Source organism: Saccostrea echinata, unplaced genomic scaffold, assembly GCF_033153115.1.
Source record: "Saccostrea echinata isolate AGI-Se365-2 ecotype Australia unplaced genomic scaffold, CSIRO_AGI_Sech_v1 ptg000030l, whole genome shotgun sequence".
In the NCBI taxonomy this organism is placed as follows: domain Eukaryota; kingdom Metazoa; phylum Mollusca; class Bivalvia; order Ostreida; family Ostreidae; genus Saccostrea; species Saccostrea echinata.
The window spans coordinates 20,494,665-20,566,753 of record NW_026889779.1 but is presented as its reverse complement, the minus strand read 5'-3'; the positions used below and the strand labels follow the sequence as shown (position 1 = coordinate 20,566,753).

General features: G+C 33.8%; 4 protein-coding genes across 5 annotated transcripts; 2 read left to right on the top strand and 2 right to left on the bottom strand.

Moving 5' to 3' along the window:
• Positions 1–18,557: 18,557 nt before the first annotated feature.
• Positions 18,558–24,849, bottom strand: LOC133196528 (mediator of RNA polymerase II transcription subunit 10-like). Its single transcript, XM_061332401.1, has 4 exons — positions 24,705–24,849; positions 21,290–21,373; positions 19,538–19,640; positions 18,558–18,841 (listed from the first exon to the last, which is right to left on the bottom strand). The coding sequence occupies exons 1-4, from the start codon at positions 24,833–24,835 to the stop codon at positions 18,746–18,748; spliced, it is 414 nt and encodes a 137-aa protein (XP_061188385.1). The 5' UTR covers positions 24,836–24,849; the 3' UTR covers positions 18,558–18,745.
• A 233-nt stretch (positions 24,850–25,082) lies between these two features.
• LOC133196527 (mitochondrial import inner membrane translocase subunit Tim21-like) lies at positions 25,083–32,175 on the top strand. The gene is made up of 6 exons (XM_061332400.1): positions 25,083–25,367; positions 29,412–29,474; positions 29,953–30,050; positions 30,740–30,813; positions 31,229–31,328; positions 31,791–32,175. The coding sequence occupies exons 1-6, from the start codon at positions 25,133–25,135 to the stop codon at positions 31,878–31,880; spliced, it is 660 nt and encodes a 219-aa protein (XP_061188384.1). The 5' UTR covers positions 25,083–25,132; the 3' UTR covers positions 31,881–32,175.
• Positions 32,176–33,191: 1,016 nt separating this feature from the next.
• On the top strand, positions 33,192–50,642 carry LOC133197498 (interferon regulatory factor 8-like). Of its 2 annotated transcripts, none has more exons than XM_061333572.1 (9): positions 33,192–33,258; positions 46,352–46,538; positions 47,295–47,472; positions 47,680–47,735; positions 47,851–48,067; positions 48,270–48,353; positions 48,776–49,070; positions 49,402–49,663; positions 49,782–50,642. In XM_061333572.1, the coding sequence occupies exons 1-9, from the start codon at positions 33,236–33,238 to the stop codon at positions 49,902–49,904; spliced, it is 1,425 nt and encodes a 474-aa protein (XP_061189556.1). In that variant the 5' UTR covers positions 33,192–33,235; the 3' UTR covers positions 49,905–50,642. The 2 variants fall into 2 exon arrangements, with proteins under 2 accessions (XP_061189556.1, XP_061189557.1); XM_061333573.1 differs by lacking the exon at positions 33,192–33,258 and adding an exon at positions 37,813–37,837.
• Positions 50,643–60,985: 10,343 nt separating this feature from the next.
• LOC133197497 (uncharacterized) lies at positions 60,986–70,520 on the bottom strand. The gene is made up of 2 exons (XM_061333571.1): positions 69,633–70,520; positions 60,986–64,324 (listed from the first exon to the last, which is right to left on the bottom strand). Exons 1-2 carry the CDS (start codon positions 70,103–70,105, stop codon positions 63,391–63,393), a joined length of 1,407 nt encoding a protein of 468 aa, XP_061189555.1. The 5' UTR covers positions 70,106–70,520; the 3' UTR covers positions 60,986–63,390.
• Positions 70,521–72,089: the final 1,569 nt, after the last annotated feature.

Genomic DNA, 72,089 nt, shown 5'->3' with positions numbered 1-72,089 from the left:
TTGAAGCGGGTCCAAAATGGCGGCTGTCTCTGTAAACTCCGATAAGTAGGTCAGAATTTACGGAGTCAGACGAGCGTTTGTTTGAATGAAAGTACCATAAGGATCAAAGAAATGTGAAGGAAATGTTGGATTGTCACATCACAATTACGTTGCAATTCTGTTTCGCAATAGAGTTTTAATCCGGGGTTTCCTCAAACGTCTACTATAATTTTTCTTGTCTGTATCTCAAAGTAGAAAAACGACATGACTACAAGTGGAAATACGATAACTACAACCTTTTGTTTTACACCACGGAAAAACTGATCATAAACCATGGTTATAAGTAAAAGCTTTTCAAGAAACTTGCCTGACTAAAGCAATCAATATATAGTAATTATTACGTAGCCATTGTTTTTTCCCCATGCAGGCTTGTGTCATATTAAATGAACAGAAAAGACAGAAATAAGAAAACCATTTTTTCAAAGATTGTTTAATGAAAATGATTTAAATATTTTTTTGTAAAAGATGTTGTTATTGAACATAAATGGTATCAGATTCCTTGACCGTCGCAGGACGAGACATGTTTTTGGGCGAAACATTCTAGTCTTCCCATGAATGTGTAACTAATCGGGATAGTCCACTTTGGGGGTAAACAGGAAAATAAAACTTGTAGAAAATCTTACCTAAATCACTGCTTCAGTGTTACTTATCCATACGATATATAATAAGTACAATATGATAAATATACTTTCTCAAGCTCGATATTCAGGTTATAAGAACATACATTTTGAAATTTCATTGAAACCATCACCATTCAATAGAAAATACATTCCGAAGGATATGCGCGAATATTTACCCGTGACATTTCACGCGAAATAATGTATCGTGATCAACCTTTCGTAGTAGACAAATGGTCTGATGCAGAAGTGTATAGAAGTGCAGAAAAAGATTACATGGACATGCCTGTATATGGAATTACAATAAATAAAAAGTTGAATACATAAAGAATAAAAGAAAGTAAACAGTATCAACAGAGAATGGCTAAAGATATGAATATGAAACTTGCTGAGGTGATAGAGCATCAAATGTAGATATATTGATCGACAATTAATTTTCGTCGTTCTTACTTCCGGTCGCAAACGAAAGTGAATTCAAAAATGTTAAATTTGCAACTTTTTTGTTTTTCAATATTTTTCTTTGGGATTTACAGGGTTAATAGAAAGTCTTTTAGGAGTTTTATGTATGTTTTCATCTTTTTGATTGAAAAAGTTTGCAGAGATTTTTATAAAATTCACTTCCGGTCGAGTGATTACCTGTCCTCAAAATTAGAATTTATTCTCACAATATTGCTCGGCAACAGTAAACGACTGAAGTCTAAAACTTTCAGGTCTGATAGTCAGTCATCAGTTTATTTGAATCGTGAGAAAATCTTGTATCGCCGTTACTTCCGGTCGTGACAGGAAGTGATGCAAAAAAGTGAATGGTTAATGGTTAGCTTTCTTGAATTTTCACGCTGAATTTCTTTTATCACTTTTTCAGAGTGAATTTTTGCTTTTATTTTCAGAATCGGACGGAAGACCTCTCATTGCTCGCAATGAGTTTCTAGTTATTATTAGGGTCTTCCGTCTTCAGCGGAAGACCCTTCTATTATTGTATTGTTTCTTTTTCTTATTATTATTATTATTATTTTTTTTCCTACACCGGTATCTCAGTAACGGTTCGGTGGATTTTTATGAAACTTTCGGAGATGATAGGGAACGATGTTCCCTCGGGACGTTTTTTTCATTTTTGATGATTTCACTTCCGGTCGTGAAATATGACGTATTTTTGACGTTTTTCTGCAATTCCGGTCTGTCCTACTCCGAAGAAACTGCGCAAAATAGAAATTTGAAATTTTCAGGAATGATAGAATTGTGACCTTGACATGTGCACCTGACTTTTGAAATTTTAAGAAGATGTTTAAATTTTTCAAATTTTAAAGTTAAATTTTTCAAAAAAAAATTTTTAATCGAATTTTGAAATTTTTTATATTGTAAAATAGATCTTGGCGAGAACTTTCCAAAAATGTATTTGTTTTGCATGTGAGTACATTAATAAACAATATATAAGCTCAGGTGTGTTAGGTCACTTGAGTGCAAGTGTACTTTAAGAACTTTTCTTTAAAAAATCATTACTCTTTTATTTCTTGACCGATTTTAAAACTTTTTACACCGTCAAATAGATCTTTACGAGACCTTTCCAACAGTATATTTGGTTTTATTGTAAGTGCACTAATAAAGAAAATATGAGCTCAGGTAAGTTAGCCTTTTGTTTTGACAGGACATGTCAAAATCATTGTCAAGGACACTTGCGTATGACCGTACTCTTTGATCTTTGGCAGATATCCTTTGATTTCTTTTAAAAAGCATTACTCTTTTATTTCTTGACCGATTTTAGAACTTTATACACCATCAAATAGATCTTTACGAGACCTCTCCAACAATGTATTTCTTTTGTTTGTAAATGCACTAATAAAGAAAATATGAGCTCAGGTATGTTAGCTTTTTTTTGACAGGACATGTCAAACTCATTATCAAGGACACTTGTGGATGACCGTACTCTTTCATCTTTGGCGGATATCCTTTTATTTTTAAAAAATCTTTACTCTTTTATTTCTTGACCGATTTTAAAACTTTTTACACCGTCTGATAGGTCTTCCTGTGATCTTTCTTACAGTATATTTGTTTTGATTTTAGGTGCAATTTTAAATAAAATATGAGCTCAGGCGTGTTAGAGAATTTTGACGGCCCATGTATAAGTTATCGATTTTCTTCAGCGACGTTTAATACACAGTGACCTAGAAGAAAGCAAGGACATTCAATTAAGTCTGAAATAGTGATTTCATAATGTACCTGTGATTATGAAAATTTGTGTATTCAATTTAAATCATTGAAAGTTTTGAATACTTTAATTTCAAATTTTAAAACCTTTAAAATTGTAAGATTTTGATATATCCTCTAATGTTGAAAGCGGTAAGCTCCTACTTGATGAATTTTTATTACAGTATTTAAAACTTCAAAAATTTTCAAATTTTAAATAATTTAAAAGCCTTAAAATATGAAATCAAGGACATCTAAAATAAAGAAAACATGAATGAGAGTGATTAGGAGTCTATTGGAGGTCAAAAAGAGTGAAATTTAAACGATTTAAATTTTTTAAAAAAAATTCAAAACTGCTTCCAAAGATGGAGAACATCATACAATGAGGTGAAATCTCTCAAAGGTCAAAGAAAGTAAAATTTTATCGATTTAATTTTTTTCAAAAAATTTAAACTGAATCCAAATGTTAAAACAAGGACTGTCTCTGTATTTTGAAAGATGTAGAACATAAAACAATGTGTTTGGAATCTCTAAAAGGTCACAAAAAGTGAATTTTAAACGATTTAAATTTTTCAAAAAATTTAAATTGAATTCAAATGTTAAAACAAAGACTATTTCTATATCTTGAAAGATGGAGAACATCATATAATGTGTTTTGATATCTCTCAAAGGTCAAATAGACTGAAATTTAAACGATTTAAATTTTTCAAAAAATTTAAATTGAATCCAAACGTTAAAATAAGGACTATCTCTGTATTTTGAAAGATGGAGAACATCATATAATGTGTTTTGAAATCTCTCAAAGGTCAAATAGACTAAAATTTAAACGATTTAAATTTTTCAAAAAATTTAAATTGAATCCAAACGTTAAAACAAGAACTATCTCTGTATTTTGAAAGATGGAGAACATCATACAATGTGTTTTGAAATCTCTCAAAGGTCAAATAGACTGAGATTTAAACGATTTAAATTTTTTAAAAAATTTAAATTGAATCCAAACGTTAAAACAAGGACTATCTCTGTAATTTGAAAGATGGAGAACATCATACAATGTGTTTTAAAATCTCTCAAAAGTCAAATAGGGTGAAATTTAAACGATTTAAATTTTTCAAAAAATTTAAATTGTTTCCACAAACATAAAAAACGCAACAAATGATGTTCTCTTCCTTCAAAATATGTAAGTTGACTTTTGTTTAATATTTCAGTGCAATTTAAATTTTTTGAAAAATTTAAATCGTTTAAATTTTAGTCTATTTGACCTTTGAGAGATTTCAAAACATATTGTATGATGTTCTTCACCTTTCAGAATACAGAGATAGTCCTTGTATCAATGGTTGGTTTCAATTTAATTTTTTTGAAAAATTTAAATCGTTTAAATTTCAGTGTATTTGACCTTTGAAAGTTTTCAAAACACATTGCATGATGTTCTCCATCTTCCAAAATACAGAGATAGTCCTTGTTTTAACATTTGGATTCAATTTAAATTTTTTGAAAAATTTAAATCGTTTAAATCTCACTCTACTTAACCTTTGAGTGATTTCAAAACACATTATATGATGTTCTCCATCTTTCAAAATACAGAGATAGTCCTTGTTTTAATGGTTGGTTTCAATTTAAATTTTTTGAAAAATTTAAATCGTTTAAATTTCAATCTATTTGACCTTTGAAAGATTTCAAAACAAATTATATGATGTTCTCCATCTTTCAAAATACAGAAATAGTCCTTGTTTTAACATTTGAAAGCAATTTAAATTTTTTGAAAAATTTAAATCGTTTAAATCTCACTCTATTTGACCTTTGAGAGATTTCAAAACATATTGTATGATGTTCTTCACCTTTCAGAATACAGAGATAGTCCTTGTATCCATGGTTGGTTTCAATTCAAATTTTTTGAAAAATTTAAATCGTTTAAATTTCAGTCTATTTGACCTTTGAAAGATTTCAAAACACATTGCATGATGTTCTCCATCTTCCAAAATACAGAGATAGTCCTTGTTTTAACATTTGGATTTAATTTAAATTTTTTGAAAAATTTAAATCGTTTAAATCTCACTCTATTTAACCTTTGAGTGATTTCAAAACACATTGTATGATGTTCTCCGTCTTTCAAAATACAGAGATAGTCCTTGTTTTTACATTTGGAAACAAATTGAATTTTTTGAAAATTTTCAATTGTTTGAATCTCACTCTATTTGAACTTTGAAAGATTTCAAAACACATGGTATGATATTCTCCATCTTTCAAAATACAGAAATAGTCCTTGTTTTAACATTTGAAAGCAATTTAAATTTTTTGAAAAATTTAAATCGTTTAAATCTCACTCTATTTGACCTTTGAGAGATTTCAAAACATATTGTATGATGTTCTTCACCTTTCAGAATACAGAGATAGTCCTTGTATCCATGGTTGGTTTCAATTCAAATTTTTTGAAAAATTTAAATCGTTTAAATTTCAGTGTATTTGACCTTTGAAAGATTTCAAAACACATTGCATGATGTTCTCCATCTTCCAAAATACAGAGATAGTCCTTGTTTTTACATTTGGAAACAAATTGAATTTTTTGAAAATTTTCAATTGTTTGAATCTCACTTTATTTGAACTTTGAAAGATTTCAAAACAAATTATATGATGTTCTCCATCCTCCAAAATACAGAGTCAGTCCTTGTTTTAACATTTGGATTTAATTTAAATTTTTTGAAAAATTTAAATCGTTTAAATCTCACTCTATTTAACCTTTGAAAGATTTCAAAACACATTATATGATGTTCTCCATCTTTCAAAATACAGAGATAGTCCTTGTTTTAACGTTTGGATTCAATTTAAATTTTTTGAAAAATTTAAATCGTTTAAATCTCACTCTATTTAACCTTTGAGTGATTTCAAAACACATTATATGATGTTCTCCATCTTTCAAAATACAGAGATAGTCCTTGTTTTTACGTTTGGATTTAATTTAGATATTTTGAAAAAATTGAATCGCTTAAATTTCACTCTATTTGACCTTTGAAAGATTTCAAAACACATTGTAGTATGTTGTTTATCTCCCAAAATACAGAAACAGTCCTTGTTTTAACATTTGGATTTAATTTAAATTTTTTGAAAAATTTAAATCATTTGAATCTCACTCTATTTGACCTTTCAGTAATTTCAAAACACATTCTATGATGTTCTCTGTCTTTCAAAAAACAGAGATGGTCTTTGTTTTAAGATTTGAATTCAATTTAAATTTTTTGAAAAATTTAAATCGTTTAAATCCCACTCTATTTGACCTATAAAAGATTTCAAAATACATTGTATGATGTTCTCCATCTTTCAAAATACAGAGATAGTCTTTGTTTTAACATTTGGAAGCAATTTAAATTTTTTGAAAAATTTAAATCGTTTAAATTCCACTCTATTTGACCTTTGAGAAATTTCAAACCACATTGTATGATGTTCTTCATCTTTCAAAATACAGAGATAGTCCTTTTATAACATTTGGATTCATTTTAAATTTTTTGAAAAATTTAAATCGTTTAAATTCCACTCTATTTGACCTTTGAGAGATTTCAAACCTCATTGTATGATGTTCTCCATCTTTCAAAATGTAAAAAATAGTCCTTGATTTTACCATTAGGATTCAATTTAATTTTTTGAAAAATTTAAATCGTTTAAATCTCACCCTATTTGACCTTTGAGTGCTTTCAAAACACATTGTATGATGTTCTCCGTCTTTCAAAATACAGAGATAGTCTTTGTTTTAACATTTGGAAGCAATTTAAATTTTTTGAAAAATTTAAATCGTTTAAATTCCACTCTATTTGACCTTTGAGAAATTTCAAACCACATTGTATGATGTTCTTCATCTTTCAAAATACAGAGATAGTCCTTTTATAACATTTGGATTCATTTTAAATTTTTTGAAAAATTTAAATCGTTTAAATTCCACTCTATTTGACCTTTGAGAGATTTCAAACCTCATTGTATGATGTTCTCCATCTTTCAAAATGTAAAAATAGTCCTTGATTTTACCATTAGGATTCAATTTAATTTTTTGAAAAATTTAAATCGTTTAAATCTCACCCTATTTGACCTTTGAGTGCTTTCAAAACACATTGTATGATGTTCTCCGTCTTTCAAAATACAGAGATAGTCCTTGTTTTTACATTTGGAATCAATTTAAATTTTTTGAAAAATTTAAATCGTTTAAATTTCACTCTATTTGACCTTTGAAAGATTTCAAAACACATTGTATTATGTTCTCCATCTCCCAAAATACAGAAATAGTCCTTGTTTTAACATTTGGATTTAATTTAAATTTTTTGAAAAATTTAAATCGTTTAAATTTCACTCTATTTGACCTTTGAGTGATTTCAAAACGCATTCTATGATGTTCTCTGCCTTTCAAAATACAGAGATGGTCTTTGTTTTAAGATTTGAATTCAATTTAAATTTTTTGAAAAATTTAAATCGTTTAAATTTCACTCTATTTGACCTTTCAGTGATTTCAAAACACATTGTTTGATTTTCTCCATCTTTCAAAATACAGAGATAGTCCTTGTTTTAACAATCAAAATCACATCTCATCGAAATCGGACGGAAGACCCACTCGTTGCTCGCAACGAGATCGGATCTAGTTATTATTATTTTTCTTCCTGGGTACTTTTTTGTCCGTGAGTGATCTCCGAAACTACACATCCGATTGAGGTGAAACCTTTTTAGGGTTAATAGGAATGTTATGTAGATTTGCGGAACGAAAGTCATTTTGCGCGCACGCGCATGCACGTGCGTGCGCGTGCAAAGCGTAAAATGACCAATATACTTGATATAGCTGTAACTTTTATATTTTTTGATGAAATGCTTTGATACTCAGAATATAAGGATATATTGAAAGTGTAGACAAGACGACATGGTCAAAATGCGCATGCATGCACGTGCGCGCATGCGCATTGATTGAAATAACCAATACAATTGATATAGACTTAACTTGTACATTTTTTAATGAATTGCATTGAAACTCAGAATATAAATATATATTAGAGGTGTACACAAGAAGACTTGATCAGCGCACACATGCATGCACGTGCGTGCACGTGCGCGCGCGTGCAATGAGTAAAATTACAGATATACTTGATATAGCTATAACTTTCATATCTTTTGATGAAATGCTTTGATACTCAGGATATCAGGATATATTAAAAGTGTAGACAAGATGACATGGTCAGAATGCACATACATTCACGTGTGCGCATGCGCAATGATTGAAAAAACCAATACAAATTATATAGACTTAACTTGTACATTTTTTGATGAATTGCTTTGAAACTCAGAATATAAATATATATTAGAAGTGTACACAAGATGACGTGATCAGCGCACACATGCATGCAATTGCAAGCACGTGCGTGCGCGTGCAATGAGTAGAATGACCAATATACTTGATATAGCCAAAAATTTCATATCTTTTGATGAAATACTTTAATACTCAGAATATAAGGATATATTAATAGTGTAGACAAGATGACATGGTCAGCGCACACATGCATGCACGTGCGTACGCGTGCAATGAGTAAAATTACCAATATTCTTGATATAACCATAACTTTTACATTTTTTGATGTAATGCTTTGATACTCAGAATGTATAAATATATTATAAATGTAGACAAGACGACATTGTCAACATGCACATGCATGCACATGCGCGCGCATGCAATGCTAAAATGACCAATATACTTGATATAGCTGTAACTTTTATACTTTTTGTTGAAATGCTTTGATACTCAAAATATGTAGATATATTAATAGTGTTGACAAGACGACAGGGTCATCATGGACATGCATGCACGTGCGCGTGCTTGCAATGCGTAAAATGACAGATATACTTAATATAGCCGAATTTTTTTCATCTTTTGATGAAATTTGAATATAAAGATGTATTAAAAGTGTAGACAAGTTGACATGGTCATTTTGTACATGCATGCCTGTGCGCGCGCGTGTAATGCGTAAAAAAAACCCAATGTACTTGATTGCCTTATTTAATGAAGCTTACAGGGAATAAAACACCAAAAGGAAGTTGGGGAGCGTTTGGGGAACATCTGTAACGGTCCCCGTTACAATTAATACTAGTTATTAATGGGTCTTGAATGCATGATATACAGTTATGCTATTACGTTGCCCTGGATTAATAACGAGCTAGCCACTTTCTAAATTTAATTAGAAGTCTTGAAGTAATCATTGGGCATCATGATTTTGTCGATGATTTTTTAAACAACAGATCCAATGACAATGCAGAGTTATTGATCAGCATGTTATAGTATACCTCAACTTCATTGCATGATTTTGAAATAATCTTTTCTGTATGTATCTTTATTAATCATGCCTCTGCATTGAGAGTTTGGTTTTGTATTATTCTTGGAGATCCGGTTGGCAGAATAACCCAGGAGTGTATTATTGGTTTACTTGTTTTGTGATGTTTTATTGTTTGTAGGCTTGTCGTGCTGTCAGTAATTATATTATAAGTTGTTGATCGAGAAGCAGGGGCACCAGTGACCACATTATATGTCGACATATGAATGGAAGTAACTATTGTTAATTGATAAAACGTCATCGATATATCTAAATGTCGAGTTTAAGGCCACAGCAGGTGTCCTCTTCTCATGTATAATTGAAGGAATTTTGAATCTTGCAGAATACGTCATACTCGGTACACGTAGTATGATTTGGTGTTGTTATATAGAATGTCTGGCTGAAGATGTGAAAGTACGATTGTATACATGAACAAATATTTAATATGAAATATATGAAATATTTTGTCATTCATTTTGAATTTATATTTATACTATATCACTTAATATTTCAAATGCACTGAATAGTTTTGTTAAAATGCATTGGAAAGATATTGATAAAATTTTTTTTGAAGAGATGCCAGAATAAATTCTTCCCCTGTCTTTCACAAACTTCACCAGCTCTTTAGAATAATTCTGCTTTACATATGTTAACGTTAATGAGAATTGTTCGGGTCTTTTAAAATGATCGATCTTTTATCCTCAGTGCTGGGTTGTGAATTTTCATCTAGAAATTCTTAAATAAAGAGATATAACGTTGTTTATGAGGAGGCTCGTCCCGCTCTCACTTTTATGAATAAAGAATATATATTGAAATAGTTATACCTTTAAAGTAGTATAACATGTGATGTGAGTGGATTCAATAGAATGACATAAAAATTGAAATACAAATAATTCCTACAATCGGCATATTGATTTTTTTTTTGGGGGGGGGGGGGGGGTAAAACATCTTAATATAAGAAAAGTTAAAGATCTAAGATCTAATCGTCAATTGAAGGAGACCTAATCCTGAAAATTCATTTCTTTTGATTCTTCTTGTTACATGTAATAGTAATAACAAGGATATTTTGTGATACTCGAGTATGAATGGAGTTGGATAAAATGCAATCTAAACATTTATTCATGGCGGAATTTATAATAAGAAAAAACTTTGTGAGGTCTGATAACGCTAAACCAATAAAACATAAGTGAACATAACCTCATCTAACTATTACATCGTTCTATATGCATTTTTTTTCCTTACGCCGTTCTACGTGTGCCCCATGAGTCCATCAAGATAGCTCTAGTTTTACAAATCGGTCTATATTTAGTAATTATTGGATTATGACTCGGTATTACTATTGCTATTCCACTGTAAAAAAACAGAAAGTGTGGAGTCCAGAAAGGTATGGAATCCAGATAGGACCACATAGTTTACTATCGCACCTTCGAGAATCGACTAAAGTCTCGATGGCGCGATAAAGCGATCGCGTGATGACGAAGACGCGACGGTGGGATAGCGAGATGACGATGATGCGATGGCGCGACAATGCGATAGCACGATGGAGCGATAGTGAACATCGCTTCATCGTCATCGCACTATAAACCCAAACCTCGATGGTGCGATGATGCGAAAGTGAACTATCCGGATTCCATAGATAGGCCATGTAGTTCACTATCGCATCATTGCACCATCCAGGTTTGGATTGATAGTGCCAAAAAGGGATGGTGCGATAGCACGATGACAATGTTGCGCGATGACAATGTTGCGATGGCGCGGCAATGCGATGACGATGATGCGAATGGCATGATGAAGCGACGATTCGATGGTGCGATAGCGATGACAATTTAAGATGGTGCGATGACGATGATGCGATGACGATGAAGCGATGTTCATTATCGTTCCATCATGCTATCGCACCATTGTCATCGCATTGTCCTGCCACTGCGCATGCATCGGGGTATCGCACTGTCGTGTCATCGTCATCGTGCCATTGCTTCATAGTCGTGGCGACATAGCATCATCAGAAAATTGAGTGCCAATGAAAACAGTTAAAATCCTTCCTAACTCAATTCAAATTTATATTTATAAATATTTAAATTTATAAATAAATTATGAAAATCATTAATTGGCACATATTGCGTGTTTTAAACAAGCATTCTGAGAGTATTGCATTAGCAATACTAGTCCCCTACCGGCAAGTGTAATCTGGTTCCCGTTAAGAATTGAAAATGCCATAATTCCGTCAAAAATCAATGAAGCGGGACGAAATGCAAACTTGATCTATAACTAATCAAGGTAAAGCCACATATCAAAAATCAGCTCAATATCTGCAAGCGTTTAGAAGAAAATTGCGGAAAACCCCTAAAAATTGAAAAGACCGTAATTCAGTCAAAAATCAATGAAGCGGAACGAAATGCAAACTTGATCTGTAACTCATGAAGATACACTCACATACCAAAAATCAGCTCAATATCTGCAAGTGTTTAGGAAAAAAGTGCGGAAAACCAAGTGGGACAGACTGACAGACAGACAGAGGGACAGACAGACAGACAGACGGACAGACAGACGGACGGACAGACTCAGAGGAAACCTATAGTCCCCTCCGGTTTCACCGGTAGGGGACTAATAATAAACCAAACTAAAGGCAGGTGAATGGTGCTTATAAGTGCATGACATTACGTTATCCTGGATAAATATAATAACTAGCTAGTCCCTTCTAAATTAGTTGAGAAGTCCAGAAGTAATCATTGGACATCATGATTTTGTCGATGATTTTTTTTACAACAGATCCAATGACCCGTCGTCTCAAGCCAAGGTCCGGAGTCCGCATATAGCTCTCTTCCAGAATGGGAGAGAATCGTACATTTTGGCCGTGGTTTGCGACGATTCCAGTGCCCATGCAGAGTTATAGATAAGCATGTTATAGTTCACCTTAATATCATTACATGATACTGAAATAACTCAAATAAGTCATATTGCCATGTATCTTTATTAAACAAGGTAGAACTTTTTTCTTCTGCATTGAGAGTTAGGTTTTGTATTATTCAGTGTCTTGGAGATCCGGTTGGCAGAGTAACCCAGGTGTGTATTGTTGGTTTACTTGTTTTGTGGTGTTTTATTGTTTGTAGGGTTGTTGTGCTATCAGTAATTACATCATAAGTTGTTGGTCGAGAAGCAGGGGCATCGGTGACCACTGGACTAGGTGCTGTAGTACGAGTAGATTTGGGGGGTTGTGTGGTTACTTGTTTAACCGTGCTACTGGTCAAGGTATCAGTAGTTGTGGGGGCATCAGTGACCATTTTTTGTGTTGTGGTGACTCCTTGACAGTACTGTAGGCACTGATTGTAAACGAGGTAGCATGACTCGTGATGCAGATAGTTGTGTGATTTAGCATCCCTCTCAATACAGTGTCCCAGTTCCTCACCACAATGTCCATCACACTGTGCAAGAAGGTTGGCAGAGTGTATTATCTCGCTCATATAATCTCCATTACTGATGGCCAAAAACTGAATCAGAAGTAAGGGTAGGGCCATGGAATGAAGGAACATCTGAAAAATTGTTACGAAAAAAAAAACATCATTGGCATTATTTTTACCGTATGTAACTCATTTATAAAGGCCATTTTGTAAAATCCATTAGTTAGAATTGACTCTTCATGACTGTAACATAACATAATGTTTAAAGTCCAAACTCTGAAAGACGTATTTGATTTGTACTTCTGGTTTGGAGTATTGCATTGTGAACTCCCCATTACACGGAAACGGACTTTTCATGTCTGTCAGAAAACCTTTTATCGCAAAAAGGTATTTCAATGATCTCCATTTGGGTAAAAATGTCTGTAAATAATTGTTTCTTTGATTGTTGTATAAAAACTTCACATTGCTTTACAACATTAGAATCTCTCCTAGATAAAATATACATTGTAACGAAACAAATACTAGTAAATCCCGTCCTAAATCTACAAAATAGTTTGATCCCTCTCCAAGATAAATCTCTACATCGTATTGTAATAGTAAAACCAGTCAAATATGAAATTTATATTGTAATTTAATAGTAAGATCTCTATCCAACATAAATGTATACATCTGTAGATCTATAACCTTTCCAAGATAACTCAAAATTCTCGATGTAATAAAATAAATCGATACTTTAGAAACATGTCCTGGATATATCTATTTTGTAATGCAGTATATGATATTTCTGTTCAAAATTATTATGAGCTCCCTATTACAAAGAAACGGACTTTTGGAGTCTTTCAAAGATCACTGAATCGTAATAAGGTTTCTCAGTGATATCCATTGTAAAGCGTCTCCAAAGAATTGTTTCTCTTTGCTGCTTAAAACTTCACATTGAAATACAACAGTAAAATCCATTCCAGATGAAATATACATTGTAATAAATAAATCCAGTCCTAACTAGTTTGATCCCTCTTCAAGATAAATCGACATTGTTATATACAATAGTTAGATCACTGTGAGAAATACAATTATTGTAATACTCGTACAATAGTAAGAAACCTGTACAAGATACATCTTCATTGCAGATAGATCCATAGCCTGTTCAAGATAAATATAAATTTACAATGTAACCCAAAAGTAAAATCTATAACATGACTGGATAAATCTAAGTAACTTTGCAATGCATTAGGTAGATTCTAAGATAGATTTTTCATTGTTATGTAATATAGTTAAACCCATACCTAGTCCGTGATAAATGTACATTGTAATGTAATAGTCAGACCCCTGTCCAAGATAAATCTACATTGTATATCCATAACCTACATTGTAATGTAATAGTCAGACCCCTGTCCAAGATAAATCTACATTGTATATCCATAACCTACATTGTAATGTAATAGTCAGACCCCTGTCCGAGATAAATCTACATTATATATCCATAACCTACATTGTACAGCAATGGCTCTGATTGTTCCATATGTTTTCAAATATCCTTGTTTCTTTTACCAACATATTGCAAGGAACTTTTTAAGATTCCAAACAACCGCATGCAAACACAATTTGCTAAATTTTCTTGAACTGAGATAGAGATTTCTCGAAGTGACCCTGGTCAGCAAATAAGCTGATATGTATTGTGGCTGTACTTTTCAAGTTATAAAGTATGTGAACTGTGGAAATTACACTTTATCATTTTTCAGTACTGTGAAAAGGCTTTATTCCAGATCACAGTGGAACTTTAGAATAAAAATCTGCGCATGCATAGTTCTTGCTTATCATTCAGTTACCTTGAGCTGGATTAAAGATAACCAGTACATCCAAATTATGGTATCGTCTTGGAATAATCTGTATCGAAGGTTTATCATTCGTCTGCCCTTGATCATGTGACAATAGATCTATACCAAGAGATAAGTCAATACTTTTGAGTAATAATTTATGTTATTATATGATTGAATGATTCCCATCTCTCTGACTGGCTAAGATCCAACAATGTTTAAAAAAAACTACATTATATTCACCTCCATGTGACCTTCCAGTTGAATATTTTTCCACATTGGATTAAAAATAGATTGGGAAATTTCAAAGTGATGCAAATAGTTTTGGAAAGTTATTTCACTTGCACTTGACTTCAATTCAGGTGAACATATCATTCAGGAACATAGAATCTGGGTTGAGGAGTGGGTGTGGAGGGGAGAGGGAGGAGGGTTGCAGGGGACCTGCCCACATCCCCACACTTTTTTATGAACGTATTTTTTTTCTTATGTAGTATAAAATGTTCGATGAAGGGCTGGTGCCCCCGGTAAACGTACCTTAACACCCTCCTCCACCACCCCCCAAAAATAAAAATTGGATTTGGAAGATATCTCCACTTTGGGGGAGGGGGGCTTATCAAGGGTTTTTTTTCAGGTAGGTCGTCTTTTTTTCATGTGATACCCCTTTTTAAAAAAGTCGATCCTATATACGTGTCTGACATTTTTTTCTACTTAAAATGGATTTAAGAACAACTGATTGTTTATTTTATCTGTCTCTGTTTTATCCAAGTTTCTCTCATTGCATATGGCTACATGTATAGGACTTCAGAAAATGTAAAAAGTAAGATAGCACGGATTGCTTAATGAGAATCATTTAATCGCAATGAATCATATAATAAAACAATTATTGCTGTTTTTGGGTTTTTTTTTTAGTCAATACGATGATTTAGCCACCCGAGGAGTACAATATTCACCAAGCCCAACGATGATTTAGCCACCTGAGGAGTACAGTATTCACCGAGCCCAAAGGGCGAGGTGAATATTGTTCTCCTCAGGTGGCTAAATCATCGTATTGACTAAAAAAATAGCAATAATTGTATGATATATCTCATGAAATGGAGCGTCATTAAAATGCAATCTGTATAAAATTTCCCCTGATATTTTTTCTAAAAAAAAAAACGTACCACAACCTATATACATAAACTCTGTATATAGATGTGGTACGTTTTTTTAACATGCATGGTTTTTCTTGTCTGAAAGTGTCAGAATCTTTATTGTAACTACTTTTTAAGTGTATTCAAAGTAGATTCAAAATTTTATTAATTTATTTTAAATTTAACAATCCGGAAGACCAGCTCCTATGGAGGGTGTGGCATTTTGAAAAAAGTGTTAACATAAAAGCAAACAGATTCTTTGCACTTCGTTGGTGTGACAGTTGCGGAATTGACCGAGTTTAAATCCCCAGTGCGGCTAACGAAAGAACTGCGAACGATAGTATTGTTCTCCCGCCGATCTCCAAGTCAATTTTCAAAAGTTAACATATTTAAATGATTTTTCATATTTATATAGATATTTATATGAATTTTCATAAAACATTACTTATTTGGGAAAACAAAGAGAGATAACTCTATAATTTGAGTAAAACTTGAGTTTTTCACTATAGAAATCATCGGAAAACGGAAAATATTTTTAAAACATCTCCCCCCCCCCCCCCCCGTGAAACACAAAAATTCCTTTTTACGGGTAATATGGATTGATATTTCACAAATTCATACCAAAGCTTTTTGTGTTTCACGGGGGGGGGGGGGGGGGACATATGTTTACAGACAAAAAACGACAAAAATGCTCATTTTTTCACCAATTTCGAAGGGTTTTACAACTTTAACGTTGTATTTTATCAATTACATATGTTAAATTTTATAGGGCCTATGCGTAAAACATAAGGAAAGATTTAAAGAACATTTATCCATATCCAAGAATATTTTAAAATATGCTGATGCTTTCAAGCCTGATTTCAATGGAAAACATCGTCTACCCCCGTTATAAAAAGAGCTGGAATTAAGAGTAATTAACTATTTAACACTGGTATAAAAATTATTAATCAATTACCATTGAACTCTTCCTTGCATTCAACAAAGATTTTACGACCAAATTGCCATTAGTATTGATTTAAATGGGTGTAAAATGTAGGTGGGAATCTGGAGTTAGCGTGCGTAGTTCTTTACATCAAATTATTGTCATTTTTGTTGTAAACATGGAAGCCAGAGCAAGCTATTTCATAAACTAAGAAAAAGTTTAACAAAGTATTCATAGACCGTGTTCTTTGGCAAATGTGTTTTGCCGAATACTCCGACCCAAACTGTTGCCTTCGCCCTAAGGCCAAGGGGAAACAGTTTGGTTCTTGGGTCCGACAGAACGCATGTTGCCCTCGAACCCATTTAATAAATGTGTAGTATATACATGTACGTATCTGCGTGCTATTTAACACATACTGAACTCTTATTTTTGGATGTTTTCGGTCGTATTTAACAGCACCTGGCCGTGTAGACAATTCGAAAACCGCGCGTTAGCGCCTTTCAGAACTGTATTATGTGGAAAATGCAAATAAACATTGCAAGGGGAGAAAAATGACAAATTTATTATAAATGTACAATTGTTATATTTTTACAACATTGTAATAAGGTATTTGTTTTTAATTAAATTGAGCCAAAGCAATATACATTCTGGTGTTTCTAGTGTATACATGTAGTTTCTATTGTGTATTTTACCGCATAGTAACAAGGCTTCCAGTGTGTTATACAGGGTTGAATATTATAGATTTCCAAAGGATTTCACATAGAAAATTACAGTGAATGTAAATATATATAATAGTATGAATGTGTTGAGAGAAATTGGCAAGTGTTTGTTGGCCCCTGTCATCCCTCTATGAAACACATAGCGATAACCCACTGTAATATATATTTCATTGTGTACATGCATAGATACATTTACTTTCAATGCCAGAATAATTTTGAAAAGTTTTCGCCGCTGTTATCATGGTTATATTTTCGCCCCTTTTGCTCTCGTTATCAGGGGGCAAATTCAAAACGTGGTGTATTCTTATCTTTTAACACAATCTTTATGTACTGTACAGGTATAACGATCTTTTAACAACATAGTCACTTTGTTTCTCAACTTACACAATTTATAAATTCTTTGGATGCTAGTATAATGCCTACGTATCAGCATATACAAGGCTAGAAACTGTCAATATGCACCAATAGCTTTATGAAGGGAAGAAATGAAAAGAATGGTAGAAATGAGGTGTCAATTCTTAATACTGAATTATAAGGGACTTTTTAAAAATCACTTCAAAGGGCAGGATGATAATATACTCATATTCTTTAAATTCATATTTGTCTAAATCACTGTTTTTGAACCAAGGGCTCTCAAAATTTACTTAGAAATAAGTAAAAGAACCCATAGTATTGGCATGTGGGCCCGTCCAATCCCCCCGTTTTTTGAAGTATGTGGAAAAAGTATTGAAAATATGATGGTAAGACAGTGTAAATGACCAGGTTCCCACTTTTTCGATTTGCAATTAATGTTTAATTAACCATTATCTTTTTGCTATTGTGAAGAACTCCTCCACTCTACCCTAATCCACACTCAAATAAGTTTATCTTTCTCATTGTGTTCACCCTTACCCCTTCCTAATTATACACTTATTCACAGAGTGGCTCACAAAAAAAATTCCTCAGCAGCACCCACGTGACACTTTTAGGTTTATGGGCCTCTTATTCATCAATGAAGTTTTTCTATCACTTCTAACCATATGAAGTGCTTGAAATTCTGTCATGAAAAGGTTCCTTTAGCTCAATGCATATCACAACCTACTATGCAGTTTTGATATAACTGCAAATAAAATGGGTATATTTTGTTCTTTATGAGGCTGTAAGCAATACATGAAAAATGTTCAACAAAATGAATTTGTTAAGTCACCAAAAAGTGTCTGGTTTTTAACTTTATATAAACAATAAAAAAAATCCACTCATGCCATAAGACTGACATTACAAAATACTTTTTGCTTCCTTTTAACCAATAATTCATTACAACTAATCTTTAACACTGCATTCTTCTTCAAGGATTAAAGACATAATAATTTAACCAAGTTTCACTGTATAGCCAATTTCTGATTTCCACTCAATAATAAACCTACTCTGAAGACAAGTAAACAATTTAAATTTATTTTTATACAATAAAAGACAAGTCTCCCCTTCGGTCAGTTGGACTACAATGCATCGTTCTGACAACAGAGGATATCAGTTAACTACAACATGAGTTTTAATGCACATTTTTAGAACCACTTGTGAACACAGCAATGTGAAGGTTTATACATTTCTGTACAGGGGAGATTATGCTGGCTTGTCGTCCCCCCTCATGGCTCGGTAGTTGTTGATTTCATGTGGGAAAACTTTATCCAGCTCCACTAGTAAGGCAGCTTTGAATTTCTGGAACAATAAAAAAAGCATTACAAACTTCCAGCCAAGTTTTATATATAAACTGTTCAATATTATCATATATTTAGCATGCTTCGTAGATATCAAAATGCAAAATAAAACTGAAACAAGCATTCTGAGAGTATTGCATTAGCAATACTAGTCCCCTACCGGCAAGTGTAATCTGGTTCCCGTTAAGAATTGAAAATGCCATAATTCCGTCAAAAATCAATGAAGCGGGACGAAATGCAAACTTGATCTATAACTAATCAAGGTAAAGTCACATACCAAAAATCAGCTCAATATCTGAAAGCGTTTAGAAGAAAATTGCGGAAAACCCTTAAAAATTGAAAAGGCCGTAATTCCGTCAAAAATCAATGAAGCGGAACGAAATGCAAACTTGATCTGTAAATCATCAAGATACACTTACATACCAAAAATCAGCTCAATATCTGCAAGCGTTTAGAAGAAAAGTGCGGAAAACCAAGTGGGACAGACTGACAGACAGACAGAGGGACAGATGGACAGACAGACAGACAGACAGACTGACGGACAGACTCAGAAGAAACCTATAGCCCCTCCGGTTTCACCGGTAGGGGACTAATAAAACATAAATAAGTAGTTTAATTTATCCCCACATCTTAAGCTGTATTGTCTAATTTTCTAGCAAACAGAGATTCAACATTGTAATTCAAGAGCATTATCCACCTTAAAGTTATCAATCTTTCCTTTCACTTGTTCATTTTTGGCAAGTGCTTTCTCCAAACAATCTTTGGTGTACAAATTTGGATTCTTCCCTTGGTCTATGTAGCTATGGAAACAAAAAGACATGTCTAAAAATTTGAAAGACAGTGTGATGCATCTTGTTACCATATAAATGCTAAGTACTAACAAACACAGGCATCTAACCTGAAGACTACTTTAACGAGGTTGGATCCTGATATTTAACAGTTTAAAGTCTTAAACTTTTTTTGTCAAGTAAATTTTTAGTTTCTACACACATAGCTTAATTAAAAATCAAAACAAAAAATGGGGGTCAATATGCTTCTTTTGGCGCTACAGTACATTTAATATGACCTTTTTGCACTGAAATTTGTTTCTTAATCAAAAATCAAATCTTTGATGTTTTCCTTCCAATGATTTTATCCAAATAAATCATGAGACAAAATAAACTATTAGTATATTTGAAAAAAGACACTTTAAAATTGTGACTAAGAAAAAGTTTCAAATTGCTTCGCATAATCAATTATTTGACCTTTCTGCACTCAAAAACTGTGATTTTTCTGGCATTAAAAATTTAACAAGCAAGAAAATTATTTTAAAGTCTTAAACTTTTGCTGAATTTAGGCAGATTGATCAAAGTTATCTTATATATTCAGAAAAGAAAAACAAAAGTGGGGGTCTATGATGTAAATTTTTAGATATCACTAAAAAAGTGTTAATTTTATGTTAAAATTGGCTAAATTTTTTCCTGGACTTTCAGAATATATTTACTATATTTGTCACAATATAATGAAAGAATTAATAAGAAATAATTTAATAGATATTTCAGAACCAGCATAAAACATTTCACTGCAAAAAACAGCTCCGTGTGCAACCAGCATGGAAAAATAGGAATCTAAACTTAACAGTACTGTATATATTTCAAAAGGGAAAAATTGATCATTTTCTCCTATAAAACCTTCTGCCACAAAATATAGTCCCTGACTTAATCCTATTTGAATGGAATTTAATTGCAGTTTTTTCATTGGATATAGTTTAATTTGCATTGTAGAATCCAGATTTAATGTTTGAACTTAAAAATGATGCATAATTCTATAAATAAAAGTCCAGACCAAAATCTGCTCAAAAGCTCAGGATCGAACCTCCTTAAGGTCATACTATATAATAGGATATTCCTGCAGTTTGGCAGTTGTCCAATTTTTGAGAAATTCTTAACTTCAGTTAAATCACTTGAAAAAGAACTACAAATTTTCAAAATTATATTTCTTTTATATTGTAAAATGATATCAAATTATACAAAAAAAAAAAAAATAAAATAAAATAAAAAAATCAGAAATATGAATGCTTCTCTTGAAAGGTCGAATAGAATATTTTCAATGAACTGAAGAATATGTACATGTACAGGGAAGTATTAAATAAAGACTTACCTACGTGATCAAAATTTTTTGTTTGATAAAATTCAAATAAAGATACTTGTCAATTTAACGTTTTATATTTTGAAACCTTTAAAAATTGTTGTAATTGAAGTTGTAAATTTTGTTATTTTCAATCTCTGCGGGACACACAGTCAACTCACTATGTCCATGAATTCGTTTTTTCAGACCTCATTATAATCAAAAAATTTTACAAGGAATTATAAAGATTTTGCTCAGGACTCAAAAACCTTCACTTCTATCTGTAAATTTGCTTTATCAGTGTTCATATTAAATGAGTTTTACTGTATACAAAACTACATACTCAAACACTTCCAAAGGGACCTGGATGTCTACCATCTGGGTCTTTAATTTGTCTATCTCTTGCAAACCAGTGACCATTGTGTGTCTGAAAAATGCAAAAGAAATCAAAATGAAATGAATCATATACCACAAGTTTCACATGCAGACATCATATTAAGGGGCCTGCTCTCAGCATATGAAAAAATTGAACAATTTTTAGGTTTTTTTTATTCGACCCCCAAGCCCCTGAGATTGAAGATTTGCTGGAATATTTTTTTGGTCTGTCTGTGGGACATCGTATATAATGGCAAGCGCAGCGAGTGGCACAAAGTATTTCTCGCACTGCAAGCTCTAACAACAAAGCCTAGGCAAAGAAAAATTTCAGACTTTGCTTATTGATCCAAATAATTTTTTTTCCACAGTAACCTCTGGACCCATAATCCTTTGCGAATTGCATCTTGCTGCAAACAACCTACTCTCAGTAGCAACAAAAGTTCATCAAAAAATAAACTCAACTTGATTAATGGATATTGCAGAGAAATATTGTATAAGCGGAATTTTTGGTGAGACGATAATTTAGTGATTTATCCAAAAAATATTGATACACATTTCTAGCAGGAAGTAATTTAGCGATTTTATAATCTCAATAAAGATAGCTATTACAACGAATACGGGTTAAACTGTTAGCTATCTTCAATTTTAGCAATAGGGCTGTCACAAGTACCCGAAATAACCGAGAACCACGGTCCAAGTTGTTCGGTTCCATTTTTCCAGATTTCGGTTTGGGTCTGGTTTACATATGTGGCGGTCAGACGGGTTCGATCGCTCAGTTGGTAAAGCACCTGACTGGAGATTCAGGGGGCCCGGGTTTGAATCCCGGTCTGGTCCGCTGCATTTTTCTCCTCTCCCGTTACATTTGGTGCCGTGCCATGCCCTGGAAATGACAGGTGAGATGCCTGCCAGGGATGAGCCTGGGTTGGAGTCTTTGGGGGGCCAAAGACCTTTAAGGAGGGAGGAATGTGGCGGTCAGATGGGTTCGATCGCCGGTGGCCAGATAGCTCAGTTGGTAAAGCACCTGACTGGAGATTCAGGGGGCCCGGGTTCGAATCCCGGTCTGGTCCGCTGCATTTTTCTCCTCTCCCGTTACACATATTAGAGTCTGTTCAATACAAAAAATGGCGTCGAAATCAAAGGAATGATGACGATAACAGTGATAAATAAACATCACAACTGAAATCTGCTTCATTCCATGACAAAACACTTGTCACGGAAGTATTAGATAATTATCAAAACGAGCAGGAATGGTCAGGTTGTGGCTAATAGTAGGCCAAGTAGTTCTACACACCGATGTCTAGATGCTCGCATGGTTAAGACTTGTTTTCAATGTAAATTTAATGTAACAAATAAAGATTTTTCAAGTTAAATTCATGAAATTGTAAAATAGATGTAAATAACTGAACCGAAAAACCCGAAACCGAACCGAAAATTTACAGAACCGACCCGACCCGAAAAATTTGGAACCGTGACAGCCCCATTTAGCAATCTCAAACCCCTCACTAAAAATGCTAAAATTGAATCCTCTCTAAAAATTCTGCTTATACAGTAGTAGATTAAATGCTCTTTTGTTAAAAAATGCACTGTTCAGACTTTGCTTTGGAAATGCAATTAATATTATTGTCATGATATCAGGGTCTAGACGTTCCAAATGTCAGTGTCAGTGTGCGGTTTGAAGAGGCGGATCTAAATTAACACTGAATAGGTATCTGCGCTCTCCCTAATGGTCGCACTGTCAAAATATTAACTCTTCTTATTAGCAATATAATATAGAAATTCAAGATTCCAATGATGCTAATGAATGATAAACATTTGACAAACCTTTGACCCAAATTATCAGTCTCTCACTGCTGCAAGCAGGAACAAAATTGATACAAGAAAATCATTTCACAGTGTCTTAATATACATGTAAATACTATAAATTCTTCTTCTTCCCATAATGTGCCTGGCTCCAAATGTTGGGCATTTTCACAAATGTATAACATATGTTGAACAAATACTTCTGTGTTATTGTAGGACTTAACGAGCACATAAGGTATTCACATTTTTAACACAGGTTTCTGTAAGAAGTCTACATAAAAGCAATATTTCTTTACTGTATTTCAGTGAAACGCAGCTATAAACACGACAGTTTTATGCATACATATAGTAAGTTAACTCTTCAATACTTACAATGTGATAATATCCTTGCACTTACTCTTCTTTATAAAGAAAACAAGCAATCTAGGTCCAGTCAAGGGTGTACGGGGATTTACCCCAGGTTTTGTTCCATACACCCTGAGGCCAAAGGGCGAAGGGTGTATGGAATACAACCTGGGGTAAGTCCCTGTACCGTACACCCTTGATTGGACCTGGATAACAAATTTATTTCCTATGTACCCAATATTGAAGTAAATAAAAACAAATAAATCAACTGTGTTTCAAGCTATCAAGAAGATTTACTACGCCCTACAATGCATCGTGACGTCATGTTATTTGCTTTTTATCAACCAATCAAAGCTCATGTTACGAGCTACATAGGAAAATATTTACATTTGCAAATGTTTTCTTTTGCATAACACTATTGAAAGCAACGCGTATCTATATCCGTATAAACACAGGTTCCTCGCGTCATAAACGTTCGACGTAATTTCTCAGTGACGTCATAAAGGGTCGACGCGCAATCAGTGGATCAAATAAGTGCTGTTGGGTTTGAAAAATAAAACGTTTCACGCGTTAAAGATTATAATCAGGCAAATATAAAATATGAATAAGTCACAAATGTAAATATAAGCAATAAGGTATCATTTTAAAACATCTATCGGGCTATAAATACGGGTTGGTACGAGATCAAATTGACCATAAAGCCCTTCGGGCTTTATGGAATTTGATCTCGTGACCAACCCGTATTTATAGCCCAATAGATGTTTAAAAATGATACCTTATTTCTTTATAAGTATGATTGATTCACATTGTGCTGAATTATTACCAATCAATTATCTTGTTGACCATAATAGACCTCCTTTATAATTTCATTCAAGAAGTAACTGTATAGTTACAAATCAATTGCTATATAAAGTCCCAAAAACTTTTAAGACTTTGAGTACAAAGTTTCTTTAGGAGACGCAATTTGAGCAGTTTTTAAATGCATTGTTTAAGGTTGAATACTATCACTGTACCATGGTCAGGTGCGACTTTTTGTACAATGTACATGCTGAAAAAATAACACATTTAAGAAAAAGTGTGGTAAAAGAGCTAAATCAAGCTATTCTAAATAGCTTAATAAAGCTATATAGCTAAATCAAGAGGTTGTACTGGACCTGTCCAGCTGTCTATTTGGGAATTGTGCCCAACCTGTTAAATTATGCTACTTCAAGTAGCGTCTCATTCGTGATCAAACTTACAGTTTCTGATTGAGGACATTTTGTCCTTGTGGTTGAAAATCGCTGACAATGATCCCCAGTTGTCTTGTATTTTCGATAAACAACTCCAATTGTTGTTCCAATGCTTCAAACTTGTCAGCTTTGTCCGCCATCTTGCTAAGTAAAATGTTTTCCGGTTGAATACACATATAGGCCTACGCGATCTCATTTTCAATTTTTTCCATTTCCATAACCATTGCCCTGATAATGTTCGCGTATCAAAATTGAGTAAAATTTATGCTAATTGGATATTTTATCCAAACAGTTATCAGGATAATTTACAAGTATCACTATTTTATTCAAATAAGTACGATATGCCTAACGCAGTAAGAGCGAAAAATTCCTGTTGCGAAATCGAAACTTTCTTCTGCAAACCTACTTTCGGTTTCACTTTAACAGTCACCTCCAACATGCATTCATTGAGGATTTTGAAAACTTTAACACACTGCAGTGTTTCAAAGACAGTGTTTATATCTGGAAGGCTATTATGTGTTGACATTTTAAATTGTAAAAGAAATATTTTGAAATGTTATTCAACCCAAAATAAAGAGAAATCAAGCAAAGAAAATTCAGAGAAAAGTACCGGTACCGAGTTGGACGTCAAAAGAAAAAGTCCATATGAAGGCTTATCAGTAGGACAGAAAGGTAAATTTGGAGCAGATTGTAGTCATATGCTATAAAATTAATATGTTAGCATGCAAGAAATTTTATCGACATGCTGGATAATTATGTTGACATGCAACCTTTTTTATGCTAAGCTTTCCTTTTAAAATGACCAGGTCCAGCACAATCTCTTAATTTAGCAGCAATAGCTATATATCTTTAAAAAGCTATATAGCTTGATCAAGCTATTCAAAATAGTTTGATAAATTTATTTATATGTTGTTTTTCACATAATTGTTTTTGTAAGAAATAGACAGATCTGGTACAATCACTAGATTTAGCTACGTAGCTTGAATTACCTACATAGCTTTATTTACCTACCTGAAGTAGCTTTATTTCGCTACTAAATGAAACTTATTTTTTAAATTAGCATTTTTCCTAGAAAGTGCAGAAAATTGCATTTTGATGCAGTGATAATTTTCAACTTTTAACTCATCTGAAAACAATTCATGAAAAAATCACTCTTGGAGATGTGTCTTTTTCTGCACGATTGCAATCAAAGTTCTAAAAGTTTTGAGGCTATATACAACCAGGGACCTATATACTAAGTTAGTATATAGGTCCCTGATACAACAGTTAATTTGTGACCTAAAAGTTACTTCTTGAGTGAAACGTACAACAAAGAAAACCAGTTTTGATTAACATGAACACAATGTGAATTAATTATACTCATCGCACACAAGGAGGTGTACAGTTACTGAAACAATAGAAATACATCTTTTCCTTGAAATATTGGTAGACATTTTTTGTCTTTTTTAAATAAAAAGCAAAATTGTGAAAAGTTGCGTTGAAATAGCTAAATAAAGCTACCTGTGGTAGGGAAATAAAGTTACAGTGGGTAATTTTAGCTATGTAGCTAAATGTACTAATTGTACTGGACCTGATAGACAAATAGCTGCAAGCATTTGACTATTCCTTTATGTACTATGGGCTATCACAATCTGATTAAAATCAGTCCTTTGATCCGCTCACATAGATCGCTACACAAGGATCTGAAGAAACCCCATTCAGGGTCATCTCCTGGTGACCTTTCAATTATCCAATTAAACGCTTGCCTCCAAGAATTTAGAAGTATCTCGAAATTCAGTTACAGAAGTGAAACTAATTAATTGGTAGTAATTCAGTACAATGAGAAGCAATCATACTTATCCACACCTCAACGCACAGAAGGTAGTGTACAGTTACTCAAATAATGGAAATTTCATCTTTTGCTTAAAAGTATTCAAAAGCTGCAATGTTCTAAGTTCTTACTGTCTTTAATTTCAGATGTTGTTTTGATAGCCCACAATCTGATTAAAATCAGATCCTTTGATACGCTTACATAGATCGCTGAAGAAACCCCATTCGGGGTCATCTCCTGGCGACCTTTCTAATAAAAATATTCATTAAAATTTTGACCAACCAGAGAGATCGTACTTAAGCGACATTTGGGAAAATGAATGTAGAAGTGAAAGTAGCTGTGGAAAAGATCTTATCTATTCGTACAAAACAAAGAGCTAAAATAACAAGGCAATAGCAATCTCTTGTTTTAGCTATATAGCTTGATTTAGCTATATAGCTTTATTAAGCTATTCAGAGTAGCTTGATTTTGCTATTTTTGTTATCACACTTTTTTCTTAGATGTGTTATTTTCTCAGCATTCACAAAAAGTCGCATCTTGCTGCAGTGATAATATTCAACCTTGAACTCTTCTGAAAATAATGCATGTAAAAATCACTCATCAAATTGCATCTCCTAAAGGGACTTTGTACTCAAAGTTCTAAAAGTTTTGGGGTTATATAAAGCAATTGATATCGAAGAATCGAAGAAATTATAAAGGAGGCAGATATGGTCAACAAGATAACTGATTGGTAATAATGGAGAAGGAATCATATTTATCCACGCCTCAATGCACACAAGGTAGTGTACTGTTACTCAAAGAATGGAAATCTTTTGCTTAAAAGTATTCAAATGCTGCAGTGTTAGAACTATCTTTGATTCCTGTTGTTCTTTTGATAGCCCGTTGTACATATATGAATAGTTATTAATAAATACTTGCGACTTTTTGTCTATTTCTTACAAAAAACATTTTTCTGAAAAATTGCTAATAAATATCTTTATCAAGCTATTTTGAATAGCTTAATAAAGCTATATAGCTATTTCAAGCTATATAGTTAAATGAAGAGATTGTGCCAGACCTGGTAGAGTTACATTGATTATGACAAGTACACGTGATAGGAATATGGTGTATATGTCCGTGTTGCAGTGTTCACACAGGGCATGTCAGGGGCACTCACTTTGAACCCTTTCAGGGCAAATCAGTAAGGGATTGAGTCACAATGTGAGAGAGGAAATGCATAAAAATGAACAGTGCAAAGAATTGTGGAATGAGAGAGCAAAAACACAAACAACAAAATTGTTGGGTAGCAACGTATGAATATAAGATAAAAGGTTAGCAGTGTCCTGAAGTTTTTGCTGTATATTGCAGTATTACCAATGCAGTTGCTATCCCTTATTTTAAAGCATGGAGGTACTCGAACAGCTCTAGAACACAATACTGTAACAAGAGACATTTGCAATGCAGCACCAGAATTATGGAGTCATTAGTGTCTCACTCCACTGTAAAGGTCACAGACAAATCCATTTCTTAATTCAAGGTCTATGTTCAGAAAAACAAATTATATTTATGTCACTTGAAGCCTGTATGTATAGATATGATATACCAAAAAAAAAATTTCATGTTTGTTGCTTGTTTTTATCATATCTTGTTAAGGTGGTATGGGATACCAAACGAAACTTCTCCTACATATTTATGTACCCAAATTAGAAGGATTTGAAATACCCCCACCTTTCAGTATATTAAAGTGTAATTTTAATAATTTTTTTATTATTTTAATGAGAAATACAAAAACGATTTTTTTTTCTTGCATAATTCTTTTTTCATAAGCTTAATATTATAGGCAGGCGTTTGCTAATATAAAATGTTTATAAAAACAAAAATGACAAGAAATATGTCTTAGTATTTTTTTAATTTTCAACAAAAAATAAGCGTAAAAAACTGGGAAAACTTTATTTCTTGAAAACAGACGGATAACAATTCATGAAAGTCTACAATAAGAATGTATCTTAATATGTTAGTAACGTGAAATAAAGAAATTGAAAATATATATATAAATGGAAAATATAAAATGCATTTAAAATTTTTTGAATTAAAAGATCCGAGCGGAAGAGTTATCCTTCTTTATTTTCCAAGGGTTGAAAAACCTGGGTGCTATTCTAGAAATGATGAGCATTTTTTCCCAACCATAAAAAAATCGCACTTTGTAGTTTTCAACTTTGAGCGGTTTTGAAAACAATGCATGGACAATCGCTTTCCAGGAGGTGTCTTGTTCAGAGCAATTGCATTCATCTGAACGTTTTGGGACTATATACAATAGCTAGCTGATTTGTGACCAAACAGTTACTTCTTGAATTAAATAACAAAAAAGTCCAGCTCTGGTTAACGTGATAATTGATTGGTGATAATTCAGCACAATGTGAAGTAATCGCACTTATCCATGCCTCACCGCACACAAGGTGCTGTACAGCTACTCAAACAATTGAAATACAGCTTTTGCTTAAAAGTGTTCAAAAGCAGCAATGTTGAAACTACCTTTTACAGGGGTTTGCTTTTTTAAATGTCCGTTGTACAATTATAAGTAAATTTATATACTTGCGATTTTTTTGTCTGTTTTTACTTAAAATGCCGACTTGTGAGAACTTGCATTGAAATAGGCTTCAGATTGTTCTTTTCAACGGTGTATCTACAAATTTTGACCCGATAATAAGCACTCATGCAAATCAAAACAATACTTCAAACGGAAATACGTCATAACGTGGAGGTATCCCATACTACCTTAAACAATCATCTCTTATTATGCTTAAAGAACCACCAAAATGCTCTGCAGGAAAAAAAATTATAACCATGTTGTACTGAACAGATGTTGTTGTGTCATGTACATGTATGAGTGTCATTTTTCATTTAAAATTTAATATTTTTGAATTTAGTTGTTGAGGCAGGGAAAGATTTGACATATATAGGAGTTATCCTTCTTGGAGCTGGTGTAATTGGTAAGTGTGGAGAATCCTATAAGGACATATGCAACATAGTTTTGAACTTTATTTTCATATTCCCTGAATAATTTAATAGATACAATAACTGAGTGACCTTTGTGCAATTTTATGATGTCCCATAATGCTCTACACCTTTCCTGATTCAAATTTTGGAGAAATACCCCCTGAAACTTTTTTCCCCTTAATTTTCCTTCAAAAAATGCAATGATTTTCATCATTTAATATCTGTTCAAAATCCTGGAAATGTATGCTGATTTTCTGTTTAAGAACATGTGATGGGACTATGATTTTAAACTAAAAATATCTTGGAAAATTATCAGTGGGGAAGATACATTGTAAACTACATGTCCATGTACGTTGCATATGTCCTTAACAATGAGTTCTTATCCAGAGAAAAAATTAACAGTATTTCAACAAAGTGATTAATCATTTATGAATTGTTTAAATGTAAATATTTTTACTGTCATTTTGTTAGGCTATGTCTTCTATAACTTGTACCAGGAGCTGTGTGGTACAGATGGGGCAACAAGTGTATACAACGCTGCAGCAGACATCTGCATCAAAGATGACAGGGTGAGTGTTACTGATAGTGGGTAATTATGATATTGGATGTTATGGTTACATTTGCTGGCACATGTATGTCAGAGATTTTACATCTGTTTTAATGAAGCAGATTTTCAAATGTACTACATAATTGAATGAATGATTCAAATGTAGCCATTTTTGGGACATTTCTTACAGCATTGCAAAGTAAATCAGATCTATGGATTAGCAATATCTTTCTATCTCTAGCTGTGTTCAACTGCCAACATAAACAATTTTGTTTTGTTGTTTCATTTAAGACTTATTATGGGTGGTCTATTTCTTGGCCATTTCAGGGGGCCTAGGTTGAAATCCTGGTCTGGTCCATCCTATTTCACCCCTTCCTTTTACACTTTATTTAATATGCCAATAATATTACTTATCTCAACAAGAAAGTATTTTTAAAATGTGACAAACACAATCAATTTCTGTCATGCTGTCTCTACTACTACTATAGTAGTATTTAGTATGCATACTATACATGTCATTGTGTGGTCACAAGGGGTAAAAAATATTAGAACATGTTCATGACTCTACCCTTGACTCTACACTCACAGGGGATTCTTTTAGTCTGTCAGTTATGAAGCTTTCAGATGGCAATTGACCAAGCCAGATCCACTATGAATGTACATACATGTACATGTGACTCAAATAGTCTATAACAAAGTACCGTCTTTCAGGTGATAAATGCTATGGGAGAGCCTATCAAGGTATTTGGAATGACGGACAGAAGAGGCAGAAGAAAGCATGTTAGGTAACGGATCCTTTAGCTTACAACAGAGCAGTTAATATTTACTTCCTAAGAGCAAAGTTTTTGTCTTTTTAGCCTATTAGGTTGTAATGTCCAATAAATTTTCAGTATAAATCCAGGAATAAATTTTCAGAGAGATTTAAAAAGGGATAACTTTATTGCTTTTGAGGTATGTATAGTACATGTATAACACAAAGTGAGGGTTGGATCAAAATTATCCTTTTTTTCTGTACAGAGCACACTTTTTGAGGTTTTATATACTCTGAACCCTTTTTCAGTTCTCCTGAGCCAAAAGCCAAGAACTTTATTTTGTCAGCTCAGTATATACATGTATATTATAAATGTTCTTAATTTGTTGCCAGTATTTATAATTAATTCTCATTCAATCTTTGATTTTTTTCCTACTTTCTGTTTACAGCCATGAAGAGTTTATGGTGAATGGTGTCAAGCATATGCGAATGAATTTTTATATCCAGAGTCCCCACAAAGTAGGGACAGTGTATGCTGAAATAAAACAGGTATTTATATTAAAGGTGGATTCCATCCTAAATTTAAATCTAACTTATTTATACTCATCTGACATTGAACTATGATACTTGATTTCCTTGCTTCTATTTATAGCAAGAATCAATTGGTGCAAATTAAGAAAATAGTTCCAGTAACTACAAACATTAAACATGTTTGTGATAAGGAAGTGCAGATACGACAGTCTATTTATAGTTCAATGCTAAATAAGAAAATATAATACAATGGCAAGATTTCTTGTTTCTAAATTTGGAAAAGGAAATTTATGCATAAGAATTTCCAGTTAATTTTAAATATATGTAGCTAATTGTCAAATTTTAGAAATAATATAAAATTTGATTATCACTATAAAACACAAACTACTATAAATATATATTAAGAAACATGCAATAACAGAAATTACATGTGTTTAATCATTATGGCCATTTATAGTATCTGGTTTTTGTATTTTATAGGAGCCAGACAAGGAAAGTGAATATGTATACCTTATTGTAGAACTGAAGGGATTCCCCAGCAAAACTATTGTCATAGTGGACAAGAGATGATTCTGAAAGATTTGGAATCCATAGAACTTATTTAGAGAAATGCAATTTCTTATTGTATTCTGTAAATATCATAAATGACTAGGCTTAGTGAAAGGAAAAATGACCTGTTAATTGAGTTGTTAATGCCACCTGCAAAAGTTAATTTAAACATTTAGATTGAAGAAATACGCTCTTCAGGAGGTTTAAAAATTGCATATCACATAAAACTTTGATTGTATGGTGTACATTTATAATTTATATACTACATGTATCCTGTGCTGAAAAGATGCAATAGCATAAAATCGTAACAGATCCATTTCTACATTGTATTTTAATGCTGTAGGTGTTGCCTTTACACCCCACCCCCTTCCTCCGATTATAAATATAAATGTAAACACCCACAGCACTTTCTCGCCTGATTGTGCTGATTTGTGAATGACTTAAAATGTTTAAAATTCGGAATAAAAGTATGCATGATAAAGTATTAAGCTAAAACCTTAATGAGTTTAATTTTGTCTTTGCTTTTATTGATAATTTTTAATGTTGTTTCATTTTAATGCATACATGTGTATATTAAAAATAATTGTTATATGTAAAAAAAATTTTTTTTAAAAGCAACTTGTGTAGTTGAAAAGGGGCTGTACCCCAAAACTTAAAAAAAAAATATATTGCATGCATATGTCAAGTTTGAGGGAAAATGTTACATACAAAGAAAAAAAACTGATGAAAACGATCTTTTGTAGAATTGGTAAGATCATAAATGTCTTGATGTATCATGAGTCTGGTCAGGGGCAATAATTTGCCTTGCAGTTGTAAAAGTTCTATTTAGAAAACAAGTTCAAGTTAATTTATTGAGCAAAGGAAGATTTTTTTTTTCATTTTTTACTTCTTACGCTTGTGAACTGGACCAGAATAAAAATTAAAAAAAAGCACATGTATTTGGGAAATAATTTTTTTAACCCACAAGATCAGCAGAATTGAAGGGAAATTCCGCAAGTTTGAATCAATGCCATTTTTATTGCAACATCGTAGGAATTAATTTCAAGTTATAAACAAATAAAACAACCCATTATGAATTTAAATTAAAAATTTACATGACAAAACAACTTCTTGTCCCATCAACCGAGATAATTAAGGAAGTTAGGTGGTATCAGTTTGTTGAAGCGTTTTTGTAGAGTGCGGGGTATTTTTTAGGGAAACATTTCCTTTTTGCATGATCCAGATTTCCTGCTTGGCTTTGTTCTGGGGGGTTAGTATTGCAGCACTTAATTGATGAACTAGGCGACCGACAGCTTCATAGTTTATGGAACATAACTGATTGAAAATATTTTCTTAATTTTGAATTATATCACCGTCTATACGTGTCTTCCATCAACATGGCAGAAAATAACTGTTGCAGGTAAAATAATACATCATAATTAATTATTGTTTCATATATTACAATTAAATGAAATTCAAGTATTCATGAATTATTTTTCCATAAAGAATTTTGTCCAAACGCAAAGTTTCAAGCCACCGAGGGATTTCCTTGTGTAGAGAATTTTCGAATATCAATTGTTAGCATGATTTAATTTCCAAGATTTTAAATACAGCAGAACAGCAGGCTGGGAGCTAAGGTTATTTAGAAATTTACATTAGTGACTTAAAACTCTGCGTAAAATCTTTAAAAAATATGTACATGAAGTTGGGTTATTTATCTGTAAAAGCTACACTACATTCACGGTAACCCCCCGCCACGGGTTTGGCGATTTTCTCTGCATGTCTGGGTTTTTTGAGTGGCAATATTAACGACCCCTTCCCAGAAAAATGCCCGAATCCGCCCTTGCTGTATCACACTTTTTTTCTCATTTTATGCGATGTTTAGGAACAAGCATTGCACCTACTTAAACAATAAGTCATTTATTTCGGAGTATTTAAGAAGTGGGAAATTACGGTTTACCAGGAAAAAATGAGCATTTAGTAAATTTAAATATTACACAACGTGTCAGATGGATGATAACCAAAATTTTAATAACGATGTTTTCAGATGCATTCGTGAGTTCGGACAAACCAAATGAACAAGCAAATTCAAAGAACTGTGGCCCCCGCTTTCTGTGTCTTAGTGGATGGGATTCCATTATTTTTGACATATTGTGTCAAATATGAATGCCAAGGGGTCGAAAATCATAACATGCTCGGAAACATCTTGTCACAAGTAGTGCTCATGTCAAATATGAAAGCCCTATCTCTTGTCAATCAAAATTTATGAGGAAAGATAACATTTTTGAAAAATAGGTCAAACTTCAAGGTCACGGGGTCAAAAATCATAGTATATTTAGAAAAAGTCTTGCCACAGGTAATATACATATTTAATATGAAAGTCCTATCTTTTCTCTTTCAAAAGTTTTGACCAAGGTCAAAGTCTTTATGACAGACGGACAGACGAATGAGATTTAATGTCCCCTTGCTTTCGCGAAAGCGGGGGACAAAATATGCTGTACGAGTATATTTTGACCTTGACTTACATGTTTGACCTAATTTTCAAAAATTTTAACTTTGGTGATTACTTTAGAATGACATAAGATAGGACATTCATATTTGACACAATATACCAATAATAATATGGCATCCCATCCACTAAGACACAGAAAGTGGGGGACCACAATTCTTTGAATTTGCTTGTTGACATTTAAGAGGCAAGTCTATGCTATACTTAGCATGTGCAGTCTTTTTGATAAAACGTTTATTGTAATGCTGGTATTTATCATATTATGATAAACATATAATTATGATATTATGATAAATACCAGCATTACTATGCACTTGATCTTGACCTTTGACCTACTTTGCAAAAAATACCTCGGGCAGTTTAATTTAACTTCTGACTTTTGAATTTTGAGAGGCTGGGTTTTTAGAATTAGCATTTATACGTGTCTATGAGCTTTATTGTACTTTAAAACTTCTTATGTATAAATACTATGAAAAGGTATTCCACAATGGATTACGTAGACTGACAATTACATGTACAGTAAAGACCATCCTCACAACGACAGGGGTCATGAGTCAACACGTTACCAATAGAACCCCTGACAAATTTCATTCGTTTTATTTGGGCTTGCTTCTCTCATTGAGAATCACCAATAAAATTGAAGTAGACAGATAATGTAAACAGAAAGGAATCAGTTGACACAAAAAAATGCACGTGTTAGGGGACAACCATTTGATTCGGGGGGGGGGGGGGGATTTTGGAAATGAATAGTCTGTCCTCGAAAATGTTGAAAATAAATAATCTGTCCTCGACTGGGCAAGAAAATAAATAATCTGTCCATGATTAGTGCTAGTAACCCCCCCCCCCCCCAATTAGAGTTTTGGACTTTGATGTTTTCCTTTTTAATATTTATTTTTATTTATTTATTTATTTTTATTTTTTATTTTATTTTATTTATTTATTTTTGCTTGTCATACTTTTTTCAGTGAAGAAGAAAATAAATAACCTGTCCTTGATCTTATTTGATATAAATAATCTGTCCTTCACCGACATGAAAATAAATAATCTGACCCGGTAAAATTTGCTAGGTACCCTCCATCAGAATCATATGGTCGTCCCCTTCTGTATTGTTTATCACCAGAAGGCTTAATATGATTGATTGAGAGATAAGAAAAACAATCTAGATTTAATAATTTTCCCGAAAGACGTCAGCAGTCAGCCCGCAAGATTTGTCAGGGGTCCAACGGCAACGTGTTGACTCAGGACCCCTGACATTGTGAGGATGAGTAAAGACAGACTGATATCTTATTTGAAAGATTGTTGGAAACACGTATTAATAAAATGATAAATAATTATTTCTAATTACTTCAATTTAATTATTCATTTGAGGGTTGGGGAATCATCTTATCTTTGTCAGATTCTATCGCAGTCTTCTACTATTCATTGAATTTTTTTCTTTGCGGGCAAATGCATGAATTATCATGCTAGTAGAGTTAAATAAATAGCTGACCACTCTAAGATTTATATACATCTTTAATGAAGCAACATAGCAGGCGACACATGCGTTCCTTGGAACACTCTCAGGCGCGGATCCAGGAAATGAAGTTAGGGGGGCGCAGAAAGTAGGCAGGGGGTCTGGGGCCACCTTGAGGCCCCCAGTGGGTCCAGGGCGAAGCCCTGGAGGGGACCAAGGGGGCGAAGCCCCCGGAAGCTCCTGGATTCTAGAGATTTTGTATGGTAAAAATGAGGTTTACCGGGTAGACATTTTTACATTTTCTTGACGAAACTAAGATTTACGCTAACTTTGACAGTTTTTTTGAGGGGGGGGGGGTGCCCCCCCTTAAATATACAACTGACTCTAGCTGTTAATATCCACTAAAAAATCAAAATCAACCAATAATTTTTAGCTCACCTGAGCTGAAGACTCAAGTGAGCTTTTCTGATCAAAATTTGTCCGTAAATTGTCTGTCGCTGTCGTTAACGCGCTGTATTTGTCGTCTTCGTCTAAACTTTTTATAATTTTATCTTCTTCTCCAGAACCACTAGGCCAATTTCAACCAAACTTGGCACAAAGTATGTTTAGGTAAAGGGGATTCCAGTCTGTTCAATGAAGGGCCACACCCTTTACCAAAGGTAGATAATTAATAAATAGTAAAAATTGGGTGTGGTCATTTAAAAATCTTCTCAAGAACTACTGGGTCAGAAAAGATTAAATTAACTTCATTATATGGAAGCAGGTAGTGCAGATTAAAGTTTGTTTATTATGTTCATATCATTAACCCCGGGGATATGGTGGCGTCAATATGGGCAAACTAAGTTTTACATGGGTAGATATAGGAAAAAATATTTTAAAATATTTTTCCCAGGAACAGCAAAGTTATTACATGTATTAGTCATATTCATGGGGAAAATCCTAAGGTAGAGTAGATTCACTTTGTTCAAATCATGACCCCATGATAGGGTGGATCTACAATTAATGGGCGATCAAAATTTTACATAGGAATATATAAAAAGATGAATCTAGAAGGGCTATAGGATGTGAATTTTTAAGGACCCTCTATACACTAAGGAAAATGTTTGTTTTTTTTTTAGACATTGAGAAAATTCTATTGCATACAGACAGATGTAAGTATCGAGTTTATCAATTTCATTTTCAACATAGTGTACCAGTCATTTATCGGCTTTTAAAGAAAAAATTCAAAGACAGAGCAGTATTGGTTACCAGAAATTACTGTTTCTCACTTAAATAGGAGAAAGTACATAGTTATGCAAATAACTAGCAAGGCCCTAGGTACCGGGGGGGGGGGGGGGCACGGGATAGTTGGTAGTGCCCCTTCAACAGAAAATGTACGGCTGTGCCCCCCCCCCCCCCAACTGAAATTGCTTCCTACGGGCCTGACTAGGCCTAATGAAATGTCAAGGATGCTTTAATTGATTACAAATTGAGTAAAACAAAGTAGATTTTAACTTATTTCTAATTAAATAATGTTGACATCAATGATATAGAAATATAAAATTGATATTAAAATATATGAATATCCTATCTGCTATTAGTATCTCATGCACTAAATTCACAACCATATTATTATTATTATTGTTATTTTATTAAATTTAGTTATTATGTATTTTTTGAAAAAATTACTTTTTTTGCCGCTAATACTCCCCCCCCCCCCTTTTTCCTTCCTTTCCCACCTTTTTAAAATAATCCACCCCAGCCTACTCAAAATTGTAGATCAAAACCACTCCCTCTCAAACATTTCTTTAACATGTTTTTGACAGGTCACCAGAGACAGTATTAAGAATAAAGCAATCCACTTTGCCCTAATTATCAGTTCTGCGAATTGCACTAATCCCATAGGCTATATTTATGATCGAGCTACTAAAAATTTGTTGGGAATTCCAACTTTCACTTTCGATTCTTGTAAACATTCGTCGAATTGAAGATCAGTGACGCTTGGAAATAAACAAATATTATCTACAAATAGAAGCATATTTTGAGACTGATTGTCAGGTTAGTATGTATTTTGAACAAAGAAACATTTTCCGAAAGACAGCATGCTTTTACCTGTAAAAATACCTTCCGGTCAAATTGTAATCAGGGTTTCCCAAATTAAGTGGAATTTTGGTTGACATGGGGTCTATTTCCAAGGCCAGTTGGGCATGACTAACATTGTACTGTAGTTCACAAATCATTTTGTGATTTAACATTTAGTATAGTGACACACAGGTAAGACTGTACAACGTTTTTAAAATCTTCATTCTAAGTGTAATGTGCAGATAAGCAACTGGAACTTCCAGTGGAAGGGAAATTGGTATGAGAGTATATTTATTTATCTAACTATGCCATATCATGCACTGTAAATAAGGTGTCTCCTTCAGGTAAAATTAATATTTGTTTTAAAAACTTACCCTGTTATGTTGAAATGATTGAACTGAACAACATATTTATTTGATTTTGTGTATATAATGGGTTTATTGTTCATTGTCATGATTGTAAACCATATTTTAAACATATACCTTACTTAATGGATATAGAGATTCGACTATCCTTTGTTGTACAATTGACTTAGAACCATTATGTAAATAGTAAGTAGGTTTATGAAGTTGATTACATACATATCTGTATACACGTAAATATATATATATAAAAAAAAACGCTTTTCTTAAGTAAATAACTTTTTTAAAATGCTTAAAATAATTCTAGAATCTGATATTTTAGTCCACACGAACCAAAGGCCTATGCGAACGTATTTGATCAAGGTTTGTACCTACTTTCAACCAAAGTTTGTGAAATTATTGAACTTCTCTAGAAACACTATACGACTGTCACCAGGTTTCTGGAGGGGGTGGGGGTGGAGGAGGGTCTTGTAGAGATTTCCCCTCCTTTAAGCCAGAATTTGTTTTTATAAAATGGACACTATTTTGGAGGGTTCTGGTGCATTCTTGAAATCATTCTTTCAAATATCAAATTAACAAAATGTAGAGCATTCTATGAATTTATTTTTTTTCAGAAATGATATTTCGAGCGTTTGTTCTTAAAGGGGTGCTATCGAATATCCCCCCCCCCCCCCGCCTCGTTATGACGACCTTGCACTGGTTCACATTTAACATGTACACTTTATTGGAGTTTAGTTTGTGTCAGACTGTCTTTTTCCAGGGTAGTATCAGGTCTGTAGCTCACTGATTTGGAAAAATTGGGATGGAGGACACAATCATTTTCCAGACCAGTGAGCTACAGCTCTGCAGCTTATTCATAGAAATTACCTTCAGAAATAGAGGTTAAGTTTCTTATATAGGAATAAAAAGGAGAAAATCCCTAAAATTTTCCTCACAGATTAACTGGTTGACGTGATTAGTAAAATTGCTATCAACCTTTTATCCCCCTATGTTGTGCAGATTGACGTTTGTTTAGAAGCAGAATCCTGAGGCGGGATGAAGGTAGTGCATTTTACTTTTAAAAAGGAATGTATAATTATTAATCTTTTGCACTTAGAACAGATACATGTAGGGTGCAAGATGTCGAATTTATGACATGCAAATATCATCATATAGTGTACATCATATATGCATGTTAACTCACATCATGGACCCAGGGTTAGAATCGCGCCACAACGGGGCTCTCGTTTCGCTTAGGAATATTTTTGGAAAGTACACGTATACTTAAGAAATAAGGTATCATTTTTAAACATCTATCGGGATATAAATACGGGTTGGTCACGATCTCGTACCAACCCGTATTTATAGCCCGATAGATGTTTAAAAATGATACCTTATTACTTATATTTACATTTGTGACTTATTCATATTTTATATTTGCCTGATTATAATCTTTAACCCTCTTACTGCCAGAGGGGTCATATATGGGCTCTACCCACTGGCTGCCACAGGGGTCATATATGTCCCATCAAAAATATTTTATAAGGTTTGATCGATTCAAGATTTCAGTTAATTAGTTATGTATTTATTCTTAAGCATTCATTTGCTTCAAGTGATAAAAATTGTATCTTGTCTGTGGGCATATATTGAAGTAGGCTATAATAGTTTTACTGTGATACATTGACGACGTCAAACTCACACTGATGACGTCAAAAACGTCACAATAGGACTGAACAAGGCTATTCAAGACACTTTGCATATGGACTTGGCAAATTATAAACCTGATAGATAAAACAATCATTGAACTATCTTTTTTATTCAAACCATAGATTCACTTTGAGATCTATAAAAGTATAAAACGAATATTACAAAGAATGATTATGACTTCATAAATATCATAGTATATTTAAAGAGAAGGCTTGAAATCTTTGTTAGAAATAAAAAAAAAATTAATTATATTGTGCAAAGCATGATCAATAAACTAATATTGTCTTAATTTCTTTCATAGAAACACAAATAAAATTTAGGATGTTCCCTTTCGTGTTATTAAGGGGCTGACCATTTGATCCCGGGGAAGGGGGGGGGGGGTATCAGAATTTGGAATGGAACACTTTGCCTTTGAAAATTTTGCATATACATGTGATTTTAAATGATCTCTTCTCCATTGGGAATTATGGGAAGTTTTCTAAGTGAAAAAATGAAAATAAAAATTAAATTGAAAAAAAGAACTGTCCCTTATAAATAAATATTCTGATATTCTGTCCTGCAAGGGTATTAAAATAAAAATCTGACTCTAGAAAATCACCACCATGCCCCATCCCCTGGGAATTTTAGTTTTCAAAGGATAGTGTAATAAATATAATAAATAACGCGTTCATGACTGACTGAAATTTTGAATTAAGAATATATACAGGAAAATTAGATTATGAATATTTATCTGGCTAGAAATAAATCTGAAAACGGTATTATGTCTATACTGTAAAAAAAAATCTACTCTAATCCTTGCGTCGGAAGCAAAACATTAGAAAAAAAAAGGAATGGGAATATTAGAAAATCATATAAGGAGTACTACAAGTGGATCATAAGACCTATGGACATCATTTTTTTTAAAAGAAGGCAAATAGTTTATGTTTTGAAATAGTGCATCTTCAATAAATCATTGATTATCATGAAGATAAAGAAAAAAAAAACTTTTTCGCTCGCACCAACAATGGTTACATATTGATGAATCCGTTTCTGTGGAACACTTCTGATTTCTTTCGCTCCGATATATATGTCTTTAAGCAACAGAAAGCGTTCGTACTTTGTGCATACCTCTGTAATTTTCCTTAGTAATACAAGCCACAAAATAAAGACAATGTTAGCGGGATTAATATTTCCAGATTTTTATAAATTACAGTGGATTAGCTACTATATGTAAGCGTGGATGCTAAAGCATCCACATTAACACCCCTCCCCTTTAAAAAGGAAAACAAAAGAAAGAAAGAAAAATACAAAATCTTTTGAAGTGAGAATGTATTTTAATAAACTTGTTTCACTATTCAAAGATAAATTAAAAATATTGCATTATCCACACACTGCTCATGCATTCCGGAACTCAATCTTACACTCCTAAATGTTGTCAATTTCTGTTGAGCCTCACCCCCACCCATACCCGCTGGGGGGGGGGGTTTAATGCTGCTCCAGAGGCCTTTGCTTGAGACAGAAAAGCATCCAAATTATATTTGCCCAGCTATGCCACTGAAACAAACATCTAAAACATTGTTCGTTATTTGCTACCGACCCTGATATCGAAATTTCCATCAATAAGAGAAGGAGAGAGTTGAAGGACAGATTGCTTATAACACACATACTATGTATTGTTGGACACTGTCATATAATGTTCTAGATTTTGAATTTTTCATGAAATATTTTCATGGGAGGACTATCAAATAGAAACTCCTTGTCAAGTTTGAAAGTTATCATACAGACGTTATCCATGTTATCATTGAGCTCAAGCATAGAGTGGAGCGTATACTTACTATGTTTTACACAGTTTAATACATATATTGGCAAAATTATTGGAAGTGTACGGTCCCCTCATGCCTTCCCTTCCGGTTCCTACGGCCATAAAATAGATAAACTCCATATGCACCTTTACATGAAACAATTTTCCCAATAACTGAATGTTCCGAAAATAAAAATTCATTAGCATTTAGAACTTCTTTAGTTTTATTCAGGTTAACGTAGTGCTGAAATGTTACTGGTGTATATTAAAGTACTTTGAACTTCGAATTCAGTTTCATGCACAATTAAAGCAAAAGAAGAGTTAGATTTTGTAAATGTTTCACATGATTACATTACATGTATTTAACCTTCCCCCTTACAAATATTTGTAACAAGCGTGTGTGTGTCGTTTGCTAACCCCTCACCCCCACCCCGCTTTTCGGCTACATCTACTTCTGTTATAAACACTTTTTTTAAATTACTTGTCACATGTAAGACATTTTCTTGATTTTCTGCACTTGAAATCGTAAAAAAATGTGCCTACTTAAATTCGTCTCTCAGCAAAAATGAAAATGTATATAACTTTCTCGTTTCTCGTTTCTTGGGGTCTTCGATATCTGGTTATTAATTTAAACAATAAAAAAAGAGTAACAGTGGCGAATCAAGAGAGGGGGTTACGGGGTTGGGTAGACATCCGTCACGCTTGACATCTCGGCCCTGACAGGTCGGCCCAAGATTGTTGACACGTCGGCCCATATAAAAGACACCTCGGCCCAAGCAAAATTTTACGATGGAAAAAAAAATTAACAGATTAACCCAGCGTTTGAATTGATATCATTGGTGTTATTATTCTTTCTGACAATTAAATGATTTTTTAAAAATAAAAAATGGGGGTCTTTGATAGATATAATCGTTTTATTTTTCCAACTTAGTTAGATCAGGCTTTCATTTACATCTTTTTCTTGTGGAAAATGTTTTTCTTAAGAAATTATTCAATTACTGTCTCCCAATTAAGTCTGCTCTTAATTACCGTAACCCCTGTTGTCACCAATATAACAAGCGCTTGACCCCCCAAAGGATGCGCTGTGGTATTTTGTTTGTTTATCAATTAGCACTTAATTAATAGCATTAAATCGTCTTCTCATTCCTTGAATATCGTCAATGTGCTCGTGGAAGATCTTTTTTTTAATCTTGATAGTTTATTCATATACTTTTTTCAATCAACATTTTAATTCAAGTCCCAAAATTGGAAATATATACATGTACATGTATTTCATAGTTAAATTTTGCTTGGGCCGAGGTGTCTTATGCATGGGCCAACCAGTCTTAAATCTTGGGCCGACCCGTCTGAGCCGAGATGTCATTGGGCCGAAATGTCAATGGGCCGAGGTGTCTGACATTCCGGGGTTGCACCCCCCCTTTGGATTTGCAAAAGAAAGAAAGAAAGAAAAGGTGGGAAAGAGAGAGAGAGGAGAGTCCCGAATATTTGTTTCTTTATTTTTCCAAAAACGGTTTTGCTTTCGTCTAGTTTTAATTTACCACATACTTTTACGTGATGTGATGCTTTACCGGTTTTAAGTCAACATCATAAATGTGATATATAAATATATATTATTATAATTTAATTTTGTTTGTATTCTAGCCTCTGATTGGTTAATATCCAAAAAGGAACACAAATTATTTCTGTATAACCTGGTTTGGTATGGGGACACACCCCCCTGACAACCAGCTGAATCGCCTGTATCCATGCAATCCTCTCATTTCCAGTCCTCGGGATTCATGGAAAATTCCAGATTTAATAAATGTACCTTTAACTTCAAACAGTAACTCGGATCTTACCACATGTAAACAAAAACATGGCTGCTAGGACTATGTATCAGTTTTTACCTCCCCTCGCTTCCCATCACTTCCGTTACTAGGGTTGTATTATTGAGCAGCAAATTTGAACTAATAAAAAGCAACGAAATTTTACACCCACAGTTGTTTAATGATTTTAGAATTAAATTATAAGGAATGACTCTAATTCTTGGCCAAATTATTCGAGGATAACCTGGTTTGGGTCAGTTTACGCTTTATAATCCGCGAAGCGGATTATAAAACAGCGTAAACTGACCCAAACCAGGTTATCCTCGAATAATTTGGCCAAGAATTAGAGTCATTCCTAAAATAACAGTAACTTGATCCGAAGAGTCGTATCACGTCTCGTTGACAGGCGCGGATCATCAGATCAAACGAGACGCGAAGCGTCTCGTTTGATCTGATGATCCGCGCCTGTCAACGAGACGTGATACGACTCTTCGGATCAAGTTACTGTTGTAATGATAAATTTATTTTATACCTATTTACAACCTGCAAAATATAATAAAAGGAAACTTTTTAGATCAATTACATAACTTTTATACATTAAACAAACCATTTTGTCAAGGAACTTTTTGATGCGTGAGAATAAAAACGTCATTTTTCTGTGTACTACGTCATCAGTTTCAGAGAGGGGTGATATGGATTCAGAAAACCACAGTGTGGTGATCCGGAACGTCGGATCACACCGTTACGTGATTGCGTAAATTCAACAGTAAAACTGAGTGACAAACAGTTGGGTATATAATAATTTGAATGATCAATTCATGGATTATTTACGTGAAACGAGATGGAGATTGGCATCTGATTATAATTTATAATGCATGTATTAATATGTAAGTGTCTCTCCAAGTAAATCGAGTTTGAATATCCAAAATACCTGCAGTTGCCATGGAACTAAAAATGGTTCATTATTTCGAAAAATTTGAAAATTTCGCACAACTTTAAAAGAGTATTTCCCATTTTCAAATCCAATATAACACCGCTGGGGTCGAAGGGACATACTTATGTTTCAGCATGTAAAAGAAGTGTTTCTTGTATTGTTTGTTTTTGTTTTCGGCTTTTTTCCCTTTGAAGAACTACTCTATTCAAATTATCACAAAATAGGAGGTGGTAGCCAGGTAGATATTTACTTACAATAACACAAATTTTAGAATTTTCTCACACACTCTTTCTAAAACGGATCGATCTAGATAAAATACTGGGCTTTTAAAGGGCAAATTTACAAATCAATAAAGGTGGCCTCATTTACATTTAAATTTGAAATTTAGTATTAGTATTTAGTATTTCAGTTTTATTTTAATTTACATGTATCTAATCAGTTTCTTTACTATAAAAAGTGTTCTTATTAATTGATAGTATCAGACCCATAGAGCGCAGGGGGGACGGGAGCACTTTTTTCTGAGTGTAGTATTTTGCTATAGTAAATTTCCTTTCAGATGCTGGTTGCCCCCCCCCTCCTGTCGCTGTTAGGTCGAGAACTGGCATATTCTAGGATTTGGACAGTTAATTAGGTTGTTTTTTTTTTGTTTTTTTTTGGTTAAATAATTTGACCCCCTCCACTTTTGAAACCGTTGCTACGAACCTAATTACATCTATTAAGTTGTCGTTTAACTATGTGAAGATACGGTATAACAGGTCTTATTTACTCTTAACCCCCCCCCCCCCTTTAAAAATTTCTAGATCCGCGCCAGATAATAGTAATAAACGTAAGAGTTAGCTTAATATTTTTTGTATCCCACATCGTATAGATTGTAAATAAAACATGCATTTATTTTGTCTAAAAACCTCTTTTCTAGGTGAGGACTGGGGCCTACTTAGATAACGTTTCCTTAGCAAAACGTCTCCATAAAATAGTGTTGAATTTATAATTAAAATACTTTTTATTTTTACTACTCATTCTTTCCTCTGAATGAGACATTTATAAGTAGTAATTTTGAACAGCGTAAAAGTAAAAAACAATCTGTTCCTTGTTATGTTAAAAACTTTCATTATTTTTCATACTCATTTACATTATGAAATTTTACTTTTGCCAAATTACGCGGATTTTTTTTATGACTGTGACGTAATACTAGCAAGGGAGCTGACGTCATTAACTCAGAATATGAAATGTCCCTGTGTTCGTTAATATTTAGAAATTAGTAAAATCATTTTACAATCAAAAATTATCTTTAGAATGTTGCTTATCATTAAAAGAATATTCAATACATTCTGATACTTGTAAGCAAAAGTTCTGGCGTATCAACTGCACAGATTTGACACAGTTCTGGCAGTAAGAGGGTTAACGCGTGAAACGTTTTATTTTTCAAACCCAACGGCACGTGTTTGATCCTCTGATTGCGCGTCGACCCTTTATGACGTCACTGAAAAATTACGTCGAACGTTTATGACGCGAGGAACCCGTGTTTATACGGATATAGATACGCATTGCTTTCAATAGTGTTATATAAAAGAAAACATTTGCAAATGTAAATATTAGTATGTAAACGTCTTCATACATCATATTTAATTTTGTTTATTTCGTGCCCCACTGAGAATTATGTAGTTTTTCCGAATTTTAAAACAAGACTTTTTTAATTGTTTAATTAAGTACCTTTATCAAAAACCCAAATAATTCTGCCTTTATGCAATGGCCTTTGAGTTACAAGCAGTTTTGGCCTACAAAAAAATGAGTCCCATTTGTCAGAGAGAGAGAGAGAGAGAGCATTGTGATTCAGCTGAGATTCTCGGAAACTCACGGAGGAACGAAGCGTAAATTAATCAAGGGTTTTGGTCGATATGTGATACATGAACCCCATGTTTTCAGATTTGGAGAAGTTCAAATGGATAGCGGACAAAGCAGACAACGAATGAGGCCTTGGCTGGAAGCCAAAGTAGAGGCGGGAAACATACAGGGACTGGAGTGGTTGTTCAGAGAGAAGAAGATTTTTAAGGTCCCCTGGAAACATGGAGGCAAACATGACTGGAATGAGGCAGATTCTACAATATTTAAGGTAACTTCATAGAGGGAAAGAGGGAAAGACTAAATAATCTCTGGACACACACATGTTCACGATAAGGATTGATTTTCCATACAAAAAAAATGCTTTGTTTATATAAATGTTAGTATATATATGCACGACACTTGCATATTTACTTTTAGCAGTTGTTTTTTAATGTTTAAAATTCATTAAATTCATTAAATGTATACCTTACAATTTCCCATACCAGAGGCTAAATCACATGTAGTGTGTGTGTATGGGGGGGGGGGGTGATATCTCAAAGAACAAAAAAAAATCATAAAAAGAAAAGTTGGGATCAAAAATATTTATAAGAATCGTCAAAATAGAAAGGGGGCATGATTGGGGTATGTGGTAGTAAATTAAGACAGAGAAAAGTTGAGAGCACAAGGGTTGCAAATTTTTACTTTCCCTTTTCCGTATTAATGGATGCTGGGGGTATTAATCATATCACAAAAAGTGGGGGCGGTGGAGCAAAAATGGGTGTGTTTGTGTGTGTCAAATATGCTTTAACTCCACCCACTTTAAAAGTGCTCATTCTACTTCCACCTTTTGAAACAGTGTTCGAAGTCTGAGTATAGTATTTTACATAAAGAGCTGTCATGAACCTTTCTACGTAGTTACACTGATCAGAACTTTGTGCCGCTTCAAGATGGGAAAAGTAATTAGTAAAGATCTTGATGATGATAAAATAAGACTTTTGTAAAAATAATGTTTTTGGGATAATTTGACATTCTATGACTTCATCAGGAATGGGCCATACACACCGGCCGTTATAGAGAAGGGGTTGATCCCGCAGACTGGCCAACGTGGAAGACACGGTTTCGGTGCGCTCTCAATAAACTTCCGGATATCCAGGAAATGAAAAACTTTAATCAGCTAGATGGCAGTGATCCATTCCGTGCCTACAGGTTCCTCAGTAAAGAAGGTAACATGCATGGATTGAAAACACAAATAGCATATTTTTTCTGCTAATCAACAAACTTTAATAATAGAATTATATGTACATACACATACCAAAACTTGTGAAAATGTTTCTGAAGAGAAAAAAAATCATTTATTAAATTTTTATCACACCACCGATATTGTTATTTAAGTCTGTTTATTTTAAACGGTGAATATTTCCTGTTTACAGAAATCAACCAAGCGAAATCAAACAATAAAGAGTATCGTGAGGTCTGTTCTTTAGCGGTAAGTCTGCTTTTTGCATACAAAACCGCCAATTTAAACATACGTACCTTTCAGACACTACCTTGCTTGTTTTGTTTTCTATTTATTTGTTCAAACCCTACAAATTTCTATACAGTCCACTCCCGGTACACCAAATTCAGAATTGCCAGAAAAAGACCCGTCAGAGGTGAAGATTCCAACCCAGGGCCAGTTACCTAACTTTCCGTCTGATTTAGAAGATTTAGAACTAGAACCCATAAAATCTGATCCAAATTCGACAAATACTCAGCCGAATCAAGTGACTACCCCAGCCAATGATGTAAAAGAGGAACCAAGTGATGTCGAAATGACAGGTAGCTTTAATTTTTATTCCATATGCTTGACTTGTTGAGTTAAATACACATGTACATATGTTTGTACAACTCAAAATCTTATCCAGGTCCCCGATCTATATGACAAACAATTTACCCATGATAAAAAAAGTGTATACATGTACGTCTTCAGTACTTTTAAGATCTGTAGAAAATCAAGCTTTTGGACGATTTTTTTTTTCAGAGATAGGCGATGGTTTGACATCCCGTGGCCCCCATCCTCAACAGGCCATTGTTCCCCTAGTGGTCCGCCCACCAGAACCACAGGGTAAATATAATCCTGTAGTTATAAATAGACATAAAAAGACATCTTATATAACTGAACATTAGAGACTTTGGGAAATTAATATTATGTAAGTTATTCATACATGTAGACTTTTGATTCAAATTTGAATTCCAATCAACTAGCAGTCGAGTACTAGTATATTTAATTGGTAGATATTTGTACAGAAGACCTTCTTTTGGAATACTTAGTTAATTTTGCAACATGCATCCTACTAGTGCATAAAACAAATTGAAATAAATTTCAAATATTTTTTTGCACTCCATTTGAAACGATGTTGAAATAATGCACAATGTGAGATATTTATTATTGTCTACTTTTGAGTGTACTATCAACGAAACATTTTTTAAATCTATTTTTTAAAATATGTTTAAAAACATATTTTTATTTTAAATTATGTATTTCAGCACACGAAATGGAAATAATAATCTGTTACTGCCAACAACAAATGTGCAGTTTTCACATCCGAAGTCCGCATGGATGCCGACTCTTCTACGATCCGGAGAGGAATGATCGTATCCTTATGGAACCGTTTAAACAGGAACTTTTTGGACCCGACCAGTTTGAACAACTAGAATTTCCTCCCTGTGAAACCAACAACCCTGGCCAGGAGGAACACACGTATAAACTACTGTCGGCGTTAGACAGGGGCATGCTACTCGAGTGTCATGATGGCAAAATCTATGCAACTAGAAAATCGAGGTGGGTACAGCATGTAAATGTAAACTCTCCATACAGAACTCAATACAGTTAAGATATCTTTAATTAAAGTGTTTATATTGTTAAAAGCCAATTTTAATGGTAATGAAAGTTCACTTTTCTATGTATTTGTGACAGTTGATGCATTGTTTTATAAGTTTTAATGAATTTCCATGTTACTTTTGATAATGAAAAAATGCTAGTACTAGTATGTCATACCAGTATTTATCATATTTTAGGTTAAACAGCACACATATAACGTTTATTTTGAAGTTTGTTTTTTGTTTTTGTTTTTTGTTTTCTTTTGTTTTGAAATGCAATTTTTTTTTATTAGATGTGTAATATTTATCTCAACTCCTACTGTTTACAATGGAGAACCCTTCAAGTTGGAACGAAATGAAAGAGTACAAGTGTTTGATTTCCATGGTTACTTTGAGCCAATGTTACAGCGCTACCTGACGGGAGGTTCCAGCAAACCCCAGGCCCATTTTATGATTGGTTTTGGTCAGAGACTGATGTCCAGCAATTCGGACCACAGTGGTCTGCTTATTTCAGCACAGGTGTACCACAGCCGAGCAAAACAGCTGCTCAATCAGGTATTAATACATATTACTGTAGCTTACAGTTTTGACGAATCATTGTTCTAGAGGCATTATTCTCTTATTTAATAATTTTATTTAATTAGTTATTCATTGTAAACTTGTGGTGTTTTAGGTCTCCTGTGCAAGCCCGCTTTCGGCATCTATAAAAATTTCGATGTCGGATGATTTTGACAAGCTATTTTCATACTTGAAACTTGTCAAAGAGGAAGGCAATGGACATGTCATGGAAACTTAAACAGAATTCGTAATATGACGTCATTTCCTTTACAGACGATTTGTTTTGTTCAGTTGGGTTGTTTGTTTGGTTGTTTTTGTTAAGGAGTTGAAACTCACCGGAAAACTGTAATAGATCTAAATTGAATATATTTGATAGATATGATAGACTTGCGTTATTAGAAAATTCAAATATACACAATTTAACCAAAAAAAGCGTTTTTGTATGGAATCATGGGGAAAAAGTAAAACCTGCAGAGATCGATATCGAACTTTTTGCTTTGTAGTTTATTAAACCAACGCTTTAAAGTACTGCGCTACCTAGTTAATATTGAATATGGTAATTAATAAAACAAAATAGACATTATTTTAATTATGATATTATTAGACATTTCTTTTCAAAACAAAAAGACTATCGGATGTGTTATTTCTTCTTAAATATTGTTTTCTGTGTAAGTTTTCTATTCTAGCTGATGTTTTGTATTTCTTTCAAGTTGCAGTTAACGATTTTAGAGAAAATTATACATAAAAAGATATAGAATAGAAAAAAAACGCACTAAGTATTTAAGATACTTGTATCTGTATATTCAGAGCAACCTTAGTTCCCCTTACTTTGCTTTCATATCTAGCGGTGTGTACGTTATACATTGAAGATAAATTATGAAGTTGGAAGATAAGATTTGCCATATACATGTACGGTGTGCATTATGCAACTATTTTTTTGTAACTGTAAGATCTTAAAATAAACCATGAATTCCAACGATTTTGTTTTTGTTGATTTTTTACAACCATCAAATCTAATTTCAATGACACAAATTATACTAGGAGTTGATATTGTTTAACATGATACTTGATAATAAACAACTTTAATGAAGTTTCCTTTATGTATCCGAATGAATAAGACTCCCCGCCATTTATGGTATGAAAAGGTATTTAGGTCAATAATTTTAAAAGTCCATACAAGTCTCATCTCTTCTTTAAACTCACTTTGGCACTGAGATTACTCAAAACGATACCGATAAGGCTTTTTTTTTCTTTTGTCTGTATCGAAAATAGAATCATCCTTCACTACATCATTGGCTTTAATTAAGATATAGAGTCGAGGGCGCGATAATGCGATGACGATGGTGCAACAATGCGATGACGATGGAGCGATAGCACGATGGATCTTCATCGTGCCATCGTCATCGTTTCATTGCTATCGCACCATCGTTATGGCATTGTTGCGCCATTGATCATCGTCATCGTGCTATCGTTTAATCGTCATCGCACTATCGACTCAAACCTCGATGGTACAGTGATGCGATAGTGAACAACGTGACCCTATCCGGATTCCATACTATCCGGATTCCATACATTTCCTCCTTTTCCACTTTCGATATCGTATTCTAACATTTTCTATTCTGGTGGTCTGGTGTTTCATGAACTTCCTAGGCCTTTGCATTGCTTGTCCTGTACGAGGAGTGTTCGATAAATAATGCAACATATGGTTTACCATACTAAATATGGAAAGCTTCACTGCCTAATAATCCTTTTTAAGAGTCCCAAATCACTCAAAAGCAGCATGTCTTTTTTTAACCGTTTTCGCAAATAAATTCACTCTTAAAGTAGGCATGCTCACTACAATGAGTTGACCAAAAATGGTCTCTACCAAGAAAATGGAAACGAGAGAGTGTGTGAAACGTCCACTGCACTACATTACATACGGAATGGCTACTGTTTCACGTAGTGCAGTGTCCAGATGGATTAAAAAATTCAGAAATAGACAAAAAAGAGTTACAAGCTTAGGGAAATTTTAGGATGATCCTTAGACAAACTTAGGCATGTAAATCAAAGCTGACTTATGCCTAGGTCACATTTAAATCGATGGTCGGGCGACTAATTTTTTCCCGTATCGTCGGCTGAAAAAAACAAAATCGGCCGACACTAGTATCGGACGACGCAGAGTAGTTACATTAAGTCCTAGGAACACTGATGCCTTTAAAAGTAAAAATATTTATAAGTTGGCCAACCGTCTCCCGGTCATCGTTCGCTGGGCCGCAGTTTGATTTTCAATATTTACGAAAATCCAATTCCTAAAAGTCGATCGACCGACTTTAAAAACTGTCTGCCGATGGTCGGGCGATGATCAAGGGTTAGTCGACGGACTATTCAACGACTACTTCAATTGAAGGAATCGGCCATCGACGCAGAAACATTATAACTGGGCCCGACGGACAAAAAAATTGGTCGGCCGACAAAAAAGAGGCCAAAATCGGGCTAGACAACAGCCGATGAACTGCCGACTGTCGCCCGAAGAATCCAATTTTTGCCTCAAAATACGTCGGCCGTTGGTCGTTTTTGGAAATGTGACTGGGTTTTTAGGGTCCTCCTAAATTAAGACACCTTAAGTGAGTGTAAAATGATCATACATAAATTTAAAAAATAGACATCCATGCAGGAAAATTAAAAGTATATTACTTTGAATAAAACCCTTAGTCACTATGTACAATGTATCTAGATAATATTGTTTAATTAATCTTTTCTTTCTTTTTTGATGTTGGAAAATTAAATGAGAATGGTGAGCAAACTTGATAGGATTCTTTATTCTATAGAACTTTTTTTTTTGGGGGGGGGGGGGGGTATGAGTAGACCCTTTATATCTTTTAAATATCATACCAATGCGTGTAGTAATATAGAGGAAAAAATATAACAATTTGAAGATCATATAACGAATACTTTAATTTACTAGTAGATTACGTGTATCAACACACAGACTCTTCATAGAATTGGGCAGATAAAGTGACACACCTAGAACAGGAAGAATATGTAAAAAATTGTATGCATACAATATGCTTAATCAAATTGAAGATGAAGAACATTTCCTTAATCACTATAGCAAATTTATAAAGGAAAGAGAGGGACTATTTAACTTAATTTGGGACTTTGCCTTATAAAGACAACATTCGTTGAGGTGAGCTCTGTAATCTCTGATTACCTATGTTTTTTTATAGAATATAATTTACTCATCCTGAACCATGAAAAGCGCTCGAGATTTGTTCGTGGATATTAATAACACTATGACTATAATCTATTCAGCCACACAGGTTCGCTTTATACATGTTTATGGCATGCCAAACGTTGCAATATTCGATCTCCCAATTTGCATTATATAATTTTCCATTGTGTTGTATAATTTTAATTTATCTGCTAATAATTTTCCATTTGTATTTTATAATTTTTCATTTGTTTAGGAATGACTCTAATTCTTGGCCAAATTATTCGAGTATAACCTGGTATACAAATAATTCTTGGCCAAATTATTCGAGTATAACCTAGTATACAAACAAAATTAAATTATTATTGTATAATTCGTATATGTATTCTACAATTTTCCATTTGTATTGTATAATTTTTTTTATTTGTACTCTATACAGGCACGGATCCAGGAATTTTTTCCAGGGGAGGAGGGGTCCTCCCCCAGTCCATCCCAGAAATTTTCTTAACCAGCAAAAAATGTTTTTTAAAAAACTTTAACTTCTTACCCAAACGTATGAAACCCCGAAAAATTTCTTGACAAGCGCAAAAAAAAAAAAAAAAAAAAAAAAAAAAAAAACGAACGTGAAAATCCTATTTCATCCGGACGGTTAGTTTAAACCATATTTTATTTGAAAATGACAAGCAGAAGATACAGATAAGTAGTACAAAAATCATAAAGGATTCGGAAACAAGTTTAAAAACTTATACTAATCCGTTTCCTTATTATTATGATAAGATGACAGACTGATCAAAGAGTGTCCGTCCATCCGTCGTCTGTAAACTTTTCAAACTTTCTACTTCTTCTCAAGAACCACAGGGCCAATTACAACCAAACTTGCCACAAAACATCCTTGAATGAATGGGATTTAAATTTGTTCAGAGGAAGTGTCACGCCCTCTTTCAAGGGGGGGGGGGGGTAATTAAGAATTTGTGAAAATTTGGTGGCATCTTTTAAAAATTCCCTTCTCAAAACACCTTGGGCAAGAAATGAAGAAACTTAACTGAAAGCTTCATTACATACTCTTAATTCAAATTTGTTCATATCATAACCTCAGGGGCTAGGGTGGGGCCACAAGAGGGGATCAAAGTTTTACATAGGAATATATAGGAAATCTTCTTCTCGAGAACAGCAAAACCTTGATTAGTCATATTGTTATAGAAGTATCTTCAGATAGTGTATGTTCGAATTTGTTCCAATCATGACCCTTGGGAGTAGGGCAGGGCCAAAACAGGGGGTCAAATTTTACCATAGGAATATATAGGAAATATTTTTAAAAATATTCTTCTTTTAAGTGACCCCTGGGGGTTGGGCACAGACACAACAGGGGGCCAAAGTTTTACGTTAGACCAAAATACTACAGTACCTTACTCTAAGGCTTTTTTACTTGAATCTCAGAACGTTATGATAACTAAAACCAACAAGCTTGGGGCCTATGGCGTCCCCATGTTATTCTAAATCTTTCCCACTTAATTGTCTTCCACGATCTATTTGCAGAACAAGCAACACTAAAACAATAAAATATGAAGATTTGTAAATAAAAACCCATGCTACCTTGATTATTTGTTTGACAGGACAATTAGAAAACTCCCTTGTGAGATCACTTTTCCATACTCTTCACGTATCATAAGATACTCTCAAACGTTTGAATGAGATTAAATTGATCAGTTGAGCTTTAGTGTCACAATATCCAAGTATCACAAGATAACTTGAATTTTAATGTTTGCTCTTTTGTTCACTGTGGGATGGGTACCCATTGTTGAGGGTTTAAAATAAACAAATAAAAGAAGCACGGTAACTGAGATAATAGTACTGGAAAATGACCTGCCTTTTGTCTAGACCGCAAGATGATGTAGTACTAACCTTGTTTAAAAGTTTCATGCGAAGCAGATTCATTTTGTTAAAATTATGACATTCAAACCAAGTCGACATCACAACTAGGGTACTAGCTAGTTTCATGATTTTATGAGAAAATAAATTACAGAGAAGAAGAGGAAATACCTATTTCAAACAATATTTCATCATATATTAAGAGAAACTTGAAAAAAGTGATGCGATAACATTTTTTAAGCTGAAAAGTCTGTTAACTTTTCACATTTTATTCTTCTCAAGAACCACTAGACCAATTTTAACCGAAGTTGATTCAAAGCATCCCTGTGAAGGGGATTCTTAATTGTTAAAATGAAAGGCCAAGCCCCTTCCAGAGGGAGATAATCAAGAATAGGCTAATATAGGGCGGGGTCATTTAAAATCTTCTTCTCACAAGAACCACTGAACCAGAAAAGCTGAAACTTATATGGAGGCTTTCGGAGGTAGTGTAGATTCTAAATTATTCAAATCAAGCTCCCTGGGTGTAGGGTGGGGCCACAATATGGTATCAAAGTTTAACATTGAAATATGTAGGAAAAAATCTGGAATTTTTTTTTTTCAAAAACCACTGGGCAAGGAACGACAAAACTTATGTGAAAGCCTCCTAAGATAGTATAGATTCTAAATTTTTCACGTCCCCTGGGGATGAGGTATGGCTACAATAGGGAATCAAAGTTTCAAATTGAAATATATAGGGAAAATATCTTAAAAAAAAAAAAAAAAATTCTTCTCGTGAACCACTGGACTAGATTGTAAATTATTCAAATCGTGTCCCCTGGGAGTAGGGTGGGGCCACAATAGGGGATCAGGTTTAAATTAAGATATATAAAAAAAAAAAAACTGTAAAAATCTTCTTTTCAAGTTTTTAATTTGGGACGACAATATGAATTATATAGGGGAAAGTCTTTAAAACTCCTCAAGAGCAAATCCATGATGAATCATATTAATGTGAAAGCATACTCTGGTAGTTTAGATTCAATTTTGTTCAAATCACGGCCCCTGTGTATAGGATGTAGGATGGGGTCACAAAAAGCGATTAAAAATACAGGAATATATGTATTTGGGAAAAAAATCCAAAGTGACTCAAGTAAGCGTTGTGGTCCTTGGGCCTCTTGTTTGTTTTTTAATGGGAGGGGAGTGTCCTTTAAACCGTTTTTATTGTATTTTCATAATTTAATTGAATATTATAGGTAGGGAAAATACCATCACTGGGGTAATATTTACATAATCCTGAATAATGTTCAATACTGAGTATATAGACTGCAAAAGTAGGTTAGTGACAGGCCTAAAGAATGATTTAAGGTCACTTTACTGAAGATCAATGTCCAACAGATAAGAACACAGGGACCTGTACAATTATTTTTCTTCTAAGTTTCTTTAAGTTGCCGTCATGAAGCATTATGAATATTTTTTCCCTTCAAATTATGAAGAAATTGTGAATTGCAGAAAAATTATGACATGACAATTTTTTTCCTTTTTTTTTACCTATAAGTTTATCACATACAGAAAGTTTTTATACATGCTGGTGCCCATATCATGATTATGTCGTGGTGATTCTAAAAAAAAATATTAGTCAACGGTAAAGAAAAAAAACTTTTGAAGCCTCTCAATCGTTCGTGACAATATGAAGCATAAAATATATGCGTTCTTTTTTTCTACATATTGCATTTTCGCCGAGTTTCCTCTATTGTTCATTCCTCCACGTGCCCCAGTGCTAAAAATAGCGCCACGCGACGTTTCATAAAAACGGGAGGTAACTCTAAAACTAAGACAACGATTGGCACTTACGTTCATTTTATCAGAAAACTAATAAAGTTAATACCGGTACTTAAAAACAAAGCATGAGGAATTGATTAGGCCTAAATACAAAGAATAGGAAATTTTGAAAGGGCTCATTTTTTTCTGGGCATAGAAATCGGATGCTTGTTGATTATCATGTTGTTAATTACTGCTCGTGTCATTTTTTGTAAATCTGTTACCGTATAGTGAACACGTTGGAATTTCCCAAAATTACATGTATGTGTACAGGATAATTAATTCACAAGATATTGATCATCAGCTGATTGACTCTCCATTGTCACGCTTCACAGCATAGTCACCGATCAGCGGCCGTGTTTATTTAGCACAGTCTACTTTCCCTCGAGGCATGCGAGATGCATGGCAGTCGTAGTATAAACACATTTAACTACTCAAGTCATTAAAAAGTAGGTGTACATACTAATATGCAATAAAAATTTAATCATGGCGGCCGCCGATTTTAACCATGGCGCAGCTCGTTTAACCATGGCGCACATAAATTTAACCATGGCGGGCCGCCATGGTAAAACCCCTTGTGGAGAACCCTGTGCATGTACATAACATCTATAATTTGAAGTATTTGGATCCGCGCCCAATTTCATTCAAACACATGTATGTCATGTACAAACGTTCTCATAAAATCATCATTACAATATGATGAATATTTTATATAAAAAGAATCTTCTGTACACTTTTAAAGAATAAGCAACCAAATCTATTATACGATTGACTATATAAATGGTTTGTTGATCGAGAAATGAACTTTAAAAAATGTTTATAATTCATTTTTAGTGATACACTTGCTAATTTTCATGTACATACGCATTAATTAGCTAACTCGATAAATTGTGCAGGAAATTTACATGCCGACGGCTGCGTAGAAATATATCGATTGGAAAATTACTCGGGTCCAAAACGGATGTAACGGATCCAAAAGCCTGTAGAACACAAAGATGATAATTATAATTTTCTTAAAAAGTTTTTAAAATAAAGAATTCTTCGTTGTAATATTATCTATATAATTTCTTTCTCCATCTGCAAAACATTTCCATTTCTATCTCCCCCATCTTTTTCTCATAAGCGGGGGCACACTTTTCTAAATTTGCTTGTTTATAATTGGGATTAGTTTACCTCTTCTGAAGTTTTAATTTATATTTATTACTGGTTCACTGAATGTTTTCTTTTACTGTCCTAAGCGGCATCTAATATGCAAATGGTTAATCAATATTTAATTATTGCTCGCCTTATAGTGAGAATCATAGAGTGGTTTTGCAAATATTTTCAGAATGTCAGTCGTATTTGCCAATTACTCTTTTTCAGCAAGATTAACATTTACCGCTGCAATTAATATTGGATCAGGTCGCATTTTACATGTCTTTATCGTAGCAATTGATATTTTCTTGAATGTACATGTAATGTCCTTATTTAATTGGACAAGTGTATAACAGATAATAAAAATGGCATCATTTCTAGAGTGAATTCAAGGCAACCAAACACGTTGCCAGATGTCGAGTCAGAGTAATTTAGTCTCCCCTTTCCGCTTATTGTTAACATTTTGAATCTTGTGTTCGACAAAACGCCAGTGTTCAGGCTTTTTCTACTTTCCATTTTCCATTTTATAAATCAAGTTAGTGTTTTAATCAAATACATTGTATGATTATACATTACATTTGAATTTTAATCATACACTAGATGATTGTACATTGTATTTGTAAGAGTTTTGTCAACTTATATTAGTACTAATTTAAAAAATGGCACATTGGATAGTAAATATTGTATTTTTTCCTGCTTAGGATTGGGATAATTTTAATAATAGCCTTGGAATGCCTTTCTGCCAATCTGCAAATCTATTGTATGAAGTTCTAGAGTACCTATGGCATAGAGTTTTAAAGTATTTATGGTGTAGAGTTCTAGATTACCTATGTTGCAGAGTTCTAGAGTACCTATGGTATAGGGTTCTAGAGTACCCTATGTTTAGAGTACCTAAGGTATAGGGTTCTAGAGTACCTATGGTATAGAGTTCCAGAGTACCTATGTTTTAGATTTCTAGAGTACCTATGGTATAAAGTTCTACAGTACCTATGGTATAGGGTTATAGAGTACCCTTTGTAAGGGAGTTCTAGAGTACCTATTTGGTATAGAGTTCTAGAGTACCTATGGTATAGGGTTCTAGAGTACCTATGTTATAGAGTTCTAGAGTTCTTATGGTATAGAGTTCGGGAGTACCCATTTTAGAGAGTTCTAGAGTACCCTATGTTATAGAGTTCTAGAGTACCTATGGTATAGAGTTCAAGAGTTCCTATGGTATAGAGTTCTAGAGTACCTATGTTATAGAGTTCTAGAGTACCTATGTTATAGAGTTCTAGAGTTCCTATGGTATAGAGTTCTATAGTTCCTATGGTATAGAGTTCTAGAGTACCTATGTTCCAGAGTTCTAGAGTTCCTATGTTTTAGAGTTCTATAGTACCATTGGAATATAGTTCTAGAGTACCCTATGGTATAGAGTTCTAGAGTACCTATGGTATAGAGTCCTAGAGTTACTATGGTATAGAGTTCTAGAGTACCTATGGTATAGAGTTCTAGAGTACCTATGGTATAGAGTTCTAGAGTACCTATGGAATATAGTTCTAGAGTACCCTATGGTATAGAGTTCTAGAGTACCTATGGTATAGAGTTCTAGAGTACCTATGTTATAGCGTTCTAGAGTACCTATGTTATAGAGTTCTAGAGTACCTATGTTATAGAGTTCTAGAGTTCCTATGTATGGTCAAGAGTTTTTAAAGTAATGTTCGGCTGAGGTTTCATTGTTGGAGAAAAACAAATTTCAAGGGTTCTTTTAACTTCCTGTAAGAAACAGCTCAAATAAATACATACCAGTATATATAATACATACAATCTTATTTTCAGGACTTATCAGTAATTTTGCCCAATGGGATACCATTCTTTTAAAATACACTGTTGCATCCAGAGCGAGTATGTTAAATTAAACCCCAAGTGGGGAATTGACGTGCTCCAGAAACAGTAATTTGGAACAGCCACGCCGGGATATAGGGTTAGCCGTCCCCGAATAAAGTAAATAGAAAAATTATGGCTGTTCTTCAGTGAAAACAAACATTTTCTTATACAATGTAATTCCCCTATAAGGCGTTGCGTAGGGAACGTTGGAACCATTCCTGATATAACTCCTAATCTTTCTCCGTAAGCTATGATGACACAAGGATGAGTGCAGATAAATGTGGTCTCGTAAATAAAAGAGATTTTATTATATGCTGTTCAAAAAAAGAATCGCAAAGTAAAATTTTAGCGACTTATTAAGACATACAGGTTACTTTGTAGAATGATGTTCTGATAACAAAGAAATATGCTAAACAAAAGGTGCACAATCCAAAAGGTCCAATGATAGCCATAAACTTCATCCCAATGGACCCAAATGAGTGTATTAAAAACTATAGGAATGCTATCCCACTCTAAATGTACAGCTTGTGTCAGCTGTTGCAGAGTCAGGGCATGCGGATGTCTTTGGCGGATATGCCTAGATACATTTTACCCAATGCATGCTAAATGAGGTTTAAATCTGGCGATTTAGATGGCTATGGCAGAACAGGATGTCGTGGTTTTACAAGAATCCGCTTGTCAAACGAGCCGTACGTGCTTGTGCATTTTCAGATTGAAATACGGCTCCAGAATGCTGCCTGCGCAGGTTGGACATATTCAGAGTATCATTGTGTCGTCAAAGTCCTTTGAACATGAACTAATCAGTCGTGTTTATATACAATACCGTTGTCCATATCATTACACTACCACCACCAAATCTATCATCTCCCGGAGGCAGTTTTCTGCAAAACGACCACTACGAAGTTTTTATGTGCTCTGGCTCTTCCATCATGCAGGCTTTGCTGTAAAACTTTTGGACTCATCGCTAAACCAAACTATTCAGCGGTGTTACTGTGGCCATATATACTCTTGGTCTGAGACCTTTGAAGTCGATATTTGCGGTATTGTGGGGTCAGAACAATGGCATAATAAGTCCCCCGGCTCCAATTCCAGCATCCCGTAGTCAATTGCAAACGGTCTTGTTTGATAGTCTGTGCAGTTCAGGGGAAGCTAATACTGTAGACGACGTCATTTTGGAAGTTGATGAAGATAACACGAACCAATGAAGCGATCCTGTGGTGCTGTCACGCATGGTCTGCCATATTTCTGGCGATCAAAAAAATTCAACCTATAGCCGTAGACTCAGATACAACCTAGACTTAAACTCAGATACAACCTAACCCTAAGCTCAGATACCAGTGAGGACGACTTCTCGATTCCGTTTCATCAATTTGCAAATTGGTGTTTCATCTCTAAGTTTTTAAAACAAATGCTGCCATTAGTAAAGGAGGAACTTAAAACTGTAATGATCAATAACACTCAATAAGTCAATAAATTAAATAATTTAATAACAATTAGAATGAACAGGATGGAAAACAACTTGAGCAAAGACAAACATTCAATTCATGTACACAGAGGTCCACTATTTTCGATCAACAGTTGAAAAACTGGATAGGGTAAAACACTTAATTCCTTACACACCCAACACCTCACCCTTACACACCCAACACCTCACCCCACCATCTGGCAAATATTAACACACACTGAACACAAGCACACAAAATTAGCGAATATGAACAAATCTTCAAAATGAACGATCAAAATCCACGTACATTATTAAAAAATATACATTTTCATTTTATATTTTTTAAAGTAATTCTAAAATGTATCTCTATCATACTCTTTAGACTGAAAATACACGATAGAGGATTTAATAAGAAATGCTATGGATAAATAATGTTTCAGTTGATGGCACAGAAATATAAAAACACCATATAATGAAAAATTTAAAACGTTAGCATCAAGGAATTCCTGGTGTTCATTTCAGAAACGGTAAACTCGTACACGATAACATTCTGAATATGTGATTTTAAGCGGAAACAGGACTAAACAATGGTTGTACATTTTAGTTTCAAAAATCTAAAATTTTAAAATACATTTGTGCATAGTAATTTTTATGAGTAATTCAAAAAAATCACCAACAGAAACATATAACGATATGTATAAAAATATTTCTTATTGCAAGGCCAAATTTTCGCTTAAAAAATGCAAATCAATCGCATGAAGATGCACAAACCTCTCTCCTGCGTCACAATTCTCATCCTGACAATTGTCTTTGTACTTGTTTGCTTGCATGTCAAGATGACTAAATGACAAATGGTCATGCTGTTCTTGAGAAAACTATTAATTTTTTCCTACGCAAGTGAGTTAAGGCTAAGCATAGACGTTTCTATGAAAATAAAGTAATTAAAACGCATAAGGGCTATAATTATTATGCAGAAAAGGTTAAAACTTATTTTCTAATGAAAACTTGGTACCCGCGACAAGTAATAGCCAGTACACACTCGGCACACCTCGGCCGATTCGTACCTCATCAGTTTGATGAAGGTGACGGAATCAGCCGAGGTTTGCCGAATGAGCCAGTACACATTATGACGTCATATTATGACGTCATTGCTCTCTACTACACAAAGTTATAAAGAACATCAACAAAAAAGCTTGGGCGCAAGGGCATAACCTATTTATTTTTAAAGAAACAGGGTATAATTAGAAGCAGAATATTACAAGGATTTGTGATATTGCTGCACAAATGTCGACCAATTAATTGTTTAGTTACTATTTGTAAAGTTTTGAGTTGATATGGGGTAAAAATTCACAGTCCAGTATTAGTTTCCTCAAATTTTTATCAAACGAGAAAATGCATAGAATTTGTGCAGCACTTTTATTAATCTTTAGAGTATTCTTCATAGAATTATACTTTATTTACTTAAAATTAAATAGGGTATGCCCTTGCGCCAAAGCCGTCTGTTGATGTGTTTTATTACTTTGAGTAGTAAAGAACAATGACGTCATAATATGACGTCATAATGTGCACTAGCTATAACATGCCTTGGGAACTAAGTATGTATAAGAAAATGAATTTAAGCTTTCTCTGTATAATAAATATACCTCTTATGCATTTTTATTAGCTCATTTGCATAGAAACGCCTATACCTAGCCTTAAATCACTTGCGTAATGAATTGCTATATAAAACTTTAACCTGTTGTGGTTCCAACCTATCACAAGGTTAAACAAATTCTTTGAATCTACATTCAGTACGGAAACTCTAATATTGCTTTTTTTTTCTTTTGTAACAGGTTTGTTCTAAAAAAAATATTTAAAAGAAACCCCTATTTTCTGAACTTATTTCAAATCCCACCCTTGAAAAGCGTTTCCCTCCATGTGAACAGGCATGGATCATCATCACAGAAACTTAGTGCCAAGTTTGAATGAATTTGGGTGAGTGATTCTGAAGAGGGAAACGGCAGACGGACGCTAGACTCTTTTTTTCATCAGAAAAGCTCACCTAAGCTTTTGGCTCAGGTAAGCTAAACATGTATAAAGCCTAACAATGAGTTACTAGGGTTTGAAAAACCAACTTCTTCACATGGTTCAAAATATTGCATACAAAATTTAGCATAATCTCATCTGTTAATTGGAGAGTTGTGAATGACGTCGGAGATACTACTACATTTATCACAAGTATTATTACAATATTGGTTTTCGGTTCAGACTGGGTTTTTTTTATATGAAACAAAGAGACATCATTCTTTAGATTTCTCCATAATCAACAAAACACAAAATGTACATCAATTATCAATCGATAACCGTCTATCATGCACCAAGATTTACAATATTTTGGTGAAGGCACAGTACAGTCTCTCTCTCTCTCTCTTACACAATGAGTTGATGTTAACTAAATGGTAATGGACCTAATTGTACATCCTTTAGATTACCCCATGTTCGTTGTACATTATTGAGTAATTTATCTTTATACACTAGAATGCTGTCATCTTTAGTTCGTGGTTGCTTATCTCCGGGGTTTTCCCAGTCTCTATAGTGATGCATTAACGCCTCGCCTGGCTCTACAAAGTGCTCTCCTCCTCCCCGGAAACGGTTCACGGAATGAATACCAAGGGCCTCTACGTTTTGGGGGTTAACTATATATTTCGATCTATGCTTCCTAGGAAATATCTTACTTTCCCTGAACTGTTTTAATAAGGTCACTAACTTATATTTTTGAGCGATATGTTTTCCAGTGAAATTAAGATCTGTGTCGGGCCAGTCTTTTCGGAAGAAGGTATTTCGAAACATGTACGATCCTTTGTTTTTTGGTAAAGTTGCAAATAGCTCACTCCAGTTCGCGTGCTTTCGTGGTATGATAAATTCGTCAAGATCCTGAAAGACAACGAATGGGGATTTGTACCTATTTCTATAAAGACAATCATTCAAAGCACCTAACTGGCCGAAGTAATGTATCTCCACCGGAATGTTCTTCTTTGGCCACGTGTCGACCTGCATTGGGAGATTCCATTGGATGAGCTCGACACCCTTATCCTTGTAATAATCCAAAACTCGGACAACATTTTTGTTTATGCTATACTTGTAAAAAACAAAATGGGAGGCACCAAGAATCTTGTTAAGTTCAATCATTTCTACTAATTCATATGCTTTGCTATAATTAAAGTTGAGAGGAGTGACGCAGACTGTGAAATTGCCATTGTTTCCTTCCGGTCCATGAACATAGATTGATGATGTTGGTTTGCCGCACTCTGACGTCACCATAGAAACTGTTGTTGGTTTCATCTTGGCAGGCACTGAACACATGTAAAATGTACATGTAAACCTACAAAAGAAAACATTGTAACAGTAAAGCAGGGAGTGCATTTGATATACCCACATTTAGCTGCAGAACTGTAGCGTTCTGGTTTTATATTTTAGTCTTTGACCATAACGCTACAAATAAAGTGCAATTTACGGCGCAAGATTTTCTGCGCGCTTTGGGATGTATTTCGCCACTTTCCAGCATTGGTCAATCAACGACCTTTCGCCCCTAATTCTAGACATATTCTATGACCAACCTGTATATTTATCCACCTCCTACCCGTTTATAACTTTATAGTCGTCTCTACAAACCAATAAACGCGTTATGCCACCCGACAACAAATTCACAACAAGCGAGTTATTAATTAATTCTTATTTTCCCAGTAAGTGTTCACCCAATCTTTTTAGAACATTAAAGGATTATTCTTTAAAACATGTCGAAGTCGTTTCTGAAAAACATTGGAATCTGTTGAATAATGTTTGTCATTGTTGCCAAGGAAACAAAAATGTGAGTTTTTTTTTTAACTCTGATTTCTTCGTTAACCTACTTTAAACTGCGTAATACTGATGTGTAAGCCCCCCCCCCCCTTTCTAGGGCTTGAAATTTTCAAAATACCATGAAAGCTGAAGAAAATTTCATTTTTTTTTTAAATTTCAAAATTGTTGCCTCCTCTGCTTTAAACTCCAGCACTGCACCGCTGGGGGTCAGTTCGGAGTGACAAAAGTTATTGCTTGCAATGGCAAAATTTCAAATTGCTCGTATTCTGTTCAAAAGCTGAAAAGTGAATAAAATGAGAGGAAATGAATAATCCTTTCCTAAAACCAAAAGGATTGTTACGATTTTCCCCGCGGAAATTCCAGTTTTGTTTACCATATTACTATAAGGAAAAGGCATGGCAAGCTTAAACACCCATGAATTACAAACAGCATATTCCTACAGAGACAGAAGACATGTACAGGAATTGATCTACCTCATTAACCGTACAAACTTTAATGTAAGATGTGGTTCAAATGACAAAGACATTTTAGCTTTGGGATATATATTTTGACCTGCCATGTTAGTGGCATCCTGATATTTCTCATTGCCCAACTGTTGAATTGCAGTTTACACTTTTTGATCTGACAAAGTGCAAGTTTTCAAAGTTAATTTAATATTTTATTCACAGATCTAGAAGTGAATAGGACTGAGCAGCAGGCTAAGCCTATTTTAGCCCTCTCCCTACAAGTTTAAGTTGTATTAGACACTAGTAAGTGCAATAAACAAATTGCGGTAAAACGAATTCAAATTACATTGATTATTTGTTACAGAGTTGGATTAATACGATCTTTTTTATATCATTATAAAAATTAAAGACATTTTTTAAGATTATACATATTCAATCTCTTCGGTCAGACCCGTATTTAGCTAGTTAATGTCGTTGACGGGTTCGAGTGCTCTGACAAGATTGTTAATGCTCAATTCGTGTGATCTCTGCGTTGCTTAGCCTGTACGGGGACTGTATACAACATTGATACGGCCACTAATTCAAGTCAAGTGCAGGTTTATCTACATCAGGATTCTGAAGGAAGAAAACACGGTAAACCACAGCATTAGGAAATAATGCACTTAAATAAACAGCGAAACATTGGCTGACACAATTTGGACGTTTAGAATTTTAGATACCTAATTTTAGTACTAAGTTCCAGGTAATCAAGTTTGCAGAGAGTCGCGTATCAATCCATCAGTTCGACAATTAAATTCCTGTGTCTCCCAGCGCGCCCTCTGCCGTCTTGGAACCCACAACATAAAGCCGTCCAGTTTTCCGTTTACCTTGCAGGATAGGGTGAGATATTGAAAGGTTTATTGACAAGATATAATACCAAATGATCCACGTTCCAAAGTTAATAAAAGATGAAAGAATACTTATATATCACTTAACAAAGGAGGATCTAACATTGGATCTAGGAAGCCCCGTGTTCTGAAATCTTGGATCCGTCCCAGCTAAATGCAATTTTCTTGTTTTGCTTTGTGTTTTACAATAAATCTAAAAATATTTTATAGTAAAAAGTAAACCATTCAAAAAATACATCTTTCAGATTAATTTATCATGTTCTTTTTTAAACAAAATTCCTGGACACCCCCCCCCCCCCCAAAAAAATAGAAAGACGTATCTATCCATGTACTCTGCAAAATTCTATACATGTAGTTCATATACACTCAATTTTTCTGAAACTCTTATGCATAAAGTGACTGATTGCACTTAAACGGATTTTATATCAATTGCAGGTGGTGCTTAGATATTCTTCCTGTGTGTTTTTTATCTCGATTTTTTGGCGGGGGTTATTGATTTTAAGCCTGAATTTTTCTTTTGCGACATGTAATTTTTATCTGAACACGGTCGTATTAACACTACGGATAAATTATTTACTTTGTAAGGTCAAATATCTCATGCTTTTCTGAGAAATATTTCCTGAATTATATTGCATTAAAATATTGTTTCCAATCAAATCAATATAAAATAAATGGATGTTCCTTTTTTATACTATCTGGCGATAGATTTTCAAAAAGATAGCTATGACAATATTCATAAAAAGGTACTTGCTCTTGCCACATGTCAATGAATAATATATACACCAGGTAGTAAACTGATGAAGGTAAAGCTTCGATTACCCGCCGTCGGAGTAAACCTTCTACTATTCTTAATATTTATCTACCTAATTAACCGATCTATTATCATATTCTCCTTCAATGTGATGAACGGCATTTCAAATATACGCAAAAAGCCGCGCAAACGGTATTAGTATATATCGAAATTAACGAGGTTTAATCTTGTTTGCAAACTTGAGAAAATTGGGAGTACAGTGTAAATACTGAATATCTACTATATAATTGGGTGTATGACGTGATAAAGTAATTGATTTGAATGTGTCCTTGCAAATTCCTCATAAAGCTTCATTTTACACAACAGCCTTGTAGTACTGTACAAGTTACTTTGATATTAATTAAATTCAGATTAACCCTTATCTTACATTAATGATAGAAACTTATCCACAGGTTTTGGACTTTCGAGCCCACGATACCCTTTACGTTTTGTTTTTATCTACAATATTGAACGTAAAACATATCTTAATTGTCACTTGTGCAATTAAAGATATTTTTTCTTGTGATTACGTGTAGTTCAAACTACAGAAAACGAAGAGTTAAATTATTTAAACATTTTTTTTTGTTATTGTATAGCCCCTTCCTATGATGTAAAGTAAAAAAAAAAATCCATTTGTTGTAAAAGCACTTAGAAAGAATATACATTGTATGTGTGTATACATGTATATGTTTTATACAGGTATGTACAACTTTTGATTATTACATCTTCTAAACAACAGACCCTATCCGTCTACTTTCTTCATAGTTCAGACTGCACGGGGGAAAAAATTGCTTTTCTGAATTAATGATATTGCTAGAATTAACTTTTTATTTTAAATAAAAAAAAAGATTCGAAACAAAACAAAAGCAGGACAAAAAAGTGATAATAATACATGTTACATATATTTTTTTTGAATTCATATACCTACATGTACATCTAGAGATGCTGACCAGAAATTTAATTCCTAATGCAATAATAAAAGTTTAATTAATTCATCCGTTTTCTGCAATTTGAACTTATCATAAAAGAAATATTTTTAAAAAGAATGTTCGTTTTATTTTAAAACACTTTTTTGCACATAACGACGAAAGTTTGAATAAACAGCAAAAAGGGGCCATTACAAAGTAAAAGTATCAGGTCAACTTGAAACCCCCTTCCCACCATCACCATCTTTTTTTGCGCAATTATGCAAAAGTGTTTTGTTTTGAACATATTTTATTGAATAAATCAAAAGGATTGTAAACAAGTGTGCTTCTTTGTTGAAGACTTAATGAGATGCCCTTGGGTTTATTGGCTGGTTTACCTGTTGTTACCGGTACTTTACAATCTTTCTAAAGTTAGATTTTGCTGCGAGAAAAGGAGCATTAAGTATCAGGCACTGTTTATAAAATTTTCAATAGATACTACGACTTCCAATTAACTGCTCCTGTTTTATATTCAGTTACCTATAAAATCTGAGGTTTAACCGGCAATCACTGCAACCCGGATCCGAACATCTGATGAGATGGGTTCATACAGAGTCTCTATGTTATATGGAAGTACGTAAATAGCAATAATAAACCGTGATAGATAAAGCGAACAATAATGTAAAAAAGAAAAAATAGGGAGAGAGAGAGAGAGAAATGGGTTTATATATGCATAATGGAGCCAGACAGATAAATGACTTTAAAATATGTTTACCGTTGACGATCTTAATTTTTTCTAACACGCATTAAACTGAGAAAACTGGGGTGGGGGGTAATTTTAGGATATTGTTTTGTCAGAAACAAATTATAATTCCTTAATAAAATACTTGTTTCAAAATTATAATAGTATATACATCAAAGCTTCTTATCATTTTCCTGCAAATCTAAAGATGTCTACTCGGTTTGTGTATAGACCTTTTGTATACATGTAGATGCATGTAATAAGCGTTATTAATATAAAACGTTAATAAGGTGCCCCTGGCTAATAGTGATTATTTGAATTTATAACCTATCAACTTTCAACTGTGTTTACAAATTGCTCACCTTTTTTTTTCTTTTAGACTTTTCCGGAATGAAACTTGAGATTTACCGCATGACATTGTGAAACAGTTTGACCTAACGCCACATAAGAAATGTCTGCATACGGTATATTGTTTGATGTTTATCAGATAAGAAATATATGAAAGACTCAAAAGTGAAGAAATAAAGGAAGGTACATGAAGCTGTTCATATGTTCAACTTTCAGTAAAAGATCAAATAAGTAAAATTAATAGATTAAATCTATACCGGATAGGTCAAGTTATAAATGATGCTCCGGGTGTTTTTTATAGTTCTATAATTCAAGTCTTAATTCAAGAATGTGTGTGTATCAATTCTCAGTAACACATGAATACGACTTCGGAAAAAGAGGAAAAGATTTTGTTATTGATACGATAATATACGTAGTTTACATATATTTCTGACATATTGCAAATAATTTTGAAAGGTTTGATATAAAATTATCCTTCAATAGATCTTTTCCCTAAACACATTGAAAATGTGTGTAAAGTTCACTGAATACCTCGTCTTCAAAATAACTATCAAATTTGTATTAAAATAAAGGGATATATATATATTTCACACGTTTAATGTGTGTGTGTATATAGTGTTTGACTTCCTGTTACCTCAGTCACGTTCACATAAAGATTGAAGTTTTTTAACATAGTTTTTTAATATCCAGTCGACACATGGTATGTATACGTACCTTTTGCCTTTCCCCTCTGGCATGTCTCTCTGGGAGGCTGTTGTAACCTCCAGTCGTCCATCTTCCCCCCAGAGTTGACACCGTAAGGGGGAGCCGGAGTTCTTGTTCCGTGCCCCGATCACCACCACTTGGTTTCGACTGGGCTCGAAATACGCTGAGTAGACATACACATTGTTTCCATTCGCTGATTGCCAATAGTCCCTTAGAATATTAGTAGGGGGTTCAAGTCCTGGGCATTTTGAACCTCGACTTCCTGCAGTGTCTATTTTGGGGGGCAATGGTTTGACAATATTAGGGGCCTTGTTAAAATTGGGTTTAACCTCGTGCTGCTCACGAGTCGGTGATGCTTTCTGACTTTCAGTTTCTTCTATTGGTGCATAAATAATTCCCTCATTTTCAGAACGCCATATGAGGATGGTACATAATGTATATACACCCACCACAATATATATCCAGCGTTGTACTCTTCTCATTTCTCTCGAATCAAATCCTCAATCATACTCTGGCACTGTGTTTATATTCTGTTACATTATGTACACTGTCTTTCTTGTCATCTAGCTGGTCGATAAAATCCATCGATCCTTAGCGAAATGTTTCTTTTTTTCCACCCGAAATGGAGTCCATGAAAATATTTAATTATTACCGGTCACGCTCCACCTACATTGTCACGACAATAATGGTTTACTTTTATTCAATTATTTAGCAATCCAATGGACATGCACTGACCTGATTATGGTGAATGAAAAATCCGATATTGTTTCCAAACACAGTCAACATGATGATTTCACAGTCATTTCGATTTGACGGTTATACACTGCTTACTGGCGAGGCGTCGATGTATTTCCTGTTCCGACCTATAAAAACCTAGAGAATATTAAATGAAAACACGCACTGTGTTAAGCCCTCCCTCTGGTATACTGTACACTTGTGCCTATCGTCATATGGACTTTAAAATACCTTAAACAAATAGTATGCATATATTTAGGCCTAATCTAGTATCGAATATACATGTACATGCTGGAAGCCGGCTGATTTAAATACACATGTCCGCGGTTCTTCTATTAACTAGTGAATAAAACAGATCAGAATTGCGGTCGTTAAATGCAATTTTATTTTATTTCCGTAAATTCGTTTACAAATTACGATTTCTCATATTCATTTTAATCTCTCTCTCTCTCTCTCTCTGTCTCTCTCTCTCTCTCCGGATTTTTATTATTATTATCATGTAACTGTTCTTATCACATTTCCTGTTTCATCTACTTATATATATATATATATATATATAGATTGTACTTGGGGATAACACGGATCCCTGGATCCGCATTGTCATCAGTTACATTAAAATAATCCTTTTTTAAAAATAATCTTTGCATGTATTGCATAACACATCCATATGGGTCAAGCAACACAATTCAATAATAATATAAAAACAGAGAACAATGAATGTATAATTACATGTTACACCGACGTAGAGCTTTAATTTCTTGATTCTAGTGTTTGTTTAGGCGATATAACTTCAGAAGTTGGACTAAGTATACATTCAAGTTTCTGTATGGGGATTTAAGACAGAATGAAGAACAATTATCTAACATGGTTTTTATTAGTATATTCTTTGCTTGTATTTTAAAGTTACATTGTAAAAGGGAATTCGTCATCAACAGCATGACATAAATTGTAAAATTTTTGCTGTCGATGTATGTCTACCAGTTTCTGTCAGTAGGCAGTGGTCATCAGAAGAAGAAAAGAACTTGTGTCTTCCTTTACGACTCAAAATAAGATCACATATAAAAAGTTACATATAAGCTCATGAACAAGAGAATAAAAACATCCCCTATTCATTGTAACTGCAGAGAATTAAATTTTGATATCAAATTAAGGACATTGGCAAGTCAGGGTTTTCCGGAGAAAAAAGGTTTAATACATGGGTTTTTTCGCTTATAAACTAGTGATTGAGAGTGATCTCCCGTGTAGAATTCTCTAAGCGGTGAAAACCAATAAAGCGTATGTCACAGAGGTAAACATAAGCACTTGTACCTCCTTCAACGGGTAGAATCATCTATACAGCAAGAAAGAAAAGCTGTAATGGCTTTGTTGTACATTGTATTCAGGGACAAAGAGCCAACAGGTCATTATTTACCATAGTTATGCTCAGTTTGCTGGAAAGGGCAAAGATGTGACATATGCTGAAAGGTAGGTCGACCATGCCGACTGAGAACAGTTCTTAGGTCATGTGAAGGAATCGGCATTTAGTAACTACGAATAAAAGTTTTAAAAAAATCCATGACAATATTTCTATGACAATGTGTTTCAATTCAGTCAATTACATGATAAAACAATCAACCAGTCTCTTGACCAATTTTAGCTGTTAAGGGGCGCAACTCAAAAATAATGATCGGTGCCGGTATATCCATGTCTTGTTTCTAAATATACATTTTTAGCCAAAATATCTAGAAGTCA

Coding starts and splice junctions, on each gene's coding strand:
- LOC133196528 (XM_061332401.1), bottom strand. CDS start 24,835: ATGGCGGACAAAGCTGACAAGTTTGAAGCATTGGAACAACAATTGGAG. Junction 21,374..24,704: donor AATGTCCTCAATCAGAAACT/GTAAGTTTGATC, acceptor TGCATTTTTCAG/ACACACAATGGTCACTGGTT. Junction 18,842..19,537: donor GAAAGATTGATAACTTTAAG/GTGGATAATGCT, acceptor TTATTGTTCCAG/AAATTCAAAGCTGCCTTACT.
- LOC133196527 (XM_061332400.1), top strand. CDS start 25,133: ATGCATTCATTGAGGATTTTGAAAACTTTAACACACTGCAGTGTTTCA. Junction 25,368..29,411: donor CTTATCAGTAGGACAGAAAG/GTAAATTTGGAG, acceptor TTTTGAATTTAG/TTGTTGAGGCAGGGAAAGAT. Junction 29,475..29,952: donor TCTTGGAGCTGGTGTAATTG/GTAAGTGTGGAG, acceptor TCATTTTGTTAG/GCTATGTCTTCTATAACTTG.
- LOC133197498 (XM_061333572.1), top strand. CDS start 33,236: ATGGCAGAAAATAACTGTTGCAG. Junction 46,539..47,294: donor CAGATTCTACAATATTTAAG/GTAACTTCATAG, acceptor TGACTTCATCAG/GAATGGGCCATACACACCGG. Junction 48,068..48,269: donor AAGTGATGTCGAAATGACAG/GTAGCTTTAATT, acceptor TTTTTTTTTCAG/AGATAGGCGATGGTTTGACA.
- LOC133197497 (XM_061333571.1), bottom strand. CDS start 70,105: ATGAGAAGAGTACAACGCTGGATATATATTGTGGTGGGTGTATATACA. Junction 64,325..69,632: donor CCAGAGGGGAAAGGCAAAAG/GTACGTATACAT, acceptor TTTCTTTTGTAG/GTTTACATGTACATTTTACA.